This window comes from Sus scrofa, chromosome X, assembly GCF_000003025.6.
Source record: "Sus scrofa isolate TJ Tabasco breed Duroc chromosome X, Sscrofa11.1, whole genome shotgun sequence".
Lineage (NCBI taxonomy): Eukaryota > Metazoa > Chordata > Mammalia > Artiodactyla > Suidae > Sus > Sus scrofa.
Window position 1 is genome coordinate 57,261,012 of NC_010461.5, and position 70,984 is coordinate 57,331,995.

At 44.9% G+C, this 70,984-nt stretch overlaps 2 protein-coding genes across 7 annotated transcripts; one reads left to right on the forward strand and one right to left on the reverse strand.

Moving 5' to 3' along the window:
• On the reverse strand, positions 912–18,416 carry ZMYM3 (zinc finger MYM-type containing 3). Of its 5 annotated transcripts, none has more exons than XM_021080504.1 (25): positions 18,388–18,416; positions 15,880–16,565; positions 14,863–14,906; positions 14,467–14,539; positions 13,742–14,036; positions 13,341–13,518; positions 12,771–12,989; positions 12,326–12,476; positions 11,978–12,093; positions 11,728–11,814; positions 11,448–11,598; positions 11,051–11,223; positions 10,684–10,849; positions 9,520–9,617; positions 9,275–9,437; positions 8,690–8,802; positions 8,376–8,550; positions 8,061–8,207; positions 6,672–6,775; positions 5,906–6,074; positions 5,453–5,604; positions 4,802–4,916; positions 3,700–3,954; positions 2,513–2,630; positions 912–2,397 (listed from the first exon to the last, which is right to left on the reverse strand). In XM_021080504.1, exons 2-25 carry the CDS (start codon positions 16,544–16,546, stop codon positions 2,205–2,207), a joined length of 4,122 nt encoding a protein of 1,373 aa, XP_020936163.1. In that variant the 5' UTR covers positions 16,547–16,565; positions 18,388–18,416; the 3' UTR covers positions 912–2,204. The 5 variants fall into 5 exon arrangements, with proteins under 5 accessions (XP_020936163.1, XP_020936161.1, XP_020936162.1 ...); XM_021080502.1 differs by lacking the exon at positions 18,388–18,416 and adding an exon at positions 17,969–18,028; XM_021080503.1 differs by lacking the exon at positions 18,388–18,416 and adding an exon at positions 17,789–17,921.
• On the forward strand, positions 55,479–60,603 carry ITGB1BP2 (integrin subunit beta 1 binding protein 2). 2 transcript variants are annotated; one of them, XM_021079567.1, is made up of 11 exons: positions 55,479–55,632; positions 55,814–55,969; positions 56,055–56,111; positions 56,188–56,333; positions 58,344–58,438; positions 58,684–58,742; positions 58,878–58,948; positions 59,069–59,168; positions 59,423–59,536; positions 59,782–59,844; positions 60,202–60,603. In XM_021079567.1, exons 2-11 carry the CDS (start codon positions 55,868–55,870, stop codon positions 60,421–60,423), a joined length of 1,029 nt encoding a protein of 342 aa, XP_020935226.1. In that variant the 5' UTR covers positions 55,479–55,632; positions 55,814–55,867; the 3' UTR covers positions 60,424–60,603.

The window sequence follows — 70,984 nt, forward strand, 5'->3', positions numbered from 1 at the left end:
TATTTTTTCATTCCGCCCGTCTCACAACTGTGCACTGTTCTGTCTCCCCTCTAGCCTGGGAGCCTGCTGGGAACGGGATTCCGGTCTAGTTAATCTCTGTCTTCTCTGAAATATGTAATCTAGGTCCTTAAAACATAGTAGGTAGGTCCTTTTTTTTTTTTTTTTTGCCTTTTCTAGGGCCGCTCCCGCGACATATGGAAGTTCCCAGGCTAGGGGTCTAATCAGAGCTGTAGCCACCTGCCTACGCCAGAGCCACAGCAACTCGGGATCCGAGCTGCGTCTGCGACCTACACCACAGCTCACAGAAACCCCAAATCCTTAACCCACTGAGCAAGGGCAGGGACCGAACCCGCAACCTCATGGTTCTTAGTCAGATTCGTTAACCACTGCGCCACGACAGGAACTCCCAGTAGGTCCTTAATAGATAGCTGTTGAATCAATTTTTTTCCATTAGGGGGTTTGGAAACTTGTTACAACATGTTCCTAGTGAATTCATTCAGTGGGATGGGTAAAAATGATTCTCAGCCTCAGGTGGGACACCTCACTTTTTTTTTTTTTTTGGCCTTTTTAGGGCTGCACCTGAGGCATATGGAGGTTCCCAGCCTAGGGTTAGAATTGCAGCTACACCCACTGGCCTACACCACAGCCACAGCAACGCCAGATTTGAGCCACGTCTGCAACCTACACCACAGCTCATGGCAATGCCAGATCCTAAACCCACTGAGCTAGGCTATGGATTGAACCTGTGTTCTCACGGATGCTGGTCAGACTCATTTCCACTGAGCCACAATGGGAACCCTGAGACACCTCATTTCTTTACACCTTGAGAGACCTGAAGTTATCCAGCATTGCTCCTCTCTATCTCTAGTCCCTCCAAACACTGCCCCTCCCTCCCTGAGAGAAGACAAAGGACAATTTTAACTCTTTATTTGAAACAAACAATTCCAGAGACAGAAGGTTAGTCGTGACAACAGCTTCTCACTACAACACAAGGGTGGGCATGGCTCACTGAAGGGACAGGCCAGGCGCCTCAGAACAATATATACAATTTAAACAGTGGCTAAACTGGTGACAGTTATAAAAACACAAAAAGGAAGCTGGGGAACAGCAAAGCCAACAGGGAAAGAACTGGGAACCCCTTTTCCAGATGCCAAGAGTTTTCTGGAACTACAGAGGCAAGATGGGGAAGAGTGAAGACGGAGGCAGTAGGGGCAGGACCCATGCCCACAGCTCCTCACCTATCCTTTGACCACAGATCCCATCCTGCGTGACCCTTGGCCCCCACAGGCTTGGCCTGGCTCTTACGATGGGGGAAGAACAAGAGTGGGGAACCCAGCCCCAACCCAAGTCAGAAGGTAGTTTTTGCCTTGGGAACTCTGTCCACTGAACTAAAGGGAGGCAGTTACAGAAGGGGGCTAAGCATGTTGACACCATGGCTCATGCCAACCTAAGATGGCAGAGAGAGGGAGAGACAAACACATAAACCAAGGGGACAGGAGTCTGCTCCCCATACTTAAGAGTCATTCTCTGCCTTGGAGGAAAAGAAAGCATTTGGAAGATTTTTTTCATTGCAGCGCCAAGGGTTGGTGCTTGCAGGGGTGGGAGGGAGGATGAGGTGGTGAAGGGGTTCCAACAACCAGTTATCTCATGGGAGGGGAAGAGTGCCTAAACTCTGTGTTTTAGGTAAATGGTCCCCTCATTACTTTCATAGTTTCTTTTGTATCTTTCATACAAGACTCCTTAGTGTGGTACCCAGGAAGAGTAGAGAAGGGAGTGGGCACAGGGCAGAGAAGGCAGCTGGGTTCTTCCCTTGGCCAAACCTAGGAACAAGGGCCTTTACCTATGTGGGATGGGTCAGGAAACCCAAAGCCAACAGGATCACCAGAGCTATTAACATTCCACACAGAGTGTGGCCCCAGGGGAAGGGGTTTACTCTGAAACATGAAGAAAATGGCCTAGCTGGTTTTTGCCCATCACTGGGAGACCAGTCCCTGAATACAGAGGACTGGGGCCCCGTGGTTGTCAAGTGTTTGGGGAGAAGGTAAAAGCCAGGGATTCCTAGGGAAGGTAGGGAATGGATGAGTAGAAAAGGGCAGTCAGGGCCCTTCAGAATGAGTAGTATTGGTTCCTGGGCCAGTCTCCCTATGGGATGTGGCCCTAGGACAGACACTGGTGTGAAAGATGGATACGGGCAGCACGTGGGCTCAGTCCAGGTCTTCCTCCCCAGGACGACCCAGCTCCTCGTAAATCTCACGCACAGCCAGAATGCGATTGAGCATGCTCTCCAACATGCTGCGGTCCATGGGGATCACAGAATACCAGAGAGGTGACTCAGCGATGCAGGATCGCTCAGGTTGCAGGTAGAACACATCGTTGCGAGTCCGGAGGCTTTCGGGACTGCAGTGGTTGGGGGGGGCAGTGGTGGGAGGGCAGAGATCAGTACCCAAGCAAGGTAGACCCGGGGGGCTCCCCACCCCAGGCTCATGCCATTCCTGCCAACCTGCCAACTCACCATTTTGAGAGATAGAATTCATAGAACTTCACAGGGCAGCGGAGGGGATTCATGCGGTTCTCACGCTGCTCTAAGATGGGGGCTTCATCTTCTCTCTTCCGTTTCCCAGGACCTGTGTCTGCGGAGGAGGCAAATAACCCAAGACTCATTAAAAGTGCAGTCTCAACAAGGCACCTCCAGAAACACAGTCCGGGGCACAGGGAGAAGGCCCCGGGACACCAAATACAGTCTCATGAATAAATAAAGGCAGAAGAAGAGTCAGTCAGTCTCTCCACACCAACCAAACGTTCCATAGGGTGTTGCTGTGCAGTGTACCCTGGTTCTCACCGCTCAAGCCTCTTTTTATCATCTTCCCCAAGCTGATTTCCTGAAGAGGGGATCTCAGAAGTTACGCGTAGAAACTGATAAAACAGATCTTATTGCAAGATTGGGCTTGCCTTTCAGGAAAAACAGCGATGGCCCCAGCCCCCAGCACATTAGCCCTGGTAGAGGTTCAGGTCCAGAGGAGACCTTGAGAACGGATTCCAGAAGTAGGATGGAAACCAAGGTGCTGCAGCGCTTATGCTTACTAGCCAAGTGCCATGGAAAGTCTGTCTTTCACTGTTGTCAACTCTCCCCCATGCCAAACACACCCAACAGCTTCCCAGCTGTCCACCATCTCCCACCCCCGAAAGTAAACTGCCCTAAATTGAGGAAAAGTGGGGACCAGGCAGTTAAGTGGCCTTCTTTTTTTTTTTTTTTTTTTTTTTGTCTTTTTGCTATTTCTTGGGCCGCTCCTGCGGCATATGGAGGTTCCCAGGCTAGGGGTCGAATTGGAGCTGTAGCCACCGGCCTACACCAGAGCCACAGCAACGAGGGATCCGAGCCGCGTCTGCGACCTACACCACAGCTCACGGCAACGCCGGACCCTTAACCCACTGAGCAAGGGCAGGGACCGAACCCGCAACCTCATGGTTACTAGTCGGATTCGTTAACCACTGCGCCACGACAGGAACTCCAAGTGGCCTTCTATTTATGCAACAGACATTGCCCAGTGGATTGAAGGTGTGGCTGTTTTTACCTTTTTTACAAACCCAGGAATGGAAGGATGGAGAAGCTACGGAAAGGGCCAACGTGGTGGCAGGCAAGGTGGGACATGAAAGGGGAAAGCTGGTAGGGGGAGCAAAGGAGGAGGGGGAGCCTCGTACCTCGGCCTTTCCTCTGGCGGACAGGGGCGTAGTAACGGATGCTCACCACCTTGGTGGTGCCCCGAGGGGTGGTACACTTGCGTGACTGCCGCACCACGTTGGTGAAGGAGAGCTGCATGTGTTCCTCGGCTGTCTGCAGCCCGAAAAATTTAGTGTTGAAGAACATGAGGGTGTTGAGAAGGACAAACGGTGAGTAGACCCCCAGCTGCTTACACTCCCAGAGGTGTTCTTCCTCCACTCGGGAGAACACTGTATCTGCAACGGGCAATGGGGAGAGGTCAGTCAGGAGGGATTGATGACCTGAACCCGACCACTTCTGCCCCCAACACGTCCTGCTCACAAGCAGTGAGCATGCCAGACTCATTCGGCAAGGGGCCACTTTGTGAAAAACCAAGACACCTTGCTACACTGCACAGGAGGACTGGATTTTTTTTTTTTTTTTTTACAGTTTCCATCTGTATCTGGAGCTTTGCTCATGATCCTCAAGTTATATAGGCAAGCCGATATAAACGTTGAGGAGCCCCACAACTTCTTCCTTTCCTTCTTCGCTCACTACTCAAACCCTGGACACCTTTTCTGGTCCCAGAGATAGGTCTTTGTGGGTTTTTTTTTTTTTTTTTTGTCTTTTTGTCTTTTTAGGGCCGCACCCATGGCATATGGAGGTTCCCAGGCTAGGGGTCTAATGGGAGCTGTAGATGCCGACCTACACCACAGCCACAGCAACACTAGATCCGAGCCGCATCTGCGACCTACACCACAGCTCATGGCAACACCAGATCTTGAACCCATTGAGTGAGGCCAGGGATCGAACCTGCAACCTCATGGTTCCTAGTCAGATTTGTTAACCACTGAGCCACGACAGGAACTCCAAAGATAGGTCTTTAGACGTAGTCCCCTCCTCATGTTCAAGGACAGGGGCTCCAGCTCCTCTAGCTCTAAATCCTGAGGCACCCAACTATATGGTCCTGCCCTCAGGCCCTTTGTGGATAGTGGCAGACCCAAGAGCCCAAGACTTGGAATGGTGCACTGGAAGAATGGAGGAAAGGGCATCAGGGTGGCTAAGAGGAAAGGGCATCAGGGTGGCTAAGGCCCTGTCCCTTACTGTTGGGGAGGAGCGTGGGCTGCCAGGTACTCAGAGATTTGTTGAGTTCTTGAACGAAAGTCAGGTAGTAAAGGTCCGTGAAAATGTTCACCATTCGGTTATTTTCCAACAAGTACTAGAAAAAGAAAAACAGACACATCTCGAACTAGGAACTAGGTCTGAGAGGAAAGGTGATGATGTCCAAGGCCCCAGGCACGGCGACCTTGAGAGTTAAGAGACAATGGCAAACAGGTGCTTGATGAAGTGATGCAGGGTGCTTTCCCCCAGATATACCTACAGCCCTGAGGTGCTGAGGCCTTGCTGGAAGAGGAGGAAGTTGGGAGGACATGCGTCTCAGCAGCTTCTCCACAAGCCCAGAACCCCTTTGTTAGCTAATGTGCAGCTGACCTCTCCCAATGGGAACCAAACATCACCCCACCACTCAGGGAACCCAGACAGCAATGAAGATTGCTCCTTGGCAAATGGTCCCAGCACACAGCTTTGATTTTAGAAGAGTGTTGTCCTATCTTGTCCCGTCTGGAGGAGACGAAAGCAAGCTACCTGCTCAGGGTAGAAGACAAGGTGAGGAACAGGGAGTGGGAAGGAACCATTTCTGGTGGGAACAGTCTGCTGTGCTGAGGGATGGAAAGGGAGGCAAGGTGTCAGGGGTACCTGCTGGATGCCAAGACACAGATAGTAGATACTGTCAGGTTCGTATCGTTCACCGTTAGGTCGAGTGATTTCTCTCACAAACTGGGCCAGGCCGTAGTTGAGCTCAGCAGCTGAGCAGGCCAGAATATCCTCTTTGATACGCATAGGTTTGGCTGCAGTGATACGCAGTGGAGGGGGGTGGCATTAGGACAACTCCACGTGGAGAATTTCTTTTAGCTCTCCCATTAACCCCTTCACCCCTTAATTGCGTCCAGCTCCAGAACAAACCCATCAATTACACAAAGAGCCCTCTGCCTTCAGAATCCTAGATAGTATCTCCCCTTATTCTGCAACTCCTCTCCATCTTCACAGGATACCCTTAAATGATCATAGCCTTATCACACGTAGATATCTTTAAGTGAATCACTGCCCTTCCCCTTCGCCCCTTCCCCTCCTCCTTCCCTGGGTACTTACGGCCAAAGCGCAGCTCATCACCCTTGCTAGTTTCTCCATTGGCATATTTCGACTGTACCCAGCACTTCCAAGCATTGACACCGTATGAATAGTTGAGTCCAGTACAGCTAGGCTGGCTGCTCATGGAGTCCCGGGAACAGCTCTCTGAAAGCACCAGCCGCTTCTGACCCTGGAGGGGAAGAGAAGGAGGGGTGGCAGAGGTAAGACCAGAGGCACCCTGGAAGCTACTCAGAACGGTGTTCACCACCGGAGGAGGAGGGACTGATGTAGGAACATAGTGAGCTTCCATAGTGTGCTGTCCCAGGAACAGCTCTGATGACCTCTGATTAACTGGGGAGAGAGCAGAGTTTGGCTGAATCTTAGCACTCACAGTGCTGGAGCAAGGAAGCTAGGGAAGGCCAAATTAAGGCCGTGAAAAGCCAAGTACCCCCACCCCTGTGCCCACCCTTTAACCTTTTGAGTCTCCATCCTTTTTTTTTTTTTTTTTTTTTTTTTTTTTTGCTTTTTATGGCATATGGAGGTTCCCAGGCTAGGGGTTGAATCGGAGCTATGGCTGCCAGTCTACACCACAGCCACAGCAACGCGGGATCCGAGCTGCGTCTGCGACCTACACAACAGCTCACGGCAACACCGGATCCTTAACCCACTGAGTGAGGCCAGGGATTGAATCCGCAACCTCAAGGTTCCCAGTCAGATTCATTTCCACTGCGCCACGACGGGAACTCCTCCACTCCTTTTCTGTGGGTACAGCAGCCCCAGCCCTCACCTTCCTCATGGTTCGGGGAAGGTCTTGTTCAGTAGACACGTCCTCGGGCCCTACGAGGCCACAGTCAAAGAGGAAGTCCACACTGGGGTTAATATCCAAAGGATCTGTTAGAGGGGAAAGGAAGAAGAAAACAACTATTTTATAGGACATCAGTCCTTTAGTCCTCTCATCACACCCCCACTACGTATCCACTTGACTCGAGATGAGCCTCACAAACAGGAGGCTCACCAGAAACTGGCAAAGCTGTATTCCAAGAGGGTGCTCAGAGGCACATATACACACAAACTTACAATACTGGGAATGTTCTTAACACTAATGAATGGTACACTTAAAGATACTTAAGATGGTAAATTTTATGTTAGGTGTTTTACCACAATTAAGAAAAACAACAACAGGACTTCCTGTTGTGGCTCAGTGGTTAACGAACCCAACTAGCATCTATGAGGATGCGGGTTCAATCCCTGGCCTCACTCAGTGGGTTAAGGATCTGATGTTGCCGTGAGCTGTGGCGTAGGTCACAGACGTGGCTCAAATCTGGTGTTGCTGTGGTTGTGGTGAAGGTCAGCGGCTACAGCTCTGACTGGACCCCTAGCCTGGGAACCTCTATATGCCATGAGTGTGGTCCTAAAAAGACAAAAAGACAAAACAAAAACAAACAAACAAACAACAACAAAAAAACAACCAAAAATAAGACTCAATTGTAGAAGAGTCCACCTGCCCCAGTATCTCTGGCACTGCTCCCTGTGGGAGTCTTCTGTTTAGGGTCATGTTCAGGGTTACAAGCAACACTGCTTTCTTTATATATTTATTTACTTATTTTGTCTTTTTTTTTTTTTTTGCTTTTTAGGGTCACACCTGCAGCATATGGAAGTTCCCAGGCTAGGGGCCCAATCAGAGCTACAGCTGCCAGCCTATGCCACAGCCATAGCAATGCCAGATCCAAACCGCATCTGCAACCTACATCAGAGCTCACAGCAACACTGGATCCCTGACCCACTGAGCAAGGCCAGGGATCGAACCCACAGCCTCATGGATACTAATCGGGTTCATTACCACTGAGCCATGACAGGAAGTCCACTCTCTCTGTTTTTTTAGGGCTGCACTTGCAGCATTTGGAAGTACCAAGGCTAGGGGTCAAATCGGAGCTGCAGCTGCCGGCGTATACCATAGCCACAGCAATGCCAGACTGAGCTGCAACTGTGACCTACATGCAGCTTACGGCAACACTGGATCCTTAACCCATTGAGCGAGGCCAGGGACTGAGCCCTCATCCCCTCGGATACTAGTCAAGATCTTAATCCGCTGAGCCACAAAGGGCAGTCTGGACACTCCTTTCCTGATGGCACAAATGCTAATGTACCCAGCAGGCATGCCCTGAATCCTACTCACTCTTAGGGAAGTCCGCTTCCAAGTCTTGTCCAGGCTCATCCAACACGTTGGCCATCTTGACGGCCATGGCCAGGACATCATCTCGAGCTGGCCCGAACAGGTCACAGTCTTCCAGAAGTCCCTCTGCACTCTGGTTGCTCACAAGATCTGGGAGGCAGAGAGGTTGGCTTAGTCCCTGCAGCAGTCACAGGCTTTCCGGGGCTGATCCCAACTATTCCCCATCCCACCAGGCACCAAGAATACCCCTCTCCGCCCCCCTCGGGCAGACTGACTGGTAGCGCCCTGTCTCCCTCATTGCCGCTGTCCATGGCATACCACAAAGGTCAGATGAGGCCTTGTCTAACTCTTCTGCCTCTGCAATCATTTCTGCCATAGCCAGGATGTCGGCCTCCAAGGGGTTGGACGGGATCTTCACCTTAAGCTCCTCAATGGTCTCCACAATCTTGTCTGTGCTCTCCAAGGTAGTGGGTAGGAACATGGGCACAGGCACCTGGAGGCATGAATCCCAACTAAACACTGAGAACCACACCAGTGGGTGAGAGGGACTGCTGATGCAAGGGAGGGGGAGGGGTGGGCCTCAAGCCCGGGAGGGTAAAGGAGGCCCCCACCAGGAAGGGCAGGGAACTCACCGGGATAGGCATTGAGAAAGGCACCGGGACTTTCTGGCAGTACAGATGCATAGGCACTGGCACAAAGATGGGCACTGGGATGGGCAGCACGATCACCTGTGGCTTCCACTCTTCTGTTGACAAGAAAGGGGTCTTCTCAGAGGCCCTGCCAGATTGGTCACATCTGACCTGGGACCTGATGCTTGTTTGACACCCTCAAAAGCTCTAACGCATACCCAGTGTTATAAAACTGCCCTTGTCCTGCTGTATAGCACTGGGAACTATATCTAGTTGTTTGTGATGGAGCATGATGGAGGATAATGGGAGAAAAAGAGTATATATATGTATGTGTGACTGGGTCACCTTGCTGTATAGCAGAAAATTGATAGAACACTGTAAACCAACTATAATGGAAAAAATAAAAATCATTTAAAATTTTAAAAAAGTTAAAAAAAAGGCCTGCCCCTGAACCAAATGTTGAGAGAGAACCCTGGGATTCTAAGGATGTAGGACACTTGAGTCACCTCAGAAACCCCTTGGTCCAGCTCCCAGGCATAGGCTTAAGACTTGGAATACAGCCTGCGGCATCCAGGTACCCTCACTCACCTGTCTGACTCCCTTTGGACTTCATCTCCACCTTGCAGGAGACCCCCCGATTCTGCATCAGTGGTTTACACATGGCAGCTTTGTTTTTGCGGGGTGTTGCTGGGGGTGGAGGGGGTGGAGGGGGGGTGGGAGCAGCGGGGGCTAATCGGGTCTTCACAGGGATCTGCAGAGACAAAAGAACATGGGTGCTGCTGACTATAGTACCCTTCTCTGAGACCATCCTCTCCTTTGGCTTTTGTCCTGACCTTGCCCAGATTCCCATTTTCCTCTGGGGTCTTTACAGTGGTGCTGTTCTCCACTTTGGTTTGAGAGGGTGTCTGGGGTTTCACCTCAGAAGACTGACCTGTAGATCAAAACAAACGAATGCTCTCACCTGAGGAACTAGCTCTCCATTTTCCACACCCCTGTTCCAGGAGAGCTTCCTTAAGGGAAGACAAAATATGAACGGGCAGTCTAGAATTTTCCCTCCACATCACCCCAGATCTAGTCTTGTCTAGGTCCCAGCAACAGTGGCCAAAATGCTCCTGGCTGCCAGGAAGGATGAAAAATATTGTTTACCCAATAACCTATGATTTGAAGCCTCGCATTTATTTATTTATTTATTTTTGGCTGCGCCTACAGCAGGGCCAGGGATCAAACCCACGCCACAGCAGTGGCCTAACCCACATCAGGGACAACACCAGATCCTTAATTGCTAAGCCACCTGGGGACTCCCTGAGGCCTTCCATTTAGATAGCTCTCAGGAGTCTGGTACTCCTGGAGTGTGCAGGGGCCACGGTAACATTCTTTTTTTTTTTTTTTTTTTGTCTTTTTGTCTTTTTGCTGTTTCTAGGGCCGCTTTTGCGGCATATGGAGGTTCCCAGGCTAGGGGTCTAGTCAGAGCTGTAGCTGCCAGCCTGCACCAGAGCCACGGCAATGCAGGATCTGAGCCGCGTTTGCAACCCACACCAGAGCTCACGGCAACGCCGGGTCCCCAACCCACTGAGCAAGGCCAGGGATCGAACCTGCAACCTCATGGTTCCTAGTCGGATTCGTTAACCACTGCGCCACAACGGGAACTCCTGTAACATTCTGATAATGACAACAGTCTTCACTCTTACTAAAGGTAAAGCTTATCTGACACTTCCTTCTCTCTGAAAACTAACCACAGCCCCCACATGCCCTACCCTACCTGGGTAAGCACCCATTCCCTAAAACAGATCCCTTACAGAAAAGCATCAGGATCTAACTCCTAGAACCTTTAAACCAGACTTCTCTAGTGAGTGCACAGTCCAAAAGCTAAAAGACAACACAGTACCAGGAGCTCTGGCCAGGGATGAGGTGGATGCAGAAGATAAGAAGGTAAGGGGTCAGGCCCAGGATCAGTCCAGACCACTTCTAACAGAGTGTGCCCCCTGCCCAGGACTCACTGTTCAGGAGGCTCTCGGGCCCACTCTGGGTATCCAGGTTGGGTTGGTTCTGCTGGCTGTAGAAGCGCAGCAGACACTGTTGGTTGCAGAAATGACGGATCTGCCCACGCCAGTGGATGGTCTCCAGCAGCTTCCCCTGGCGCTTACAGGCATGGCACCGGGCAGCCTGAGGGTGTCGACAGGATGGTCAGACCTGCCTCGCTCAAATGTGCTGGACCCTTTGCCCTGGGAGAAGCCAAACTGCTCCCTTTGGTGGAGGGGCCAGGTGGAGCCCCCTCCCTAGAGATTGGCCCATACCCTGATGGTGGCCCAACAGCCTGTGCTGCCTGCCACCCTTCCGCTCCTTTGTAACACGCTGCCTCCTTACCTTGCAGTACCACAGCAGGTACTTGCTCTTACAGTCCTCGCTGCAGAAGTCCCAGGTGCTGCCATCCAGCTGCTCGGTGACTCCACGCTGGCAGGTCTGGGAGCAGTAAGTACAAGTGATGCAGCACAACCCCAGCTTCTTAGTGAAGTCCTGTTTGTACAGCAGCACGCAGCCTGGAAAGGGGGCGGGAGGGAAGAGTCCAGAGATGCAGAGATCTCCAGAGCCGTGAGACCCTGCCTTTTCAAGGCAGTGCCCGGAGCCTTGGGGTGGATGGAGTAGAGCACCCTGAGTGGAAGGCCCTGGCCCCACTGATCGCATTCCAAGCCCCCGCTCCATAACCTGCCATTCTCCCCAGCTGTGAGGTACAGGGCCTTCGGCCCCTTCGCCATCTCCTTACCTTCGCTGCAAAAGCTCTTCTCCACCCCACTGAACCGGAGTTTCTCATGCAGGAGTTTCTCCTGCCGGCAATGTTCGCACTGGGACACCACACCTCGAAGGCGCTTGAAGTCCTCACAGCAGTCACGGCAGCAGAACTGGAACACCTGGTCCTAGGATGAGGGCACAGGGCGGGAAGGACAGGGCTGTGACATCTGGACCTGGCAAGAGCCAAGGGGAAGGACCCCTTCATACAGATGTCTGGTCATGTGGCAAGATGTGGGTGGGGGTGGGGATCTTACCTGCCAGTCCAAGACCTCAGGCTTGCCACTGAAGAGGCTGTGGCAGTAGTGACAGCTCAGGTGAATGCCCCCCTCAGGGCTTGTGCGCTGGAGGGAAGGAAGACAAGTAAGGGAGGGGCAAGATGTGTGTGGTGGGTGGGGTAGGGGGAGTTAGGCTTGTTCTCTGCTCTGCCCAGGCCTTAGCTATCCCAATTCTCATACCCTCTCTAGGTCACCACACTCTTTATCCCTGGTCCAGGGTCTGGAGTACCTGGAACTTGGTCCAGCAGCTGGGGCTGCAGAATTGGTAGACTGTGCGATCAACCTTGTTGTAGTAACAGGGGTCAGAGAGGCTGCGGCGGCAGAAGCTGCAGGGTCGGGGAGGGCCTGGGGCATAGAGAGAAAAAGCGAGAGAGGAGAGAAAGAGAGAGAAAGAGAGAGAGAGAAAGAGAGAGAGAGCACACAGAAGGTGTAAGGCAGTGCAGAGATGGAACAGGAAATCCATGGGAAGACGTGGTTGGGGCTGAAGTCGGGCAGCAGGGGTTACTTTAGAAGAAGGGAGTATGGGAGGTAGAAGGAAGGCCAGCAGGGGTCTCAGAGAAGAGGGCTTTGCACCTACCAGTGAGCCCTGCCTGCTTCACTTTGTAAGAGGTGGTACAGCACAGGGAACAGAACAAGCTGGTCTTGCCATTACGGTCCACATGGGATAGCATCTCAAAGTTCTTACACAGGGTCTTGCACCAGACACATGGGTACACCCGTGTGTTTTTCTGTGAGGATGGGGAAGGAGAGGCTGAGGCTGGATTTGTCCCTTCACTTTTATTTTTTAAATTTTTAAAACATGAAATAGTTCAGGCATACAAAAAAAAGTATAGATGATGATATAACAAAGACCTGTGTATCCACCAGCCAGCTTCAAAAATAAAACATAACAGATACAATTGAAACCCCCTTTATTTGTTTTATTTCTCCCAGCCCTCGCCCCGTCAGGCACCTTTATTTATCACACCCAAGAACCGCACCCCCTTCCACAGCCCTCTAAAACACTACTCCCTCGGCCCCACCTTCTTGTACGCCCCCAAGCAGGTTGTGTTGCAGAACCGCTTTTGTTGGCCCTCGTGGAAGAGGAGCTCGGGGCCAGGGCTCCCGGTCTTGGTGTAGATATAAGCCCCGCACTGGTCACAACAGTTGGTTTTCAGTCCCTTGTTGGCCCGGAATTTGGAGAAGCAAGAATCGCTGCAGAGCCGGTGCACCACGCTGCCATTGCTGACCTCATGCAGGACCTGCCACACACACACACACACACCCTGAGCTGGGGCCTGGCCACCACCACCCACCCCAGTGCAAGGACGGCCCACCCAGCCTCACCCTAGACCTTCACAGCAGACAGTGGGCCCAGGGACCTCCCAACCTGCGCATCGGGCTGCCGACTTGATGGTGAGGTCCTGGGAGGCAGGGAAGGCCAGCTGCACACATCCTGGAGAAGCTCTATCCTTGAATACGCTCCCTCACGATGGCTGACTCCCCACCCGCTTCCCCTCTTCCACAGGGCCTGGCCCCTGTAGCCCCAGGATTGCAGGGGCAGCTCAGGGCTGGCCAGGCTCTGTCAATCAGCCCCCATCAAGCTTCCTCACCTCTCCAGTCTTCTGGCATATACTGCAGCGAGTGGCATCGGCAGGATCCCCAGACTGGGGGATTGGGCGCTGCTGCTGGGCTTCATACAGGGAGAGGCAGACGGACGTGCAGAACTCATGGAAGGAGCCTCCTGAACCAGTCTGAGCCACAACTGAATCCTTGGTGTTCCAGATCTCCCTGGAGGTGGGGACATGTTTGCACATTCACTCTGGACCACCCTCTCATTTCATCAGCCTCCAGCCCTCCTCTGGGATCAACGAGCACGGAACCAAAACACTCCTGGACCCGCTCCCTAGATCACCCCTCTCTCCCAGTTCACACTGCTGGGTTCTTGCAAATTTAGTTTCTGTTCCATCCATTACTGATCCCCGCCCTTCCCACACCTAGGACCCTCACGTACTTCTTGCAGAAGGTACAGGTCTTTTTGCCGGAGGGCTTCTTGGAGAAAGTGGTGAGACAGGATGAAGAGCAGAAAAGCTGTGGCAGCCCCTTGCGCTGGTAGGCCGTCTGGCCTTTCTGCAGTGGCGTCCGGCAATGCGCACATGTCATCTTGGTGCCTACTGAAGAACGCCCAGCCCTCTGTGCGACGCTTGAGCGTAGGGACATTCGAGGAGAGCGTCGGGGCCGGAATGGTACAAAGTCCTCATCGTTGGGGTCATCTACCATGGCATCAGAATCCTCATCTGACACTGGAACTGAGGAAGGAGGGGGAGGGGGAGTGAGAGAAGGCTAAGGGACCAGGCCTCCAGCCATCACCTGACCAACAGGTAGCTCAGCTGATCCTGGGATCCCCAGTCCCTGTAGTTCTTGGCTTTACACCCCACCCCCATTACATTGGAATCTCAAGCCACCGGGTGTCACTCTCCCTTAGTTACTCTGTAACCTCCCAGGGAGAGGAAGGAAGGGATCCAAGTGAGAAGATTTGGGGACAGGGATGGCATAGCTGAAACAGGAAACTCCATTCTCACTGCTCTTGTTTTTAATTTCCCCCACTGCCCCTGGTTACCATGCCAACCCAGAGCAGAGATAGGCACTTCACACTCTGCATGGTGCAGCACTACAGGAGCCAGGAGCTCCGTGGCCTGCCACATCCCACTCGGTCACACTTCCTCAAGTCCTACTCACTGCTCTCAGTGGAATCCACAACCTCAGGTTTTGGAGGCTCTACTCTTCTAACGCGCTCACTTCTCTTCTGTACCTTGGAAACATGGGGAGGGGAGGAAAGCTGACACCAGGGCCAGGCTAAAGGGCCAGCTGCACTAGTACAGGGTTTGGGGGGGGTACAACGATAGGAGGGGGAGGGGAGAGTAAGGACCCTTGGCCCAGCCCTTAGGAGGGAGGGGAGAAAAGGAGGCTGGACTTTCTCCTTAAGAAGCAGTAGACACAAGCACTCCCTCCCTCCTCCTAACTCTCCTCACACACACCCTCCACAGCATAACATCTGGGAGGGAAAATGAAGGGTCTGTCCTTCCCAGAGCTATAGGGGGAACCAGACTCCTTCCAATCCCCTCCCCCCCTCACCCTCTCAGGCGGCTTCTCACTCGCCTTCCCAGTCAGGCCATCTCCTGCAAAGGAAGCAGAAAGCAGCCTAAATCTTGAGCCTGCCCTCACCACCCCCTCCCTGACCCAACTCCCCCCCCCCCCCCCCCGCCTCCATTCCTGGGGAAGAACTTACTCAAAACTGAAAGGGAAAACTCTGAGTGCCTGTGGCTTCTTGGGGGCCCTCTCAGGGTTACCTCGAGCTCTGCACTAAGTGGGGGGTGCAGCTATTTTTCATGAAAAAAAAAATCCTACCTTCCCACCAGCTTTCTGTCCCAATCACTGGGAGTTAAGGAAACACAGGTAACACATCTTTCATCCAGAATTTACAGTTTACCAACAAAAACAAATGCAACCACCCAAAGGTAGCAAGGGGAAAAGGCCACATTTATGTATGGGGAGATTCCCCTGGACTCAGGTGGTTATATAAGACCTAAGACCCCGATCTCTGCCTGGGAGAGGCACGATAGGCAGAATTGGGGAGAAATGAGAGCCTCTCAAGTCTAGGCTGGCCCTCCCCTATCAGGCACACAATCCTAGGCCCTGCATGTCTACCATTCCTCTGAAATCACTATGCACTTGGTGGCTCCAGAACCTAGTTATCATTCATCAGACCCAGAACAAAACAGCTGGAAAGATCTTAGAACCACAAAGCCTGGTGTCCTCCCCAAATCCTGAGGGAAGGACCCTAGTACCAAAAGCCTACTTGGGGAAAAAAAAGGGAACCTCTTCCACCAAATCCACTCTTCTCAACCCACTCCTTGAGACCTCATCCCTATTCCTCCTCCACAGTCACTGAGCTTCCCTCACTCCTACTCCCTTTAATCTCCTTCACTACACCCCACTCCTCCCTTCCAAACCCCCAACTCCTCCATTCCTTCCTAACCTTATCTCTCCACCCTCCCCCCACCCCACTTCCTCCCCAAACACACAGCCACCCTCCTTATCCCCCCGACCCTCTCTCTTCACCTTGATTTTCCAGCTGATCAGGCAACCTACCTGGCAAGGAAGGGTGTGCAGGGGGGCTAGGGCCCCCAGGTTTGGTCTGAGCACTGTTGATTCCATCCCCCAGAGTCTCTCCCACTGAAGGGCTGGGGGGGCCATTTGGGCTCTGTGGCTGCCCTTGAGGAAGCTCCTCCTCCTGCTCAGGGGAGCCCCTTCTCCCAGTAGCTATGGAGGTGGTCTCCTCCTCTTCAATATGTGGGGACTGCAGGGTTATTGGAGAATCTGGAGCCAAAGGTTCTAGTAGCCCCTCAGGTGAAGAGGGGTTTGCCCCAGCCCCTGGGTTAGGTGGCACCACCTCAGGGGTCTGGCCCCCTGGTCCAGGCTCTAGGGTCTGATCTCCTGCATCCCATGCAAGGGTCCCCTCCGGACCATGGTCCACCTCTGGGGGGGAGGGAGCTTTATAGAGCAGCCCCCCCAGCCCCAGCAGCTCAGTGGCTCCATCCAGGACTCCAGGGTCTTTTTCCAGGCCAGCAGGGGTATCAAGCAGGTCCAGGGCTCCTGAGGATGGAGAAGGGCCAGGGGGCGCCCATCCTCGAGTTGGGGCAGTCTGGGATTCCAGTAGATCCTCTCCAAATTCCATGTCTACTGGAAGGTCTCCAGCCAGGGGCTTCTCTGGCAGGGTCAACGGGTCAAACGGACTGGGGAAATCACTGGGGTCCATGAGGATGACTGGATATGGGCTGCAGATTAGGGGTAGAAGAGGGGGTAGGGGTAGAAGAGGGGGCAGAAGAGGTGGTCTTCGCCAGAATTCCTTCTAATACAGGCTCTGGGACACACCCCATTATCCACTTGGATTTCTCCTGAATCGCCCCCAACACAACCGACAAACCTTTCCAAAGGCTTTAGTCCAAATGACCACTCCCCCCCTCCCAAATACAGCGCCCCCTGTGGGGAGAGGCGTTCCCCGCCCTGGCCCAGTGCCCACACTCGCCGGGCAGGCTGTCGTTCCACTCGCCGCGTACCCCCGCCACCCCACTGCAACTCCCTGATCCCCTCCCCCTTCACCTTTCACTCCCCCCGCCCAACTCGGGCTGAACGCCCCCTTAGAGTCTCCTAGGGCCGTTGCCACCGGGAGCCTTTCCCGCCCCCGCGATTTCAGTTTCTATCCCCTCCCCTCTCTCCTAGAGCCCCCCAGCTCCCCAGTCTTTACCCACCCTGTCTGGCCCCACCCCCACCTCCCCGCGTTGCATGGTCCTCTCAGCCCTTCCCTCGCCCCCACAAACTGCCCTTCCTAACCCCTCCCCCCAGTTACCTTTCAGGGTCGCCCACTTTCTCAGCCCCGTCCCCTTTTCCTAGAGCTCTCCCAGTCCTCCTCCTGTTGCCCACCCCCCACCTCAGGCATTTACAGGAAGACATTTTGGAGCTACGATCTCTCCTTGGACCCCCCCCCCTCCCGGCTACTGCGAGTTCCCGCCTGCAGGTTCGGTTCGGCTTGATCAGGCCCGACCCCTACCTGCGGCAGGGTTAGTGTAACCGCTACAAGCCTAGAACTGCAGACAGCGACGGCCCCGCGCTCCTTCTCCACCTCCCTCCCTAGCAGCCGGGACAGGGGTCGCGGCCCCTTTAAATGGCAGCGCCGCTCACAGCGCCCAGCGCTCTGCACCAGGCGGGCGGGCGGCGCCAGCAACCAACCCCATTGGCTGGCTCGTGGAGGGGGCTCGCGAGACAGCGCCGGCCCCCGGCGCGAGACTCCCAGCCCAGTGGACGCCTGGAAATTGCGGAGTGGAACGTAGGCACTGGAGATGGAGCTTGAGCCCCCGCCCGGGGCCCCGTTAGTTGAGAAGGAAAAGCTAGCCTCTGGAGCTCAGAAGCCCGCCCCCCGGGAAAGGCGGCACCCCCTTTACACCAAAGGGCCGAGTACAATAACCCACAAAAAACAGATCTACGCACCTGCTTCCCTTACCTGGCTCAAGAGTCTGGCCCCCCGTCACACCCGTGCCCGCCCTATCTCCTGGAGCCCACTCTACCCGTGATCCCCTCCTCTCATTCAAATGGTTCCCGGTCCCCTCCCCCTACCCGTGTCTCTCTCCGCTTCCCACTCGTGTTCAACCCCCCGGCGTCCGCCCCCCTCAACAGTCCCTACCTACGCCATGCAGCAGGCGCCTGCCAAGATTACCCTCCCCCCAACCCCACCTCTCCGGGGCCCGCCCCCTGGGCGACTGCTGGGGTAATGAGTGACAGCGGAGGGTGGGGGGAGGCAAAGGACCCAGCCCTCACGTGCCCCTCCTCCCCTTGTCTGCAGCCTCGGGCCCCCCTAACCATTCTGAGACTCATAGTTGTGGGGTGTCTTAAGCCTGGTCTCCAGCTACCCAGGGCGGGTTAAATGGCTCTGGCTCAGTGACAACGCCTATGCAGTAACCGTTACTGCCTGATGACCCCAAAACCAGGTCCTGCAAAGACACTCCCCTACTCCTTCCACGGTCTTAGGGTAAGTTCTGGGATCTTCTCCCTGAGTCTTCCCGCAGGAGCCCCCTGCGTTATCTCTTCTGTAGTTTTCCTCACCAAGGCCGACAGTCCTCCTTCCTCCTTTCTATCTCTTGTCTGTCTGTCTCTCTCTGTCTCTCCTTCCCTCCCTCCCTCTTTTTCTGTCCTTGTCCCTCTCTCCCTCTCCCCGCCTCCTTCTCTGGCGCGCTCTCTCTCTCTCCCGGTCTCTTTTTGTCTCGTCTCTGTCTCTCTGGCTCTCTTATGCACGAGCACGCACGCGCGCGCGCACACACACACTCCCCCTCCTGGATGGTCCTTAGCGTGTGGGTGTGGCTGGGGTTGAGGCTGGAGAAGTGGGGTAGGGGGAGGGGGCATTAGTATTAGGCCTACTGGCTTTAAAAAATGTGTGCCAGGATCCTTTCTCAGTCCCCATCAGAGTTAGGGCACTTTCCAATCCCCCCTCTCCACTTTCCCCCTCTGACCCTTAAGGGCTGAAGAGTATTTGGTGTCTGAGATACTAGAAGAGGCTCAGGCTGGACAAGAGTCCCGCCACATTTTTAGAAATACACGTAGGTTTGTTGTCCAGTGCTTGCTCTGGCGTGCCTCTTGCTCTGGGCCTTTCTTCTTTCCCATACTAAGCCTTTCCTAGCCTTATAGTCCTTGGGAGTTTTATCCTCCCTTGTCTCATTCACTTTCCCAGAAACCTTATCCTTCCTGTTCCCCCCATGGCCTTGAGGTTATCTTTGCTCTCTCCCATATACAGAGATAAAAGCAAGAGTTTTCCCATTCAGGTTTTCCAAGCCCAGCCTTTTCTTTACCTTAACCAGTATTCTGTGTACCCATCTCCCACCTTCTGGTTATTTCTGTGTCCTTTTACCTCCTTTTGGATTTTCACTTTGTTGCATCACAGTTGGGCCGCCTCGTTCTTTTGTATTGCCTGCCCTTCTCAACACATGCTTGGATCTCTGGCTTCTCTGGTGGTGGAGAATGCCTGGTTTCAAGTTGAGGGGAGACAGTCTAAAGGGGGCATTGATGGTGTGTATTCAGAGGCAATGTGTGTGAGCTCTGGAGACCAGGATTCTAATCTCCACTCTGCCTGCTTTTTAGCCATTTGATTTTGGATACATCACTTGTCAAGTCACTAGGTCTTATTTTTCTCATCTTTAAAACAGAGATAAGAAAACAATCTAAATGTACGGTAGGAGGTTGGGCAAATCAATTTTGGTTATATTCATACAGTGGATGTAGTCATTAACAACAATATTTTTTAAAAAGCTAATGAGGCAGAGCAGAGGAATTTCTGGGCAGTGAAACTATTCTGTATGATACTATAGTAATGAACACATGTTATGATACATTTGTCAGAACTCATAGAATGTAGGATACCAAAAGTGAACTCTTCCCTAAACTATGAGCTTTGAATGATAATGATGTATCAATGTAGGTCCACCAATTGCAACAAATGTACCACACTGGTGGGGGATATTGATCCCTCAAGAGAGGCTGTAAAGGAGGGAGGAGGTGTGGGGCAGGGAGTATATGGGAACTTTCCGTACTTTCACCTCTATTTTGCTACAAACCTGAAACTGCTCTAAAAAATAAATCTATTAAAATGATACAGGAAAATGCCCTTGATATAATGTTACACTTTTTTAAAAAAATATGTTTTTTTTCTTTTTGGGGCAGCACCTGCGGCATATGGAAGTTCCCAGGCTAGGGGTTGAATCTGAGCTGCAGCTGCCAGCCTATACCGCAGCCACGTCTATTCATGATCCAAGCCACATCTTCGGCCTATGCTGCAGCTTGTGGCAACATATGATCCTAAACTTGCTGAGCAAGGCCAGGGATCTAACCCGTATCCTCATGGATACTACTTGAGTTCTTAACCCACTGAGCTACAACGGGAACTCCCAATGTTACATTTTTTAAAGGAGTTAAAATACAATACTTTGTAGAGAAATTCTATATATGTAGAAAAAGTCTGGAAAGAAATACCGGAAATAATACCTCATAGCTATTAAGATTGAGATGTAGAGTTCCTGCTATGGCACAGTGGGTTAAGGATCTGGCCTTGCTGTAGCTGTGGCATAGGTTGCAGCTCTGGCTTGGACTCGATCTCTGGCCAGGGAACTTCCATATGCCTTGGGTGGCCAGAAGAAAAAAAAAAAAAAAAAAGATTAAGTGAGACGTACACTTGCCTGATATATAGCAGGTGTTTAATGGGTACTTATTAATATTACCATTATAATAGATGTATATGAATAGTTTGGGACTTTATACCCTGGAGCCTTCATGTTCTTGAAATAAATATATATACATATTTTCTCTTTTAGTAAGCCAAAAGTGCCCACAATTGATAAGTCCGAGTATGTATCAGCCACAGATGAAAAGCTCTAACAGAGAATGATGGGGGGCAACGGGAAGGGTGTTGAGTAAGAGTGTGGCCTGCAATTCAACACTCTCATTTTCAGCCTTGTTACAGTTGTGACATAGTACTGAATTCTGTCACTTGTCATTTCACCATTTATAAAGCACTCCTAAAGTGCTGTAAACACTATAAGACAGGTAAGAATGCAGCCCCTGTCTTCATGAGAGCTCTTTCATTTTAATTACATTAATACTTTTCTCATTACAAAAATGTAAGTGTTCACTGTAAAGTTTTGGGAAAGCACAGAAAGTTTGAAGAAGAAAGCAATGATCACTTTATCCTACCTATCATACCTGGAGATAACAACAACTCTTTTGGATGTATTACCTTCTAGTCCTTTATTTTCCTTTTGCCTACTTTTTTTTTTTTTTTTTTACAAAATCGGAATTATCTTGTGCAGTATGTTCTGTAACCTAATTGTATGTCTGTATATTATTCCATTATTTGTATGTGTCATGCTTTGCTTAACTAACTACTGCTGTATGTCAAACTTTTACCATTTTTTATGACAGGCAAGACTACATATAACTTGATCAAACTGTTTGGTAGCCATTTGGTTAGACTGAGGCTTATTCTTTATTTATTTATTTTGTCTTTTTGCCATTTCTTGGGCCGCTCCTGTGGCATATGGAGGTTCCCAGGCTAGGGGTCTAACCAGAGCTACAGCTGCCGGCCTACACCACAGCAACAGCAACATAAAATCCGAGGCACGTTTTCAACCTACACCACAGCTCACGGCAATGCTGGATCCTTAACCCACTGAGCAAGGCCAGGGATCAAACCCGCATCCTCATGGTTCCTAGTCGGATTCGTTAATCACTGAGCCATGACGGGAACTCTGAGACTTACTCTTTATTTTTTTTTATTATTATTATTATTTTTTGTCTTTTTGCTATTTCTTGGGCCGCTCCCGCGGCATATGGAGGTTCCCAGGCTAGGGGTCCAATTGGAGCTGTAGCCACCGGCCTATACCAGAGCCACAGCAACTCGGGATCCGAGCCGCGTTTTCAACCTACACCACAGCTCACGGCAACGCCAGATCGTTAACCCACTGAGCAAGGGCAGGGACCAAACCCGCAACCTCATGGTTCCTAGTCGGATTCGTTAACCACTGCGCCACGACGGGAACTCCCAGACTTACTCTTTAGAACTGACTCTGACAACATGGATTCTTAGTTAATGTTTTATACCATTCTAAAGTACCCTAGAATGAAGAAAAGGAAATATGTATTTAGGGAGACTTTGGGGAAATGCTAGGCTGTGAGCTCCTCAACAATAGGGAACTCATCTCTCTCTCCAACATCTAGCATAGTCCCTGAAATATTTATTGGATGAATAAGGGGGCGGGTAAGAAGCCTCAATGAACTCAATCATAGTATATTTCTGTAATACAAGGTTTAATAAGGAAAGAGAGAAGAATGAAACAAGGGGGGAGCAAAGGCAGAGCTAAGGAATCTTCATCCTTATCTCTAAAAAGAAAGATGAGGGGAATTCCCTGGTGGTCTGGTGGTTAATATTTGGCACCTTCACCACTGCGGCCCAGGTTCAGTCCCTAGTCTGGGAACTGAGAACGCATGCCATTGCCCCCCCCCCACCAAACAAAATGAACACACAGGAAAAAAACCTGTGTGCCTTGATTATAACCAATTAGTCAGTAAATTATTTACATTAAAAACTCTACAAATAGGAGTTCCTGTTGTGGCTCAGTGGTAATGAACCTGACTAGTATCCATGAAGATGTGAGTTCGATCCCTGGCCTCACTCAGTGGGTTAGGGATCCAGCCTTTCTGTGGAGCTGTGGTGTAAGTTGCAGACACAGCTTGGATCCTGAGTTGCTGTGGCTGTGGTACAGGCCAGCAGCTACAGCTCCAATTCGACCCTTAGCCTGGGAACTTCCAGATGCCTCAGGTGCAGCCATAAAAAGACAAAACAAAACAAAACACGAAACCCTGGAGTTCCCATCTTGGCGCAGCAGAAATGAATCTGACTAGGAACCATGAGGTTGAGGGTTCGATCCCTGGCCTCGCTCAGTGAGTTAAGGATCCGGGCTGCAGCAGTGAAAGCACAGAGTCCTAACCACTAGACCACTAGGGAACTCCCTGCATTCTACTCTTTAGCACTCACTATGACCTGTCCAAACATCTCTCCCAACTTGGGAGGCAACATATCTAATTTAATCCATAGAAGGTCAACTTCATAGCTCAGTGGGTTAAGAACCCAACTAGTATCCATGAGGATTCAGGTTCTGTCCCTGGCCTTGCTCAGCAGGTTAAAGGATCTGGCATTGCCACAAGCTGTGGTGCAGGTCACAGATGTGGCTTGGATCTGGCATTGCTGTGGCTGAGGCACAGGCCGGCAGCTGCAGCTCTGATTCAACTTCTAGCCTAGGAATTTCCATATGCCGCAGGTGCAGCCCTAAAAAGCAAGAAGAAAAAAAAAAAAAAAAGTATACAACTTAATGTGTTTTAGTGTATTCACAGATATGTGCAACCATTAATTACTATAGTTGATTTTACATTTTCTTCTTCATTTTTAAAAGAAATCTTGTGCCCATTTGTTATCTTCCCCCTTCTCCCTATCTCCCAAGGCCTTATATAAGCACAATTCTACTTTCTCCATAGATTCCCCTATTCTGGATATTTCATATAAATGAAATCATATAATATATGGTCTTTTGTGACTGGCTTTTTTCACTTAGCATAATGTTTTCAAGGTGCATCCATTTTGTAGCACCTTGCATAATATATCTACATCTGGATATATATATATACCAGATGTAGATATATCATATTTGTTTAACCACTCATCGGTTGATGTCCCTTTTGGCTATTATGAATGCTGCTGCTATAAAAATTTGTTTTTTTATTTTTTAAATTTTTATTTATTTACTTATTTTAGGGCCGCATCTGTGACAGGCTAAGTGTCAACACTGGAGCTGCAGCTACTGGCCTATGCCACAGCCACAGCCACAGCCACAGCAACACAGTATCCAAGCCCCATCTGCAGCCTCTACCACAGCTCATGGCAACACTGCATTCTTAACCCACTGAGAGGAGCCAGGGAATGAACCTGTGTCCCAGGGCTCCAGGTACGCTGATGATCCACTGGGCCACAGCGCAAACTTCTGTGTTCAGTTGTTTGAGAAGCTGTTAAAATGTCTTCCAAAAGTAGCTGCACTAGTTTATATTCCCAAAACCAGAGTTCCAGTTTCTCTACATCCTTGCTAACACTTGTTGTCTGATTAATCAAAGTCCATTTATTTAGATCTTCCTGAATTTCTTTCAACAATGTTTTATGTTTTCATAGTATGTTTTGCTCTTCTTTTGTTAAATTTGTCCCTAAGCACTTTATTCTTTTTCATGTTATTATAAATAGAATTGTTTCTTTTTTTTTTCCTTGTCTTTTTGTCTTTTTTTTTAGGGTCACACCCCCGGCATATGGATGTTCCCAGGCTAGGGGTCGAATCAGAGCTACACCTGCCAGCCTGCGCCACAGCCGCAGTAACTCTGGATCGCTAGCCGTGTCTGCAACCTACACCACAGCTCACGGCAATGCCAGATCCTTAACCCACTGAGGGAGGCCAGGGTCCCTAGTCAGATTTGTTTCTGCTGCGCCACGACAGGAACTCCTAAATAGAATTGTTTCTTAATTTCATTTTCAAACTGCTCACTGCGAGTGTATAGGAATATGATTGACATTTGTAAATTGATCTTGTAACCTGCAACCCTGCTGAACTTGTTCATTCTAATCATTTTTGTAATGGATTCCTTAGGATTTTCTATATATAAGATCATGTCATTTTTAAGTAGTAGTTTTACCTCTTCCTTTCGATTTTGGATAGCTTTCATTTCTTTTTCTTGCCAATTTCCGTGGCTAGAACCTCCAGTATAATGTTGAATACAGGTGGTATCCCCTTATAGTTCTTGAGACAGAATCCTGCACACTAGGCCATTCGCTTTTTTTTTTCTTTTCAGGGCTGCACCCTATGGAAGTTCCCAGGCTAGGGGTTGAATTAGAGTTACAGCTGCCAGCCTACACCACAGCCACAGCAACGCCAGATCCTTAAACCACTGAGTGAGGACAGGGATCGAATCCACATCCTCATGGATCCTGGTGGCATTCATTACTGCTGAGTCAGGATGGGAACTCCCTCACTTTTTTTTTTTTTTTTTTTGATTGATGTTACCTACTTATCTAGTTACTTGGTAATTTATTGAGGATGGAAATCATCCTTAATACTGAAAAGCCCCATGTTATTATGTTTAATATCTTGAAAGTATTCAATAACTATTATGTGATTGATAATGATAATTAGAAAAAATTGAGGAATTCCCATTGTGGCTCAGCAGGTTAAGAACCTGACATAGTCTCCGTGAGGATGCCGGTCATCTCAGAGCCTTGCTTTGATGCTTTTCCTCTGTTGCTTGTCTGGTTCCTCTCATCCTATGCTCAACTTGACCAAAACTGCACTGATTGGCTTTCCCTCCAACAGTGCTCTGCCTCTTCTATTTCCTATTCCAGTTAGTAGCACAACCAGACAACCAGTCACCCAAACCGGAAACCTGTGAATCATTCTAGTCTTCTACTCCTTAGCCCCTACATTTAATTAAATTTCCTTGATTTCACTTTTTAAATATTTAGATTTTGTTTCCTCTTCTCTGACTCTGCAACCACTGTCTTAGTTCAGGCTGCCTTCATATTTCACCTGAAATTATTACGATTATATTCTTTTTTTTTTCTTTTTTTCTTTTTAGGGCCACACTTTGGCATATGGAAGTTCCCATGCTAGGGGTCGAATTGTTGCTGCAGTTGCCAGCCTATACCACAGCCATAGCGACACCAGATCTGAGCTGTGGCTTGAGGCAATGCTGGATCCTTAACCCACTGAATGAGGCCAGGGATTTAACCCGAATTCTCATGGATACTAGTCCGGTTCTTAACCCACTGAGCCACAATGGGAACTCCTTATGATTGTATTCTAACTGGTGTCCTTATCTTCTAGCTTATCTCCTCCAATCTTTTCTATACACTGTTGCTGGGGTGATCCTAGTAAGCTGAATAATGCCCCCCCACCCCCAAAGATATCCATGTTCTAGTTCCTGGAGCCTGTCAATGTTACCTTATATGGCAACAAGGTAGAACTTTGCAGATGTGATTAAGTTAAGGGTCTTAAGATGGGGAAATTTTTTTAATATACAATGGAGGTAAGTCTTGTTTTATTATTTATTTATTTATTTTTTTGTCTTTTTAGGGCTGCACCTACAGCATATGGAAGTTCCCAGGCTAGGGGTTGAATCAGAGCTCCAGCTGCTGGCCTACACCATAGCTCATGGCAACACCAGACGCTTAACCCACTGAGCGAGGCCAGGGATTGAATGTGCATCCTCATGTATACTATTCGGGTTTGTTACTGCTGAGCCACAATAGGAACTCCGTAAGTTACTTTTTAAAAATCCTCCAATCTCTTTCCATCACCTATAGGTTAAAGTAAAAACTTCTAAGCATGGCACAGGTTCTTAATTTTTTGGCCTGTGTCTATCTCTATAACCTAATTTCCTGTCACTCGGCCTCTCCACTTTTCTTCGGCCGTGACAAATTTCCTAAACATAGGTCATTCTGTCTTTGACCCTTTGCACACTGATCTGTCTGACTTCAACCTTTTATTTAAGACCCAATTCAAAGGCGTTTTTTTCTGTGAAGCCATTCCTGATCCACTCAGGAGAGCTGTGCTGCCATTACCCCTAATATGATACTATTATTGGTCTACAGTATTGAAATTGCTTGTTCATATTAACATTTCTCTGCTTACATTGTGATTGCTTTGAGGAGAGAGACAAAGTACAAGAATTTTTCTTTTAATTTGTTGTTCTAGTTTTCCAATCTTGTAAACAGCTGGGGTGATTAACAATGTATCAATTCATTAAAATGTTATTGAATCCATAGTAGCCTTTTAGTAACTATGTATTTTTTCACTCAACAGACACTAAAAGCCATCATTCAGGAGTCTACATTTGATACTGAGTCCTCCTAGATCTTTTTTGCTTTATGTAGAAAGATAGCTGAAGTTTTTTCTTTTTTTCTTCTTTGGTTGGGACTGAGGCATGTAGAAGTTCCTGGGCCAGGGATCTAACCTATGCCACAACAGACACCTGAGCCACTGCAGTGGCAATGCTGGATTCTTAACCCTTTATGCCACAAGAGAACTCCTACAGTGTTTTTTTAAGTGAGAAAGTATATACTCAGAAAAGTACATATAACTTAATCCTACTTGTATAAACTTTGATCAGGACAGTACAAACATAGAAAATAGAAATGCCAGAATATAGTTATAATTATAACCACTAGGAAGAACAGAGGAAGAGACTTTTTTCCTTTTCACTCTTGGGTTTAAAAAATTTTTTTTTCCGTAAGCAGGGGAAAATGCCTTTTTCAGAACAGAGGTAATATTTCTTTTTTCATAACAAAGGTGTTATTTATTCTCAAAAAGTTTGGGAACCATTGGTCTAGATATATATCCAATATGGTAGCCACTAGCCACATGTGACTATTTACATTTTAGTTAATTAAAATGAAATGGAGGGCGTTCCCATCGTGGCACAGTGGAAGCAAATTCGACTAGGAACCATGAGGTTGCAGGTTTGATCCCTGGACTTGATCAGCAGGTCAAGGATTCGGCATTGCGGTGAGCTGTGGTGTAGGTCGCAGACGCGGCTCAGATCTGGTGTGGCTGTGGCTGTGGCTGGCAGCAACAGCTCCGATTGGACTCCTAGCCTGGGAACCTCCATGTGCCGCGGGTTCGGCCCTAAAAAGATAGAAAGACCAAAAATAAATAAATAAATAAAATAAAACAAAATAAAGTGGAATTGAGGATTCAGTTCTTCAGTCGCACTAATCCTATTTCAAGTTCTCAATGGCCGCATATGGCCAGTAGCTACTATGTTGAACAGAACAGATATAGAACATTTCTATCATTGCAGAAGGTTCTAGACAGTGTAGGTCTAGTTCACTGTGTCCCTACCTAAGGTGGCACCAGTCAGGACACCCCAAACCTTTAGTGTGAGTTAATTAGTGGTAATTAACTGTAAACAACTATCAGTTGAGCCTTGTAGCCCTTTATTAACCACAGGGCTAGTTAGGCATTACTGAAAAATGAAGGTGATTCCCTAATTGGCATACTATGAAATAGAGAGTCAGTCTGATCTGGAGGTCTACAGTGTATCCATGGCAATGACGACACCTGTTGAATCTCTCTGTAAATCATAGGGAACAATGGTGATATTTGGACTGCTGGGTTCCCTGGTTACCATGGAAATGAGGGTGCTGGTTACAATTCTGTGTAATCACGAAGAGACTAAAGTATCGAGGCTCCCTCCCCTCCCCGACCCTTTCCTAAAACCATAACCATAGTGATGACTATTTCAGTTGGGCTTCAGGAGTAAACCTGGCAGCAGAAGCATCTGGAAAATCAGATTAAGTAAGAAGTGTCAGAGTGCAAGCCCTAATGAGGAAGTGTGAAAAAAGAAATATGGCGGGGTATTATTTCAGTAGGAAAAGGCTAGATCTACTACACTAAATACAATGACATTGTTACTCCAGCTGCTTGCACAGGCGCAGTGCTCTGAGCACGCCTACGCGCACATTTTCTCCCCTTCTCTCTCCCTCTTTGCACTTTCCTCTCCCTTTTTTCCCTTCTCCTTTCCCCCCTCCCATCACTTGGTCTTTCAGTCTTTCCGTTAGGCCGTTGATGGCTCTCCTTCCGACCCCTCCACCCCCCTCCCCCTTTCCCCCCTCCCCCCTTCCTTTTCCGTCTCTAGCGGACGCAGTTTGCGCATGCGGATTCGGTACAAAGCCTCGCTCTTTGTCCCCATCTGTCGTTCACACGAACTCAAGTCTTTCGCATTCGGTAGCCAATAAGATCGAAGAAATGGTGGAGAAACGATTCCGCCTCTGGAGATGAACGTTGATTGGCAGGTAAGATACCCAATCGGGAACGCCACTTTGTACCCCTAGGGAGGCACCGAGCTCCGTCGTCTCGTTTCCGGCGGTCGCGCGCTCTTTTCTCGGGACGGTAGAGGCCGTGTAGCGTCGCCGTTACTCTGAGGAGAAAACAGTCGGTAGAGGGTGAGTTTGGGGACGACTTAGTACTTGTTTGAGAGGAGAGTACGATTTCTTGCGACAATCGGTGAAGGAAGAGGCGAGGGCGAGGCTGGGGTTGGAGGGAGGTGGGCCGATCGTTCCGAGGCCCCTTGAGGCCTTGTCCCCGCCGCCACACGGCTTCCTCAGCCCACCCGCGGGGGCCCATAGCTCTCCACTGGCCTAGCCTTCTGCTTTAACCTGGCTCTCGTTTCTCTTCTCTCCCAGTTTCTTTGTGCGGCTCATTTTGGAATCTGAGCCCCGTCAGTAAGTTTCCCGGCTCTTCAGCCGCTCTGGGCCTGAGGGTGTGGGGTCTATTATCCGAAAGCCCTGAGGTCGAGGCTGGAGGAGGAGGAGGAGGCGCTTTGTCGGGCGCTCCTCCTCTCGGCCTCGCGAGGCCATTAATTCCGAAGGAGAAAGTGGGCGCCCCCCCACCCCCACCCCAGCGATGTTTCTTTGTCAAAACTCTTAGCTGGGAAGTTCATCTGCTAGTCCAGCCCCCGCCGCTTTTCCTCGGCAGGTTCCCAGAGGCCTTTTAATTTTTTTTATTTTTAATTTTTTTTTTTTTTTTTTAGTCTTGTTGCCTAGCTACTCGACCCGTTTATGACACCACTTTTTAAAGATGATTTTTACGGATTTCCTGGTGGGTATTTTCCGTTTGGGAAAATGATTGTCATAAGCTGACACCTTTCTTTGTGTTAACAGAGAAGTCGAGGTTAGGACTGGGAGGTACTTTGCTATCTTCAGTCGAAGTAGAGGTAGGTGTAGCGTTGCCAGATTACAGGACATCCCGTTAGATTTGAACTTCATTTAGGCCACAGATTCTCTTTTAGAATACGTTGCATGGGACTTACACTAAAAATCATTCATTTTTTTAAGAATCTGAAACTCAAACTTAACTGTAGCATATTTTTTTTTATTTGATAAATTTGGCAACTCTAATGAGGGAGAGTATCGGCTAGATTTATAGTGTGTCTTTGTCCAACTTTTCTTGTTACTAAATGAAGGTCCTAAGAGACTCTTTAGGAAAGGACCTTACCATGCCAGTCCTCCCTACAGCTTTTAACAGGTCCACATCCAGGCATCCACCTCAGTCTGGTAGATTTTTTTCTAGATTTACTCCCACAGTCTGCACTTAAGAAGTTGATCCTTTTCCTGAAAATTAAGGGAACATTTTTTTAGATTTCAAATATGTGTGATGTAGTGTTTGGTCCTGTACCTGAACAAGATTTGTGCAAATCTTGTTTTAGGTGTGCCTAATAGCCCCGTCTTTCTAATAACAACAATACATATTTTCTCTCAGGAAGTCCATGAGGGCAAATAGATAGAAATCCTCACTGGTGGTTTTATGCTTTCTTCTCTTCTCGGAGGCCCAATGGTTAGGGGTGCAGTGAATTTATTACTCGGATGTCTGCATGTATTTCCAAATTATATCAATGGTCATCATCAGAAGTACATAATAGGGGCAATATTTATTGAGTACTTGGTATTTTGTGGGCACTGTTTCAGGTGATTTATACAATATTAGTGGTCACCGTTGAATACCTGCTTGAGAAATAATAAACTGGAAAGATTATAAATATTAGCATTATGGAGACATTTATTACACAAAAAGGTAGGTAGTTTGGTTGTAAAAGTGATTTTTTTGCTAGAATCCAGAAGATCAGGGGAAGAATGTAATTGATGCCGTTTGTCTAACTGAAGCACCCACCAACCACATGCAGAAATAGAGGTAGTGTTGGCTAGCAGGAACAAGTGACTGCTGCTTACATGATTTTTAAATATTTTTAAAATAACTAGCCCTGTGCAGTAGATGTTATCTCCCATCTTACAGATGAGGAAGCTGAAGCTAAGAGGTTAGGTGACACGCTACTAAGTTTTTTTTGGATTTTAAAGTCTAAAGTCAAGATGAGTTTAGTTACACAGTTTGTAGCATAGCATAGTGATGAGTATGAGCTTAAGAATTCAACAGCTCCATCTCGTTTGTGTGACCTTGGATGTGCATCAGTTTTCTTATTCAGAAGAATGATAGTTGTGAGTACTAAATGAGATAATACAGGCTTAGTACAGTGCCTGACATATAGTAATCGATAACTATCTGATACTAGCATCTTAACTACCAGACTTCACTTTATGAAACCAAAAATAACCTTCCTTGAAGTAATCTGAAATGGTTTATAACATCCCAGTGCTCAAGGAGATCGTTTCTGCTAAGAAGCTGTGAAATGGTCTTTTGAAAAGCAGTGGTGAGGTGTGGTTAGAATGTAAATATATGGAGTTTTTAAGGATTTCTATTAACATATACATTGTGCATTCCTGAATGGGATGCAAGGTATTGAGGCTGGGGCCACTAACTCCTAAATTAAAGGCTGGAGAAGAAAAAGAGGCTCCTTGGATTTTAGCCAGAGGTAAGAAGGTAAGAAGACCTAGTGAGAGAAATGGCTGTGAAGATAATTCAAAGTTTCTGCTATAGGCCACTTGGGGGTCAGGGGAAGGAAGGCATTTAAAGCATAAGACTCAAATAGGAAATGATCTGATTCTAGTGTTTTGATTTACTACTTTTTAATCTTTATTTTTTTGAAAACAATTGAAAACATGATTTGCGGGGAGCCGAGGAGATGCAGGGACTCAAGGAAGGGACCTTGCCTGACAGCAAGAAAAAAAAAAAAAAAAAAAAACCAAACCTGATGGCAGGTTCCTAACCAAGGAAGGGAGCTCACCTGAACGGTGCAAGCCGAAGGTGGGCTTCTGGTCAGGATAAAAGCCTGCCTGTACGGTGAAAAACCGAGGGCAGGCCGAAGCCTGCCTGTGCGGTGCAATCCGAGGGCAGGCCTTAGATTACACGGCTCTCATGTTGATGTTGATGGGGAAGAATTGGGGCTTTCCCGGGAAAACAATTTCCATGTTTGCGCCGGAGAACATGGATTGTTTCCCGGGTGACCTAGTCTTTCCTGTTGTTTTATTTGTTATTCAGTTTTTCCTCAGTCTTTCCTGTTATGTGCTTACTATTCTTATTTTCCATTCTTTCCTGTGGTGATTTGTGATTTAACAAAATTACAACAATAATATAAAAATTTAATCCTGAGGGACTTTTCCCTATTCAAATCCAATTTAATTAAAAACATAGTGTTTAATTAAAAACTAACTGGTTATACTGTAAGCTTTAGAAGTAAAAGTTAGACATATATTATTCATGGTCAAAAAAACCTAGTTATGAGAATTGTCCTTGAATTTAGAAACTTTTAAGTGATAGCTAACTGAAGTTGATGTTCTCATACTGTCCTGCCATGACGCTTTGAAGATAAGCACTAATCTAAAAACAAGACTTGTGAATGCCAGATCCTTATGTCTGTAGCCTTTTAGGAAGCATAATCTGGGAGTTAACCTTTAGAACTTGACCTTCAGGTGTACTTTTAACATTGTGGTGTAATTGAAAACTGTCTGTATAAACAATCATCTATGCCAATAAAATTTGAGCAGTCCAGCACTCTGAAAAAGACAGAGAGGCTGTCTCCGTGTGCATTCGCCGACACCGTCCATCTCCGACAGGGTGCGCATCCCTGGCTGCTGGAGCTGGACTCTGGCAAGTGGCGTCCGAACAGGGACCTGAAGGGGTAATCATTTAAAAGTAAGTATCCGGACGGTTAGGATCTCACCTAGGGTTTCTAGAGCCCCCCTGTAGAGATAGGCATGGAGAGAAGGGGTGAGTAATCTCTAGGTATAAAGACCAGGGGTCATACGGAATTGAAAGAATCCAAAGAAAGAGTTTATTTATTGATATTTTGTTACATACGTTAAACAAAAGAGTTGTGAAGGTTACCAACTCTCAAATTGCTAGATTCTTGCACTTTGTGCAGGAGCAATGTCCGTGGTTTCCAGAGGAGGGCACTGTTAACTTACAGACATGGACAAAGGTAGGTGAGAAATTAAAAACTTATTATTCCTTACACTGTCCTGAAAACATGCCTGTGGACACTTTTGCATTATGGAATATGATTAGAGATGCATTGTATCCTCAACATGAGGCTACAAAAATGACTAAGCATTTTGTAGAATCTGATGAAAGGACTCACTTGTCACCAAGACCTTGATCTCCTGGTCCCACTGCTGTTATAATGGCTAAAGATGAGGAAGAAAAATGGTTAGATCCCGAGGAGCAGCAGGAGCTAGAAGAGGAAGAAAGGAGGTATGAAAGGAATAGATTGGAAAGAGATGAGTCTTTCCCAAAAACATCTACTAAAAATTTTAGCTTCTTAAAAAGCCTCCACCTCCTACACCAGTGGAGAAAACACCTTATCTGAGGGCCTTTCTCTCTGGTGAACAGCCTCCCATAGGCCCTGGAATTCATCTTAAATCAGGCCTTTCAAAGACAAAAAGGGAGGCTGAAGAAAAGGGAGATCTTGATTTTTTCTTTATGTTTTCCAGTAACTTATGGTCCTCTGGGAAGCCAAGATAAAGAGGAGGGACTTCCTCAGTGGAATCCTGTACCTTATAAACTGCTTAAAGAACTTAAAACTGCTTGTGCTCAATATGGACCATTAGCTCCTTATACGCTAACCCTTCTTGATTCTGTGGCAAATTAGTGGATGACCCCTCATGATTGGGTACAAATTACTAAAAGTTGCCTTTCCGGAGGAAATTATTTATTATGGAAGGCTGAATTTGAGGATTTGACTTTTCAAATTGCACAAAAAAATAAAAAGAGAAATGTCTTAATAAAATTGATTTTAATATGTTAACGGGGTCTGGGGGGTGGTCTCAATTAACCAATCAGATAACCTCTTCCAGAAGAGGCATTTAAACAAATGATGCCGCTATTGCTGCATGGTGGGCTCTTCCACCTGGAGGAGAGTCCACCTCTACTTCTGCCTTATCTGAGGTTAAACAAAAGGCTAATGAGGCCTATGAGGATTTTGTTGCTAGATTAATGACTACTGTTCAGAGGGTTGTTTCCAATGAAAGTACTGCAACAATTTAAGCAATTGGCTTTTGAAAATGCTAATTCTACTTGCCAGTCACTTCTGAGGCCTATTAAAAAGACGGCTCTATGTCAGATTTTATTAGACAATGTGCTGATGACAGTCCAGCATATTCAAGGAGTGGCTTTGGCAGCAGCGTTAAAAGGGGAAACATTCTCACTTTGTTCAAGGTGTAAATAATCCTAAAAGGCCTTCTAAACCTCCATCAGGAATGTGTTGTACTTGTCAGCAGTCAGGTCATTTTAGCAGGGATTGTCCCTTGAAAAGTTTTCAGATGCCTCAAACAAAACCTGTGGGGTCTAATGGCCCTGCAAAGACTTTATGTCCCCGGTGTCTGAAGGGTTTTCATTGGGCAAAAGATTGTAAATCTAAATATCATAAAAATGGAACTCCTCTGATGCCATCAGATTATCCTAATGTAACCGAGCCTTTGGGAAACGGGGTGAGGGGCCAGCCATCCCGGCCCCAGTCAACAGTAGGGGGCCGGCAGACAATGGATCCATTCATACCCTTCCTCCCATCTCAGAGCTTTTCCGAGCAACACCAGGAAGTGCAGGATTGGACCTCTGTTCCAACACCACAGCAATATTAACTCCAGTTATGCCTACTGTTACTATTCCTACTGATGTAAAAGGCCCCTTACCTGAAGGGGTGGTAGGCATTATTTTAGGAAGAAGCTCCATGTCTCTACAAGGAGTTTCTGTTATTCCAGGAGTTGTAAATTCAGATTTTACTGGAGAAATTAAAGTTATGTTGAGTCCTTCTTCAAAAACTGTACAATTCCATAAGGGACAGAGGATTGCACAAATTGTTTTGCTACCTTAACCATGTTATGGGTTCTTCTGTTAACAGTGCCCAGTGCCGCCCCCCCCCCCCCCGAAGATCAAGGATTTGGATCAAGTGACTTAGCCTTCCGGGTACAAGAAATTTCTACCCGAAGGCCATTTAAAGATTTAAAAGTTCAAGGGGTTGTTATTAAAGGACTTATAGATACAGGGGCAGATAGATGTGTCCTATATTGCTGGTAAAGATTGGCCTTCCTCCTGGCCAACTCATTTGCCTAACACATCTGTTATAGGAATTGATCAAGCTCCTAATGTGGCAAAAAGCTCTCAAATACTGTCTTGGGACGATGGAGAGAACAAAGGAACGTTTTGTCCTTACGTAATTCCATCCATACCTTTCTCTTTATGGAGAAGGGATGTTTTAACACAAATGGGAATGCTACTGTATAGTCCCAATGACAAGGTTTCTTATCAAATGCTTCAGATGAAATACAACCCAGATAAAGGAATGGGAAAAAATGAAAAAGGACAGAAAGAGCCCATAGTGGTAAAAGAGAAAAAAGAACAGGAATTGGCTCCCAAAATTTATAACTTGGGCCATTGTTTCTCAAGCTGCTGTCCCTATAATCTGGAAAAATGACAATCCAGTCTGGGTGAAACAATGGCCTTTAACTTCAGAAAAATTAGACACCTGAACAATTAATTTTGGAACAGTTACAGGCAGGGCATGTTGAACCTTCTACTAGTCCTTGGAATATTCCAATTTTTGTTATAAAAAAGAAATCTGGTTAAGTGGAGGTTACTTCAGGATTTAAGGGTGATTAATGCCACTATGGAGACTATGGGGGCTTTACAGCCTGGACTCCCTTCTCCAGTGGCTATACCAAAAGATTATAATATCATAATAATTGATCTTCAGGACTGTTTCTTTACTATTCCTTTACATCAGGAGGATTGTAAGAGATTTGCGTTTAGTCTAACTTCTGAAAATCTAGAGACCTTACCAAAGATATCAGTGGAAAGTGCTTCCACAAGGCATGAAAAACAGTCCAACACTTTGTCAAAAATTTGTTGATGAGGCCTTATGTACTGTTAGACAAAATCATCCTGACCTTTATCTTATTCATTATATGGATGATATTTTGCTTGCCCATTCAGATCTAGAAGTTTTACAACAATTGCTAGCAAAAACAGTACAGGCCCTTACGGATTACAGATTAATAGTGGCTCTGGAAAAAATACAAGTTCAGCCTCTATTTACCTATTTGGGTAGAATTCTAAATAGTGAAACAGTTACCCATCAACCTTTACAACTAAGAAAAGATCATTTAAATACCCTTAATGATTTTCAAAAACTGCTGGGAGACATTAACTGGATTAGACCATATTTAAAATTGACTACTGCTCAATTGTTGCCTTTGTTTCAATTACTACAGGGAGCTTCTAACCCAAATTCTTCTAGGACTCTGACCCCTGAGGCCAATGCTGCATTAAAAGAGGTGGAATTGGCAATGTCAAACTGTCAGTTAATGAGATTGGATTATAATAGGCCATGGAGTTTAATTATTCTTAAAACATCATATTCTCCTATGGCCTGTTTGTGGCAGCATGAACCTTTAGAATGGATTTATTTACCAGCAACTCCTAAAAAGGTCCTGGCTTCTTATCCTTTTCAAACAGCTGCCCTAATAGCTAAAGGGCGAAAAAGAAGCAGAGAATTGTTCGGTAAAGACTGTCATGAAATTGTCATACCTTATAATAAACAACAGTTTGAAACCCTCCTACAGGAGGATGAGGATTGGCAAATTGCTCTAACAGGTTTTTCAGGACAAATTTCTTATCACTTGCCAAAAAATCCACTATTACAATTTCTTAAAGAACACAATATTATTTTTCCTGTCCGGTGTTGTAAAAAACCTCTTGGAAATGCAGCCTTGGTTTTTACAAATGGGTCATCTAATGGAAATGCCTCTGTGGTAATTAACCAAAAGGAACTGATACGTTTTCAAACAGAAGAAAAGTCTGCTCAGAGGGCAGAATTAAAAGCAGTTATACAGGCATTTCTATTACTAAAAAACCAAAAGTTTAATTTGTACTCAGATTCAAAGTATATTGTGGGGTTGTTTCCTCATATTGAAACCGCAGTTATACCAATACATAAAACTTCAATTTCTTCCTTATTAACAGAGTTACAAAAACTTATTCACCATAGAACGGAGTCATTTTTCATTGGACATATTCGGGCTCATTCTCAATTGCCTGGTCCTCTCCACGAAGGAAATGCTAAAGTGGACCAATTAACAAAGTTAGTCTTGCTAATAACAGAGAAAGATAAAAGAGGCAACCCATTTACATGCTATTCATCATCAAAATGCTTCTGCCTTGAGATTACAGTTTGACATCACAAGGGAAGCTGCCAGACAAGTTGTAAAAAATTGTGGTGTTTGTCCTTAAACCTTTTCTGTTCCAAAATCAGGGGTTAATCCCCGTGGTCCCGGAGCTAATAACTTGTGGCAGATGGATGTAACCCATATCCCTCCTTTTGGAAAATTGGCTTATGTGCATGTGACTGTGGATACTTTCTCTCATGTAATTTTGGCTTCGGCTAGAACGGGAGAAGCTTTTAAAGATGTAATTCAACATTTATTTTTCTGTTTTTCTATCTTGGGTATGCCTAAAAATTTAAAAACAGACAATGGTCCAGCTTATACCTCAAAATCCTTTGCTGATTTTTGTATAAAATTTCAAATTTCGCATACAACTGGAATTCCATATAATCCTCAAGGGCAGGCAGTTGTAGAAAGAGCACATCAGACATTAAAAAATCATATTACTAAATTACAGAAAGGGGAATTTAAATGTAATTCTCCTCATCATGTGTTGTCATGCTATGTTTGTAATCAATTATTTAAATGTGGATTCTTTAGGACATTCTCCAGTGTATATAGACATTGGAGTACAGATGCCTTACCCAGACCAATGGTTAAATGGAAAGATGTTTTAAGCGGTCAGTGGAAAGGCCCAGATGTTCGTCTAACTTTCGGGAGAGGTTTTGCTTGTGTTTTTCCTCAGGATACTACATCACCCATCTGGATACCAGATCGGTTGATTAGACATACCACCACCACATCCGTCAGGGATGAGGTGCCACGTTAAAGACACCGAAGAAGAGGAACCCCAAAATAAACGAGTGGAGGGACTCCTTTCTACATGGCTGAGACATTTAAATCTCAACCGCCGGCCACGACGACAACGACCCGGTCGCTCTGTGAGATTGGCATGCGCTGCCGCTGCTCACCTGCCTACCTGCGGCCAGATAGAGAGATTTGCTAAAAATGCTGAGGGGTTGGTGAGAGCTCAAAATCAACATTCAAATCCTACGACTATGTTCATTGCTATGCTTGCAGTTTTTGCTTGTCAAACAAATAATGTTTCTGCTCGTTCGTATTGGGCGTTTTTTCCTAACCCGCCCAGTTTTCAGTCTGTTACTTGGGATAATAAGATGATTAAAGTACACACAAATCAGTCTGACCTGTTGGGGGGACCTGGACTTCCTCCCCCTCCTTTTGAAATTACTACTGCCAGTTCATCTAATTACCCAGTTCGTGGGAGTTCTCATGCATTGCCGATTTGTTTTGCTTTGCCGTTAACTCCTTTGGTCCTGGACCGACTAACGTTCCTGGCTGTATACCTACTCAAACAGCAGGTATGGTTTCTATAGGTGCGTTACCTGTTGGAAAAGGTCCCAAAACTCATCATTGTTGGTCATTGTTACTTCTTAGCCCTGGAGCTGAGCCTAGTAATGTTTATAGCTACCCATTTCAAACTGTAAATTACCAACCTCACTACCTTAGCCATCCTTTAAATGATCCTAGTTGTACACCATGGTCTGAAGACTCTAGGTCTCAAAGAGTTTGGGATGAAATTGATATCCACCTTGGAAACATTGTTTGTATAATTCTACTAAGCCTGAAACAGATGTGGTGGCACCTTGGTCTTTAGGTCATTCACAAATACATGGATGGCAATCTTTAGGTCATTAACAAGTATATGGATGGCATATTTCAGATCCACAAATAGATTATCATGTTTATCTAAATAAAAACAAAGATAAATGTCGATGGGATGATAGCCATGTACCTAGACCCATCGCTTTAAATAAAATTAGTAACTATGGATGGGTGCCCCCTACTCTTACTGCTTCATTTAAAAATCGACACAAGGAGTTCCCGTCGTGGCACAGCGGTTAATGAATCCGACTAGGAACCATGAGGTTGCGGGTTCGGTCCCTGCCCTTGCTCAGTGGGTTAAGGATCTGGCGCTGCCGTGAGCTGTGGTGTAGGTTGCAGATGCGGCTCGGATCCCGCGTTGCTGTGGCTCTGGCGTAGGCAGGTGGCTACAGCTCCGATTCGACCCCTAGCCTGGGAACCTCCATGTACCGTGGGAGCGGCCCAAGAAATGGCAAAAAGACCAATAAATAAGTAAATATAAAAATCGACACAAGATTCAACCTCACCTCTGGAAAACTATTGTTGCCTTAAGACCCGTGATTTTACATAGACCTGATCATAAAGATACTTATTTCGTAAAAGCTTGCTTACAAACTCCTTATGCTTTTCTCCTTTTAAAATCTGTTGATGTAAAAATTCGTAAAAAGGAAAGTATTTATACTACTCATGTGATAAGTGTACCTTGACAAATTGTATTAGTTCTAATATTGGTAATTATAAGTTTATGCTTATTGTAAAACAGCCTCCATATGTAATGATTCCTGTAAACATTACTAGTGGTTGGTATGATAATCAGGGATTAAGAGCATTACACCTGCTTAATAATCAGTTAACTAAAACCAAACGATTTGTTGCTGCTCTTATACTAGGAATTACTGCCTTGATTTCTATAATTACTTCTTTAACTATATTGGCTGTTGCTCTTACAAAACAAGTATATACTGCAACTTTTGCTGATCAATTATCTGGAAATATTACTTTAGATTTAACTACACAAGAGATTATTGATAAAAAATTAAATGACAAGGTTGATGCTTTGGAAGAAGCAGTTATGGCAGTGGAACAGGAAATTGGCTCTTCGTTGCCATTCAGATCTTAAATGGTTTTGTGTTACCCCTCTCCAGGTAAATGAGTCCCGTTACACCTGGAATAAAATTAAAAATCATCTCGAAGGAGTTTGGAATCACTGACTTTGGATTGGGTATTTCTAAATTACATCAGGAAATAATGGATATAAATCAGGGGGAACAAGCCTTCAGTGCTCAAAATGTAACATCAGACTTATTTAATAGTATAAACAGTTTTGTGGGTCACAAATCTCTTCTATGCTCATTAATCTTGCTGTGTCTGCCTTACTTCTAATTCTACTCTTGCTGTCCCTCCCAGTCCTCTTTAAACTTATAGGTCGTAATGTTCGACAACTTTCAACTGAACTTCATGCCTTCGTTTTAAAAAATAAAAAAGGAGGAGATGGGGGACTCGAGGAAGGGACCTTGCCTGACAGCAAGAAAAAAAAAAAAAAAAAAAAAAAAAACCAAACCTGATGGCAGGTTCCTAACCAAGGAAGGGAGCTCACCTGAACGGTGCAAGCCGAAGGTGGGCTTCTGGTCAGGATAAAAGCCTGCCTGTACGGTGAAAAACCGAGGGCAGGCCGAAGCCTGCCTGTGCGGTGCAATCCGAGGGCAGGCCTTAGATTACACGGCTCTCATGTTGATGTTGATGGGGAAGAATTGGGGCTTTCCCGGGAAAACAATTTCCATGTTTGCGCCGGAGAACATGGATTGTTTCCCGGGTGACCTAGTCTTTCCTGTTGTTTTATTTGTTATTCAGTTTTTCCTCAGTCTTTCCTGTTATGTGCTTACTATTCTTATTTTCCATTCTTTCCTGTGGTGATTTGTGATTTAACAAAATTACAACAATAATATAAAAATTTAATCCTGAGGGACTTTTCCCTATTCAAATCCAATTTAATTAAAAACATAGTGTTTAATTAAAAACTAACTGGTTATACTGTAAGCTTTAGAAGTAAAAGTTAGACATATATTATTCATGGTCAAAAAAACCTAGTTATGAGAATTGTCCTTGAATTTAGAAACTTTTAAGTGATAGCTAACTGAAGTTGATGTTCTCATACTGTCCTGCCATGACGCTTTGAAGATAAGCACTAATCTAAAAACAAGACTTGTGAATGCCAGATCCTTATGTCTGTAGCCTTTTAGGAAGCATAATCTGGGAGTTAACCTTTAGAACTTGACCTTCAGGTGTACTTTTAACATTGTGGTGTAATTGAAAACTGTCTGTATAAACAATCATCTATGCCAATAAAATTTGAGCAGTCCAGCACTCTGAAAAAGACAGAGAGGCTGTCTCCGTGTGCATTCGCCGACACCGTCCATCTCCGACAGGGTGCGCATCCCTGGCTGCTGGAGCTGGACTCCAGCAATGATTTCCTTTTTTTTTTTAAGGTATCCCATTTGCTGTAAATTGCTGTACTTATTTAGTATTTAAAGTTGTTACGTTAATGTGTCAAGAGTCGCAAAGGCATTAAGTTATTCTATTTTTAAGAATTTATTCTAGGGAAATATAGACAAGTGTAAGCAAAAAGGTATTTATTGCAGTATTATAATAGGAAAAAGCTGGAGTTGCCGTCGTGGCGCAGTGGTTAATGAATCTGACTAGGAACCATGAGGTTGCGGGTTTGGTCCCTGCCCTTGCTCAGTGGGTTAATGATCCGGCGTTGCCGTGAGCTGTGGTGTAGGTCGCAGACGCGGCTCGGATCCCGCGTTGCTGTGTCTCTGGCGTAGGCCAGCGGCTACAGCTCCGATTGGACCCCTAGCCTGGGAATCTCCATATGCCTCGGGAGCGGCCCAAGAAATAGCAAAAAAAGACCAAAAAAAAAATAATAATAATAGGAAAAAGCTGAAAACAACCTACATGTCTCATAGTAGGGAGAAGTTTGGTAAACTAGGGTACATCCGATGGACTTTATGTAGCTAGCCATTAAAACTTATATTTAAGTTGACACTATAGAAATGAGAAAAGGGTAAATATATAGTGATAACATTTATGATTGCAGTTATAGAAATGACAGGTGTATGTTTTATAAGGTAAATAAGCCAAAATGCAAATTGTGGGAGGAATATTTACAGGCCCAAGATTTAGCTGTAAATATTGTTTATAATTGTGAAAAATTGGAAACAACCCAAGTGTCCCAGTACAATAGAGGCTTAGTTAAGTTGGCACAACATTGTATATCAACTATATTTTATTTATTTTTTAATTTTTTTTATTCAATGGATTTATCACATCTGTAGTTGTATAATGATCATCACAATCCAATTTCACAGGATTTCCATCCCACAACCCAAGCACATCCCCCCACCCCTCAACTATACTTTAATAAAAAATAAATTTAAAAAGATACAGTAGGGGCTTGGTTGACAGTTAAATACTGTGTCCATTAACAATGTAGAAGATTCAGTGACATGGAAGCTATTCATCATGTATCATAAAGTAGAAAAGGCAGGTTACAAAATAGTATTGTAATATACCATTTAGAGTACATACTAATGTATATATATTAGTGACTGAGATGGTATACCAAAATAAACAGTGACTTTTTAGTGTTAGGTCTTTGGATTTTCGTTTCTATTTCTAAGTTTTCTATATTAAAGATGTATTTTGTACCTTATTAATGAAAAACATAAGATTGATAATATGTGAGAGAATTCAGGTTTTGCTTAAATGTCAGCTTTGAGTAAGGCTAACCTCGTAGCTCTGTTTAAAATTGCAATCTTCCCTTTTCCACTCGCTACTTTTCCCCTCCCCACCTTTTCTCCCCCCCCCCCCCACAGCACTTAACCTCTTTTTAAGTACTATGTAATTTAATTACTATGTATATTCTTTTGTCTCACTGGAAGTTTATCACTGCTATAGGCAAGAATCTTTGTTTTGTTCATTGATGCATCTCAAACACCTAGATCAGTGCCTAGCAAATAGTAAGCATGCAGTGAGTACTTGAATGAATTAGGTTTTTTTTAAATTAATTTAAAAATTATCAATAACCTACAAGCTGGACAGATTTCATTTTTGCCTTGTTTCTTATCTGCATTCATGCATTTAAAAAAAAACCTTTCCCTCTTAAAACATCAAACATTTTTCATGTTTACATGGTCTTTATGATTTTTAATGCTATCTAATATTACATTGTATAGATGTACCATAATTTATTAAAAACATTGCCCCTAATTTTGGGTATTTACATCACTTTTATTTTGTCACCAGAAAGCCTATTGTAGTGGAAATTTCATGGATGTAGTTTTTAAATTTTAAAATTATATTCTTGGGATAAATTTCTAGAATTAGAATTCCTGTGTTAAAGAATATGTATCTCTTGATAGCTCTTGTTACCTGTTGTCTTATGAAACAGCTTTTGGATACAGAATTGAATAATTGCTTTGATGTGTTTTTATACAAATATTCTCATGCCTATCATCCAGAATCAGCAGTTGGCAAGCCTTTGTCACTTTTTTCATCTGAGGAATATAACTTATTTTAAAGGAATAATATAATGTAAATAATACAGTATTCAGGAAAAAAAGATTCTTTACTACATCTTTCCTTCAGTTAAATCTGACTGGAGGGTCTTTTGTTGAGGGGGAGAGATTCAGGATTGATTTTTGCCCTTTTATTTACTAGAGAACTGCCTTAGGATGAGGAAGATGGTCTTCAGCTTGTTACTTTGATCCATTAAGAAATTTTCATTTTGGAGTTCTGTCATGGCACAGTGGTTAAAGAGTCTGATTAGGAACCATGAGGTTGCAGGTTCGATCCCTGGCCTCGCTCCATGGGTTAAGGATCTGGCGTTGCCGTGAACTGTGGTGTAGGTTGCAGCCGCAGCTCAGATCCTGGGTTGCTGTGGCTGTGGTGTAGGATGGCAGCTGTAGCTCAGATTAGACCCCTAGCCTGGGAACCTCCATATATCGCGGGTGTGGCCCTAAAAAGACAAAAAGACCAAAAAAAATTTTTTTTTCATTTTAAAACCTTCAACTGTTGTATTCAGTTTGGATTATACCAGGAATTTTCATTTTGTTTTCTTTTAATCTTATGTCGATTTTTAAATGACAGAATTTAAGATTTTATGATAGTATATTTTTCCATTTGCTGCTTTTATTGCTCTTGGCAGTCATTTATCTTTCTATTTTGATTAATAATATTTACGGAGTGCTTACTATATGCCAGTAAAGAACTAGTGTCTTCATATGTTTATCTTCATGGATACTTTGAGAGGTAGATATTTCTATTAACCTCATTATAACAGCCTAAGAGACTGGTGCAGAAGTAATTTATTTAATAGTACATAGCTAGTAAGTATTAGGACCACACTTCGTATTTAAATGTGTCTAACTCCACAGCTCATACTTTTCCTTTTGTTCATTCCATAGTATTGTAGGCTGGGACTGCAGGGTGCCAGAGAAAAATAAGTCTTATTAGTCCTTATGATAACTAGAATCTGTTTCAATGATTGTATTTTTTAAAAATGTGCTTTAATATTCTGAGAGGGCTAATAATTTTTAGGGAGTAGATTGTTTGGGGACAATAGTTTTCTCAATGCATATATTATTCAACTGGAGAGTTCCTCAAGTCATTCTAGTGCAAGCTTTTTTAAAAAAAATTTTTTATAAGGGTCGCAGGTGCGGTATATGCAAGTCCCCAGGCTAGGGGTCAAATCCAAGCTGTAGCTTCCAGTCTACACCACAGCCACAGCAACGCCGGATCCTTAACTCACTGATCAAGGCCAGGGATCAAACCCACATCCTCGTGGATGCTAGTCAGTTTGCACAACAGGAACTCCTGCCTGGTGCAAACTTTTCATCTAGTACTACTCTAGTTTCAGTGTGTAACATAATTGCTAGTACTGAATGGGGTTTAGGTGTTTGAGTTGTATTCTTTGGCCATACTTATTCAAAATAACTAATTGTTTGGATCTGGCAAAGGCCAGGGTACCAAAGGTGTTAATGACATTAATCATCAGGAAGATGACTATGTTCTTAGTGCTGAATGTATTTGACATTGCACATTTTCTTTTAGAGTGCAAAAATGCAGAGCAATAAAACTTTTAACTTGGAGAAGCAAAACCACACTCCAAGGAAACATCATCAGCATCACCATCAGCAGCACCACCAGCAGCAACAGCAGCAGCCACCGCCTCCACCAATACCTGCAAACGGGCAGCAAGCCAGCAGCCAGAGTGAGTACCTGTTAGGTAATAGGGTGGAAATAGGTTTCCTCTTGGGAATGGTTTCTTTTTTTGTCTTTATTTTTTTAGGGCCGCACCTGCGGCATATGGAGGTTCCCAGGCTAGGGGTCTAATTGGAGCTGCAACTACCGGCCTATGCCACAGCCACAGCAACGCGGGATCCTTAACCCACTGAGCGAGGCTAGGGGTCGAACCTGCAACCTCATGGTTCCTAGTCGGTTTCATTAACCACGGAGCCACAATTGGAACTCCGGGAATAGTTTCTTGATTTTTGTTTTTATTTATTTATTTTTTTAGGGCTGCACCTATGGCACATGGGAAGTTCCCAGGCCAGGGGTTGAATTGGAGCTGAAGCTGGCAGCCTATGCCACAGCCACAGCAACGCCAGAACCTTAACCCACTGAGCAGGGCCACTGGTCGAACCCGAATGCTCATGAATACTAGTCGGATTCGTTAAGCTCTTGGGATTATGAAAGACTAGGCCTTTGTGGCACACCTTTTTGGTTCTTTTCCCTGTTTACCTCAATACTTAGAATAAAAAAGGCTTATTCTCTGAAATAAGGAGCAAACGTGTAGGATAGCAATTGAATATAGGTTGCTTTACTGTATTTGCACACTCTACTGCTAAATAGATGACTGCATGTTTTGCCTCAGAGCTTGGCACTTAGAGATAATCATCAGGCACCTAGAAGGTAGAGAAAATAAAAGATCTTTAAGATTTAATGGACAAGAAATTTGGTACTATTATACTTTTAGCCAGAGGCCTGTGCCAGCCCATGTTTAATCAGAGTAAAAAAATCTTTAAAGGTATGTTCCCACCCATTCAGCAAACTGAGCACATGTTGTGTGCCTCTAAGACTAGAACCAACCTCAACCCTCTTTATTTCCAGAGATTTCTGCAAAGAAGCTTTTTCCTAACTTTTCATTTTATTCCAAGCCTGAAAGCATGGGAACTGTTAAGGTTATGAAGATTGTGAGAGACTGGGAAATGGAAAAATTATCTTTTAAGTTTTAAAATCTGATCCTGTCTGACATAGGAAAGAAAGGCTTTCCTTGACTTGCTTAATTTTCTCTTTGGCCAATAGTTTCTGTATTGTTCTTCGGTCTCAGAGTTAGTCCAGGTTGGCTCATGGCCCATATGTAGAGCTGTTGAGAAGTTCCCCTAGATCTTTGCTGCACTGCTTTCACATTCTGAGGTGCAATTTACTGATAAGGGGTTAATGAATAGACTCCATTGAGAAGTGGTGTTTGACTGCTTTACAACAATTATGTTTCCTAATCTACCAGCAATTGTAAATCTTTGAGAATGTGACTCAATCTCTCCCTGATCTTTTGAGTGACTGTGTGTCTCTTCTCAGATGAAGGCTTAACTATTGACCTGAAGAATTTTAGGAAACCAGGAGAGAAGACCTTCACCCAACGTAGCCGGCTCTTTGTGGGCAATCTTCCTCCTGACATCACTGAGGAGGAAATGAGGAAACTATTTGAGAAATACGGGAAGGCAGGCGAAGTCTTCATTCACAAGGATAAAGGCTTTGGCTTTATCCGCTTGGTGAGCAACTATGGCTTTTTAGAGCATGCATTCTAAAAGGTGGGGAATGGTGGATGTGGAAAATTGGGCAGTAGAAATAATTCTCAGATGATGTTTGTTAAAAGCTTGTAGTTATAATTGGTAGAACAGGACAAAAAAGGCAGATTTTTTTTTTTTTTTTGGCTACACCTAAGCCATGTAAAAGTTCCCAGGGCAGGGATTGAACCCAGGCCACTGCAGTGACAATGCCAGATCCTTAACCGGCTGTGCCACAAGGGAACTCCAAGGCAGGTTTATTTGTTTAGAACCCTGGGGCTGACATATGCCGTTTGGAACTTTTTTTGTTCTAAATGGGAAATTTCAAATGTAGAATAGTATAATACTCATTGCCCAGCTTCAATAACTGTTAACTCATAGTTAATATTTTATCTATGTTTTTCCCTTGTTTTTTAACCCCCACAAATATTTTACAAGACCAGTGCTGTAACCCCTGAGCTACGGAGCCTTACCCCCACAAATAGTTTAAATTAGATTTTTTTCAGAAGAAAAAGTGGTTTTTATTTTTTTTTTATTATTTTTTATTTTTTTGTCTTTTTTGTTATTTCTTTGGGCCGCTCCCGCGGCATATGGAGGTTCCCAGGCTAGGGGTTGAATCAGCTGTGGCCGGCCTACACCAGAGCCACAGCAACGCGGGATCCGAGCCGCGTCTGCAACCTACACCACAGCTCACGGCAACGCCGGATCATTAACCCACTGAGCAAGGGCAGGGACCGAACCCGCAACCTCATGGTTCCTAGTCGGATTCGTTAACCACTGCGCCACGACGGGAGCTCCGGTTTTTATTTTAGTAATGACCAAGGTTTATATAATTTATTTTCAAACCCTTGCCTTACTTACGACTCTTCAAATCCATGACCATATGGAGTTCCTGGGCCAGGGATTAGATTTGGGCCTCAGTTGTGACCTACGCCGGAGCACGCTGGATCCATAACCATGCTGGCCAGTGCTCCAGAGATGCTGCTGATTCCATTGTGCCACAGCAGAAACTTTTTTTTTTGCTTTTTAGGACCGAACCTGCAGCCTATGGAATAGTCCAGGCTAGGGGTCAGATCGGAGCTACAACTGCAAGCCTATGCCACATCTGAGCCCGCATCTGCAACCTACACCACAGCTCACAGCAACGCCGGATCCTTAACCCACTGAGCGAGGCCAGGGATTGAACCCGCATCCTTAGGGATATTAGTCAGGTGCATAACCTGCTGAGCCACAATGGGAGCTCCCTGAATTTTTTTTTAATTGTGCTAAAATCCACAAAATGTAATGTTTATCATCTTAAGCTTTTTTTTTTTTTTTTTTTTTTTTTTGGTCTTTTTAGGGCCATACCCGAGGCATATGGAGGTTCCCAGGCTGGGGGTTGAATTAGAACTGTAGCCGCAGGCCTATGCTGCAGCCATAGCAATACCAGATCCGAGCCATGTCTGCAACCTACACCACAGCTCACAGCAATGCTGAGCGAGGCCAGGGATTAGACCTGCGTCCTTGTGGATATTAGTCAGATTCTTTTCCACTGAGCCATGACGAGAACTCCCCTCATTGTAACTATTTTTAACTAATTTATTTATCTTCGGCCATGCCCTTGGCGTGTGGAAGTTCCTGGGCTTTTAAGTGTAGTTTTTTTTTTTTTAATATCTGATTTGATTTAGGAAATGTGTTTAAGTATATGAGGGAAAACCTTTATAGGCATCATTTGTCTCCATAAATGAGGAACATCATGTGCTGACACGATCACTGAATGTGATGGTCGGAACTAGTCTTCATTCTAGATCTGCCACTAACTCAAGACTATATAAGCAAGTCATTTTTGCTGTGCCTCAGGTTCCTCTTTAGTAATATGGAGGGTGTTCTATCAAGGTCTGTGGTTCATTCTGGCTGTTACATTGTAAGAGTAGGTTTTATGCTGATCATTGTCCAGATGATCTGTTACCACTTACGAGAATAACCTGTGACCATGTAAGTGGTATTAACTCTGAAATTTCCAATTGATTTATTGCAAGGCCATCAGAGAAACTAGGCTAACCAAATTGTTACTTGAATCACATGACTGCATTCTTTCATTTCTATCCGTGGTGGGTTTGGAGGGCTTTTATTTTTTTTATTTATTTATTGTTAGGTATTGAGCTGTGCAACTTTAGATTTTTGATGGCTGTGCAGGTGGTCTTTGTCCAACTTAGTTTATTCTGACTTTGTTCTGCTTTCTAGGAAACACGAACCCTAGCGGAGATTGCCAAAGTGGAACTGGACAACATGCCACTCCGTGGAAAGCAGCTGCGTGTGCGCTTTGCCTGCCATAGTGCATCCCTTACGGTCCGAAACCTTCCTCAGTATGTGTCCAACGAACTGCTGGAGGAAGCCTTTTCTGTGTTCGGCCAGGTAGAGAGGGCTGTAGTCATCGTGGATGATCGAGGAAGGCCCTCAGGGAAAGGCATTGTCGAGTTTTCAGGGAAGCCAGCTGCTCGCAAAGCTCTGGACAGATGCAGTGAAGGCTCCTTCCTGCTAACCACGTGAGTGAGGGGTTGTTTTCAGAAATATACCTTAGGTTGCTGCTTTCTTCTGTGGTCTGGGGAGTTAGCTTCTAGGAACCATATTCCTGTGTTCACTTAAAGATTTTTTATGCAATTCACTTCTCTACTAGGGTTTCCAGTATAATCTTAAATTAATGGACATGGTGGATTAAGAAGTCTTTCAGTAGGTTGTTACTTAATCTGTGTTAAATCCCCCTTTACTTTGAAGTTTTAGAATTCCAAAAAAGTTTTTGTCCATAGGTATCTATCTCTCTTACTATTTACTCTATATCATTATCTTGAGTTCCATAGATACCATATATAAAGGCTGCACTTAAGTACTCCACCTACTTAAAGGCTGTATTCAGAGATCTGATGCCTGACTTTATCCTGTCTACCCCAGATTCCACATAATAAAAGTCTTAGGTTACTTGGGGCTGGAACAATGAACCAGTGGCTCATGTAGAGAGGGTATAATTTGCTTAACACTGAGCTTCTTTATCCCAGATTTCCTAGGCCTGTGACTGTGGAGCCCATGGACCAGTTAGATGATGAAGAGGGACTTCCAGAGAAGTTGGTTATAAAGAACCAGCAATTTCACAAGTATGTGGTCCTGACAGATTCCCTGTTATGTGTTTGCTTATTCTTAAGGAAGCTTGTAAAGGGATGTGTAAAAGACATGTCTTTGCTGTATGTGTTAACTAGCAGCTATTATCTTTGCCCTTGGGAGGAATGCAGTGCTTATTTGGGAGAATCTTGGACAAAGTTTTAGTAACCCAGGAACCTTTTCTATAGGGAGCGAGAGCAGCCACCCAGGTTTGCACAGCCTGGCTCTTTTGAGTATGAGTATGCTATGCGCTGGAAGGCACTTATTGAGATGGAGAAGCAGCAGCAGGACCAAGTGGACCGAAACATCAAGGAAGCCCGTGAGAAGCTGGAGATGGAGATGGAGGCTGCTCGCCATGAACATCAGGTCATGCTAATGAGGCAGGGTGAGTGTAGGCCTATAAGTCTTAAGACTAGAAGCACAAAATAACTTTTTTCAGGAGTTTCTTTGCATCAGTAAGTAGAGAAAGGCCTAAAACTCTAGTTTTATTCTCTGAAGTATATATATATATATTTAAAACAACTGTCACTTTATTTTTGGTCTTTTGTCCTTTTAGAGCTGCACCCACAGCATATGGAGGTTCCCAGGCTAGGGGTCCAACCGGAGCTGTAGCTGCCAGCCTACGCCAGAGCCACAGCAACACCAGATCTGAGCCGCGTCTATGAGCTACACCACAGCTCATGGCAACGCCAGATCCTTAACCCACTGAGTGAGACCAGGGATTGAACCTGCAACCTCATGGTTCCTAGTTAGATTCGCTTCTGCTGGGCCACACTGGGAACTCCTGAAATATTTTGTTAATCTTGGAGATGTGGCAGAGGATACTGGATTCTGTGGAGGAGGAAATAATAGGTTTGACTTCATTTTTGTAATCTGGATACCTCAGAGGCCACTTGGGGATTAAATATCCTATTTGCTTTCTGGATCTTTTTTTTTTTTTTCTTAAGTCTTTTTGTCTTTTTAGGGCCTACACCCACAGCATATGGAGGTTCCCAGGCTGCTGGGGTCCAATCATGGAGCTGTAGCTGCTGGCCTAGGCCACAGCTACAGCAACGTGGGATCCAAGCCGAGTCTGTGACCTACACCACAGCTCATAGCAACACTGGATCCTTAACCCTCTGAGCGAGGCCAGGGATCAAACCCGCATCCTCGTGGATGCTAGTCAGGTTTGGTAACCACTGAGCCACGATAGGAACTCCTGCTTTCTGGATCTTTCTGGAAAATTACTGGGTATCTATGAGGAGAATGAAGAATACTCTTCGAGATTAATCTGTTATTTTTCTAGATTTGATGAGGCGTCAAGAAGAACTTCGGAGGATGGAAGAGCTGCATAACCAAGAAGTGCAAAAACGAAAGCAGTTGGAGCTCAGGTAATTTTTTTTTTCTCCAACTGTTTTTTCTCTGACAACTCTATAGAGGTAATGTTTGCTCCTGCTGCCTACTACCATGTTATCTCTTGCATTTGTAAATATGGTGGCAAATATTTCCTTGGTGCTTTTCAGGTTCTCCCTTTAGATGGGAGATGTTTCAGCTGCCCATGGTTCTGGGACTGCACTAAAAAAAGGAAAGCAGCTGAGTCCTGGTCTCATGAGGCTGGCTCCTTTGGGAGTCCCTTAAGGACTACTCTGGGTTACTTTATTTTTTAGGGCTGCACCCACTGCATATGGAGAATCCCAAGCTAAGGGTTGAATCAGAGCTGTAGCTGCTGGCCTACACCACAGCCACAGCAATGCCTGATCCGAGCCATGTCTGAGACCTACACCACAGCTCATGGCAACGCTGGATTTCTTAACCCACTGAGTGAGGCCACGAATTAAACCTGCATCCTCATGGATGCTAGTTAGATTCGTTTCTGCTGAGTCACGACGAGAACTCCTGGGTTGCTTTACAGCTGGGCACATTTAACAGTGAATTTCCTGGAGAGCTATGATTGTTTTCAGTAGGCTTTTGATCTCCTTGGCTGAGTCCTCTATTGAGGTAATCTATTGCAAGTTCTGGCTGGGAGGCCACTGCTTAAATATTTTGGTGACTCTCTGTAGACAGGAGGAGGAACGCAGGCGCCGTGAGGAAGAGATGCGGCGGCAGCAAGAAGAAATGATGCGGCGACAGCAGGAAGGATTCAAGGGAACCTTCCCTGATGCGGTATATCTCCCATGTGTCCATGATGTGCCGGGCCAGTCACAATATGACAAGCCCACCATGAGTTGTCTGTTAGGACTATAAAAGACACTAGGCTATGACCAATTTTTCTATTTTATGACACTCTTTTTAGAAGCATTCATAGGAAGGAAAGGTAAGGTTTGAAGAGGAGCTCTTCTTGCCTCACAGTTAATTTAGTATGAAAAGTTGGGGCCAGTGTATGTTGTTTAAACTCTGTGACTGCAGGATGAGATATATCCAGGCCTGGTCCTCTGATAACCTTGGCAGTTGTCATACAGGTTGGAGCCTTAGAAGAAATCAACTCTCTCTCTCCCCTTTTCTTTCATTTCTCCTGTTCCTAAGAGGAGACTCTGATTTGTGTTCTAGTTAGTATCTCTAACCTTGAATTCATTGTATAACTAGCAATGAGCTGTTGTTGATATTCCTCAGCTTGGTCTCAGTGAACTTAGGATATGTTGTCTATTTCGCTTAGTATGTGGTTCTCAGTGGATTTTGGTAGAATGCAGTGCTGTCTTGGACTATCTTGAGTGTTGTTTTGTTTTTCAGAGAGAGCAGGAGATACGGATGGGCCAGATGGCTATGGGAGGTAAAGACTTAGGTTTTCCTTTTTCTTTCTCATCTCTGGTGAACTATGTAGCTTCTCCTACCTAGTCTAAAATTTCTTTTTGGTCTTTTGTCTATTTAGGGCCACACCCACAGCGTATGGAGGTTCCCAGGCAAGGGGTCTAGTCGGAGCTGTAGCTGCCCGCCACAGCCACAGCCATGCTAGATCCGAGCCCTGTCTGTGACCTACACCCACAGCTCACAGCAATGCTGGATCTTTAACCTACTGAGCGAGGCCAAGGATTGAATCCATGTTCTCATGAATACTAGTCGATTTACTAACCAGTGAGCCACGATGGGAACTCCCAAACTAATCTAAATTTAACATTTCACATTTCTGGGAGCATCATTTTAGTGGAAGGGGAACACGTCTTGAATTGTTTCCTTTCGCACAGAAAAATGTTGACAATCTCTGTCTCCTGTACTGATCACACTACTCTGCTTTAGGTGCTATGGGCATAAACAACAGAGGCGCCATGCCCCCTGCTCCTGTGCCAGCTGGTACACCAGCTCCTCCAGGACCTGCCACTATGATGCCAGATGGAACCTTGGGATTGGTAATAAACTGCAGGGCATTATAGTAACTGTAAATGTTGATAGGAGGAGAAAGGACTTAGGCTTCATGGTCCCTGGGCCTGCCAGACAGTTTTGCTCAGATAACAGTTTTTAGGATCACTTTAGGATTACTTTAAGGATCAGTTTTTAGGATTACTTTAAGATCTCTGTTTTTGAGTTTTATGCAAATCCATTCTCAAACTATATTCTTTCTAGGAGTTAAGCAAGTACCTCTCTCTGACTGGCTAGTGTGTTTGTTTTTTGTCTTTGTAGGGCCACACCCATCACATATGGAAGTTCCCAGGCTAGGGGAATCAGAGCTGAAGCTGTTAGGCCTATGCCACAGCCACAGCAACGAGGGATCTGAGCCCTGTCTACGACCTATACCACATCTCACAGGCAACACTGGATCTTTAACCCACTGAGCAAGGCCAGGGATCAAACCTGCATTCTCACGGATGCTTGTTCGGCTTCATTAACCTCTGAGCCACAACAGGAACTCCTCTCTGACTGGCTATTGTTGATGGACTGTTTAGTTGCTACTTTGGGTGAATAGGTTCTTTTTTGGACGGAAGGCAACAAAGACTGGACATTATCACATGAAATAGATGTGAGTCCAAAAGTTTAATGGCTCAGACAATCCTGAGGTAGTTTTAGTTGTAATGTCAAAATGTTAAAGTTAGGTAGGCTTAAGGTTGCTAAAGAGTGATGGCCTTCCCTTGTCCATATACCTAGTTCAAGAAAAAGGATTTAGCTTTAATTTATTCAGCATAGGAATTTAGTATGTCATATTCTTATCCTATAGGAATAGGGATAGTATGTTAAAGATAGGATGGTTGGGTGGGACCGTATTTCAAGCAGCTTTCCTTTGGGAATGTCTGCTAGAGTTCTAAATAGGCTTAGTCACCCCTACCATCCAGAGCCTTGAATACTTGGGTGGAAATGGCCTCCGGGGAGGAGCTATAGATGGGTGGGAAGTTTAGGGCATAGGTTATATTGTAATGTTTCTCTCTTTCTCTTCAAGACCCCACCAACAACTGAACGCTTTGGCCAAGCTGCTACAATGGAAGGAATTGGGGCAATTGGTGGAACCCCTCCAGCATTCAACCGTGCAGCTCCTGGAGCTGAATTTGCTCCAAACAAACGTCGCCGATACTAATAAAATTGCAGTGTCTAGTTTCCCAAAACCCTTAAAAGAAGGACCCTTTTTGGACTAGCTGAATTCTACCCTGGAAAGTGTTAGGGATTCCTCCAATAGTTAGGTCTTCCCTGCCTGTACTACTCCAAGGAGTATGCTGGAGGCAGAGGGTAAGGGAGGGGCGGTATTGAACAAATCAGTTCTGTGTGGTATATCCTTTAACTAACCAATTCTGTGTGGTGCATTCCTGAAGTCTAGTGTGATTGTTGAGAGCCTGGGAGAGTCAGGGAGCCCTGGTAAAATGGATCCAGTTAGAGCCCCCATTAATCATTCCACTCTGTCCATCCTGTTCTATTTGCTTTCTTGTACCCCTCCCAGCCTCCACCCCAGAGACACTGCCACATATACCACAAAAACCAAACATCCCCCAATGACCTTGGCCCCATTGCTCCGTTCACTCTGAGGTGGGAATTCAGGCAAATGTCCGCAGAGGTCACAGACAACATAATGTACGGTTCTGTTATATCCCATATATTACCCCTTCATGTCCTAAGGAAGACATTTTCTCTTAGAGATTTTCATTTAGTATATCTTTAACAAAATCTTGTGTTGACTTGCCTCCATCTTTTTCTTGGGTAAGGACAACCCAAGAATGGCCCTTCCTTTTGTGTCTATGATGTTGCTGTACACAGCTTTTCTCGATAGGCCTAGTACAATCTTGAGAACAGGGTTGCTGTATGCGGAAGGTTGGACAGTAGCTCTTAGCTTTGCCTATTTTAGGTAGTTATGCTGTGCATTTTTTTATTGGTGTACCATGTTTGATTTGTCCCTGATAACCTTTGGAGTTTTTCTGAGAAATGGAGAAGTAATGCAACATCAACTTATTAAAATACATTTTAAGCCTTTTAATTTTCTGTGCTGTTTTTGAAGGGGAAGGGCAGGCGGGGAGGCTCTGTAAGAATAATCCTTTATGACCTTTTGCTTAACATATTAATCCATCTAGACAAAACATGGGGAGGTTGGATGCACACTGGCTGAAGTGGCTGATAAAATCCCATGCTGTTGGTACGCAGAAGTAATGAGGGTGGGAGGAGAGCTGCTGCTTTGAAAGAGGAAGAAAATGGGCTGGAGCAATTGGGGTACTTTGAGAGGGGAGGGGGCTCAAAATTGGTATTCATTTCTGAGCAGCTGCTGGTATGTCAGGAGCTTGGAATTGGCATGGTAAATCTAAAACCGGCAATAGTTAGCTGACCTCATCCAAGTTCCAAGCACTACTCTGCCTGATCCTTTTTTCTTGAGCCCCAGAGCTAAAATGTTCCTGAGCTCTTTCCTATTGGCTGGGAAGACCAGTTGAAGTTCCCTTGCCCATGTTAGGACGCGTACGCCTCCTGAACTAAAGATAGAAACAGCTGGCCCTTCCAGGCAGCTAAAAGCCTCCAGACTAAGAGGTGTTCCCCAATCGGCAGCCAGACTCCTTGAAATACCCTTTGAATAATTCTACCAAGGCCTCATGTCTCTACTCTGCCATAACAAAGGCTGTGGGCAACACTTTGATCCCCAAACCAACCTTCCTGGTGAGTAATTCTGACTTTGGCCAAGGGCGGTGTGGGTGCTGGGGTAGTTGTCAGCTGTGGGCAGTCTGGTAAAAGCAGAAAATTTAGTGTACCTGCCTTAGTTTAATTGGTGTGAGTGATCTTCAGACTTACACTGGTTTTTTTTTTTGTTTGTTTGTTTGTTTGTTTTTTACATTATAAGCATATAAACCTGGAAAACTATAAGTATATAAATCCAGAGAAGAGGTGAGAAGTGATGCTTGGTATAGTTACCTTCCCTTCCTTGATCCTTCTACTGATATCCACAGATTCCTGTTGCCATCACCCTGGGGTCCCAGTCTTCCATGATGCACTTAAGGTGAGGAATAAGCAAGGGGAGATAGCAAGAGCATTTCCTGAAAGAAAGATACCCAGGGAATCTGAGACGGGTCTCTTGTTATCAGGGTTGGTCCTGCTGCCGGAAGCGAACTGTAGATTTCTCTGAGTTCTTAAATATCAAGGTAAATTCTTTACTTCCTTGGATTCTGCCCGATTAGAAGGATTCTATCCCTAATCCTCTCTCCTTATCTGTACTAGGGCTGTACTGTGGGACCCCACTGTGCTGAGAAGCTCCCTGAAGCCCCTCAACCTGAGGGCCCTGCAACAAGCAGTTCACTTCTGGAGCAAAAGCCTCCGAATACGATTCCAAAGTCAGCAGAGACGTTGCGCCGGGAGAGGCCCAAGTAAAGAGGAGGAGGTCCCTGGGTTTTTCCTATATTCATGGAACTTCCTAGGAGTGATTAATGGGTCATTGAGGTTTGGGAACTAGGGACTAGAGATGTGAGGAGACCCAAGTGTCAGGGTTTGGTGTATTTTTTTTTTTTGCCTTGGGGGAAATTTGTGTCCAGAAATAATGTCCTTTGCTTTAAGGTGGTATGGGGTGATGGGATAGGTGTTTTGTATTTCTTTTTTTTTTTTTTTTCTCCTGGAAATTCTCAGGCCAGGGATAGAACCTGAGCCCAGCAGGGACAACACCAACACCAGATCTTTAAACTGCTAGATCACCAGGGAACTCCAGGGATAGGCAATTTTTTTTTTTTTTTTTTTTTTTTTTGTCTTTTTAGGGCCACACCCGCGGCATATGGAGGTTCCCAGGCTAGGGGTCTAATCTGAGCTACAGCTGCCCGCCTACACCACAGCCACAGCAACACAGGATCTGAGCTGCACCTGCGACCTACACCACAGCTCATCGCAAATCGGAATCCTTAATCCACTGAGCGAGGCCAGGGATTGAACCCACAACCTAATGGCTAGGATAGGCATTTTGAATTAACAGAATAGATTAGCCCCTCACAAATATACACTTAGTTGTAACACACAGGGGAGTTTTGAGAATGACTTGATATTTTTCCTTTTGGAAAAGAGCTTTAAAATAAGTTTTACAGCAAGAAAAGGATATAGTAGGAAGTTCCCTTGTGGTGCAACAATTGAAGGCTCTGGGGTTGCCACTGCAGTGGCTTGGGTCATTGTAGTGGTGCAGTGGATTCAATTCCTGGCCTGGGAAATTTCACATGCTGAGGGCACGGCCAAAAATTAAATTAATTAAAAAAATTTTTTATTATAATTGATTTACAAAGACATTTTTTTGAGGGGGAGTTCCCGTCATGGCCCAGTGGTTAACGAACCCGACTAACATCCATGAGGATGTGGGTTTGATCCCTGGCCTCGCTCAGTGGGTTAAGGATCCCTCGTTGCCGTGAGCTGTGATGTAGCTCACAGATGTGGCTTGGATGCTGTGTTGCTGTGGCTGTGGCGTAGGCTGGCAGCTACAGCTCCAATTGGAATCCTAGCCTGGGAACCTCCATACGCCATGGGTGTGGCCCTAAAGAAACAAAAAAAAAACCAAAAAAAATTTTTTTTTAATTTTATTTATTTTATTTTTTTGATTTTCAGGGCTGTACCCACAGCATATGGAGGTCCCAGGCTAGGAGTCGAATCGGAGCTACAGCTGCCAGCCTACACCACAGTTCAGGGCAATGCCGGATCCTTAACCCACTGATCGAGGCCAGGGATTGAACCTGCAACCTCATGGTTCTTAGTCGGATTTGTTTCTGTTGCACCATGATGGGAATTCCCCAAAATAATTTTTTTTAGAAGAAAAGGATAGGAGTTCCCATCGTGGTTCAGCGGTAACGAACCCAACAAGTGTCCCATGAGGATGCAAACCCTGGCCTTGATCAGTGGGTTAAGGATCGGGTGTTTCTGTGGCTGTGGTATAGGCTGGCAGCTGCAGCTCCAATTCGATCCCTAGCCTGGGAACTTCCATATGCCATACCTAAAAAGACAAAAAAATTAAAAATAAATTTAAAAAGTAAAAAGAATAGGATATAGTAGTATTGGCAATCAGGAGGCTCCAGAGAAGAATAAGTTAATTTTGAGGAAGTAGTATGAGCAACAGAAGAAAGTCATATTAGGGCTACAATTATTAGATGAAGAGAAAGAGGAGTGATGCACTTCTACAGAGAAATATGGTTGGATTAAGCAACAGAATAGATGGGTAAGAGAAGCCCTGGGAAGTTCCCCAGGGTTCAAGGGTTTGGCATGTCCACAGAGAAGAAAATGGGCAATGGGTTGCTACCCATCTTCTCTAACCCCACCACACTTCTTTGATTCCATTTCCACTGGTGGGAATGTTGGAGTTGTTGATCACGGTTAGTGGGTCAGCATTAAATCGCGCCACCCACATCCCCTAGGTCAGATCTGCCTCCAAAGCTGCTTCCACTAAATATATCCCAAGCCCTGGAAATGGCACTGGAACAGAAGGAATTAGACCAAGAACCTGGAGCAGGTAAGTGGGTCCTTCATAGGACAGGTTTTGGGATTTCCCTTATGTCTCATAATGTAACTACACGGCATTACTTCTACAGTGGCTGTGGCTCGACCCCCTGGCTCAGGAACTTCCATATGCCGCAGGTGCGGCCACTTGTTTAAAAAAAAAAAAAAAAAAGACAGGTCTTGTATACTGGAATTTAGTGAAAATGGCAGTTGGGTAGAGAAAATGAATAGGTTCCTGACCCTGTTTCCTTTGCCCAGGACTTGACAGTAGTCTGATCCAGACTGGTGCCAGCTGCCAGAACCCAGGATGTGATGCTGTGAGTGTGTGGAGGACTCAAGCATGTGGCTGAGAGATGCTACACCTGAGGGATGACTGGGTATAGGTATGGGGCTGCATGGGTACATTTTAAAATGACTCGATTCTTTTCCTGATTCTCCTTTATCTGTCTTAGGTTTACCAAGGCTCGGAGAGTGATGCTACTCCCTGTACCTACCACCCAGGAGCACCTCGATTCCATGAGGGGTGATGGAGGGGACTGGGTGGGCTGTGAGACAGGTTTCTCCCAATGTTGATCACAAGATGGAAGTGGGGGGCTTCTGGGGAGGGAAAAGGAGATTCAGTTGAATCGTGTTCCTACCTCAGGATGAAGTCTTGGAGCTGTTGTGGCATCCAGACCCTGGATTTTGGGGTATTTCTGGCACAGCCAGGATGCAGAGTTGGTAGACATGACTGGGGGAAGAAGGTAAGTCTTGACGTTCCTGAACTTTTGATTAGAACCCAATTCCAAAATAATTTCTCCTCCCTGTACCTCATGTTTTGTCCCTTTTGCATGGACCAAGTAAGATTCTACTCTTTATTCTTTACCAGCCCAGCGGTTTTGCAATAAGGAGGTAGTGTTAAACTTTCTGAGACTGTTTCTTCTCCACATACACCGTGAGAACTCCTCTTGGGTTAAGAGTTCATTCTTACCACCCACATTTCACATCTACATTTTAGCTGCTGGCATCTTGCCGTCACGATTGGCACCAGACAGATTCCTTAGTAGTGGTGACTGTATACGGCCAGATTCCACTTCCTGCGTTCAATTGGGTGAAGGCCAGTCAAACTGAGGTGAGGAATGTCTGATGCTGGATGGGAGGCCAGTGAATTGGGTGATGCTATAATCTTACAGGCAGCATTGCCATAGGCAGTTAACATGTAGGCTCCGTAGTCCTCTGAGAGGAAGGTAGAGCTATTAGGTCAGGGTTATCTGGCTGACTTGTGGATGTAGGGATTATACCACGGGCCTGCTTTGCTGATGTAATAACTTGTTCTGACCTGGGATTGTTACTACCTCTGTAATTCTTTTCTCTCAGCTTCATATCCACATTGTCTTTGATGGGAACCGTGTGTTCCAAGCACAGATGAAGCTCTGGGGGGTAAGTGAAGATAAAGGGGCACAGGTGGGGGAGGAAGATGGGGTGAAAAGAAGGGCCAGATTGGAATGAATAGAGGGTGTCTTGAGGGAAGGAGTCTTAGTGGGAAAGTGAAGGTTTTCTCTTCATTTGCTTTGATATTCTTTCTCTCTCCCTCTTCCTCCTTTTTCTCCCTCTCCCCCCACTTCTCCTTTCTTTCCTTTCTCTCCCTTACTATAATCTTATTCCTTCCCTATATTTTTCCTCACTTCACATTTAAAAATTTTTCTCCATGTCATTCATCACCACCCTACCCTGACCCCAACCTTTTGATTTCCTCATTTTCGCTTCTTTGTTCCTCTATCTCTCCCTCCTCCTCAGGTTGTAAACGTGGAGCAGAGCTCTGTCTCCTTGATGCCATCTCGGGTTGAAATCTCCCTGGTCAAGGCTGACCCAGGATTCTGGGCCCAGCTGGAGCACCCCGATGCACTGGCTGAGAAGTCTAAGTCAGGGGTTGGGTTAGAGATGGATGAGGAAGAATCTGAGGATTCAGATGATGATCTGAGCTGGACAGAGGAGGAGGAGGAAGCGATGGGGGAATAGTGACACCAGACAACTAAGTGTCTAGATAGGACCTCAGTGACTCCCTTAGAATCTCAAAGACCAGGATATGGTTGACCATGTGGTGTCATTGAACAGCAGGAGGCAGAAGGCGAGGAGAACAAAAGTGTCCAAACCATCCTGTTTTTTTTTCCTTTAAATAAATCTTGTATTCTGCAGTTTCACATAGTGTCGTTCTCTCACCTCTAAAATTGTATTCATTCCCTTCAGCTTCTATGTGTGTTCAACACACATGCGTGAAAACAAGCACATTGCACATGCAATCAATTCTTCACAACCACCAGGTATTTTACTAAGTACTTACGATGTACCCAGTTATATAGTTTACAGGTATCTGAAAAACAAGACTTATTCATTCCTCTTAGGAAAATTATAGTCTGACTGACAAGTCAAGGCTAATCTACATGAAATAATAATAAACATTATAGGATAGTTTGAGTGCTAAATTGTGCACTACAGTTTTTAAAAGCTGTTAGAGTTGGGAGAATGGAGTGATTAATGTGGACTGTAGTAGAAAGGGAAAGCTCCATGGAAGAAGTACATTTTGTTATAGCTTTATTGAGATACCCTACACATCCCATACAACTTACTCATTCTAAGTGTAAAATTCAGTGTTTTTTTTTTTTAAGTATACTTAGAGTCGTGCAACCACAGTCAATTTTAGAATGTTTGCATCACTCCAAAAAGAAACCCTATACCCATTATCAATCACTCCCAATTTCCCCCTGGACTCATAGTCCTAGGCAGCCACTGATCTACTCTCTGTTTCCATATATTTACCTATTCTGGATGTTCCATATGAATGGAATCATACGATATGCGATCGCTTGTGACAGGCTTCTTTCATTTAGGATAATATTTTTAGAGTTGGGTTTTTTTTTTTTTTTGAAACATCAATGGCTTATTGGATGGGGGTAGGATAATATTTTTAAGGTTCATCCATGTTATCACATGTATCAATACTTCATTCATTTTAATGGCCAAATAATACTTCACTGTGTGGATATTACCACTTTTGTTTTATCTCTTCATCAGTTGAGGTACATTTGGGTTGTTCCACTTTTTGGCTATTATGAATGGCTGTTATGAACATTAATGTTCAAGTTTTTATGTGGACATACATTTACGTTTCTCTTGGATATATATTAAGGGTATATTGGAGTGTAATTCATGGGGAAAATGGTAACTTTTAACCTTTCAAGGAACTGTCAGACTATTTTCCAAAGAGGATGCGTCATTTTACATTCCCACCAGCAGTGTAAGAAGGTTCCTGTTTCTCTACATCCTTGATAGCACTTGTTACTTACTTATCTCTTTAAATTATAGCCATCCTATCAGGTGTGAAGTGGAATCTCATTGTGGCTCTAATTTGCCTATCCCTGATGGCTAATGATGCTGAGCATCTTTACAAGTGTTTATTGGCCATTTGTGTATCTTATTTGGATAAATGTCTGTTCAAATCCTTTGCCCATTTGGGAGTTCCCTTCATGATTCAGCAGTAACAGACATGACTAGTATCCATGAGGACGTGGGTTCGATCCTTGGCCTCGCTCAGTGGGTTAAGGATCTAGTGTTTCTGTGAGCTGTGGTGTAAGTCACAGATGCAGTGTGGATCTGGCATTGCTGTGGTTTAAGCCAGCAGCTATAGCTCTAATTTGATCCTTAGCCTGAGAACTTCCATATGCTGTGAGTGCAGCCCTAAAAAGACAAAAAAAAAAAAAATCCTTTGCCCATTTGTTAATTGGATTGTCTTTTTATTGAGTTATAAGTGTATGTATGTGTATATATAAATACACACACACACACACACACACGTGCGTGCGCGCGCACTGGAGACAAGCTTATTGTCAGGTATATGATTTATAAATATTTTCTCCCATTCTGCATGATGTCTGTCCACTTCCTTGATGGTGTCGTTTGATACAGAAAGGTTTTTACTTTTTATGAAGTCTAATTTATCCATTTTTCCTTTGGTTGCTTTTGCTTTTGATGTCATATCCCAGAAACCACTGCCTAATCCAAGGTCATGAAATTCTACTCCTATATTTTCTACTAAGAGTTTTATAGTTTTAGCTCTTACATTTAAGTTTTTGATCCATCTTGAGTTAGTTTTTGTATGTGGTATAAGGTAGGTATCCAGCTTTGCATTTTTGCATATGAATATCCTGTTGTCCCAGCACAGTTTGTGGAAAAGACTATTCTATCCCCAGTGACTTGTCCTGGCCCCTAGTTGAAAAGCAATTAACCATAAATGTGAGAGTTAAGAAATGTATTTTGAATGTAAATTTGACGGATGAAAAATTTGGATGGGTATGGAAGAATAGGGAGAGCCAGGCTTGGGTAGGAAGGTGTTTTATTTTATTTGTTGTGTTTCATTTTAAATTCCAAAAGCAATACATTTTCGATACAGAAAGAAGTATGTAGAGTAAAAAGCAAATGCTCCTCTTCAGATTCTCCAAGCTTTTTCCTTTTACTGTTTGTAACTACTGCTAACATTTCAGAGTACACTCTTGTTTAAGTGAGGGAACAAAAAGGTGAAGTGTGGCTCAATTGGGAGGAGCTTAAAATTCTAGATCAAGGATTTTGAACATGAATTAAAAGAACTGAAAAAGCATTATAGGGGAGTTCCCTTGTGGTGCAATGGGTTAAGGATCCCGCATTGTCACTGCATTGGCTTGGGTCATTGCTGTGGCATAGGTTCAATCCCTGGCCTGGGAACTTCCACATGTCACAGCTGCAGCAAAAAAAAAAAAAAAAAGGCATTATATGAGTTCCATGCTGGCCTAGTGGTTGGGGATCTGGCATTGTCACTGCTGCAGTGTGGGTTAGATCCCTGGCCCAGGAACTTCCATATGCTGCAGGTATGCCCCTCCCTCCCCCCAAAAAAGGCATTGTAAGCCTTTTAATTTTATTTTTTATTTTATTATTATTATATTATTATTATTTTTGTATTTTTAGGGCCACACTCACGGGATATGGAGGTTCCCAGGCTAGGGGTAGGATCAGAGCTGTAGCTGCAGCCTATGCTACAGCCACAGCAACTGCCAGATCCAAGCTGCATCTGCATCCTTCAGCACAACTCACGGGAATGCTGGATCCTTAACCCACTGAGCGAGGCCTAGGATCCAACCCGCGGCCTCATGGGTACTAGTTGGATTTGTTTCCTCTGTGCCGTAACAGGAACTCCCCTAAATTTAGATTTTTAATCAGATATTTCTTTTTTGATTTACTCCCTCAACAAGGTGGCCGAGAATCTAGGAGATTCAAACTCTGAGAAACTTCAAACTAGGAAGCTCACTAAGCCTCAGATGATCTCAAGAGTTCTTCATAGAACCCTTTCCTCTCAGTTCAGATTCAAGGAACATAAAGTTTCATTGGGAGCTAGGAGTAAGATGGACGTGGGAGAATGGACATGGGCAGCAAAGATAAGGAATTGATCACAGAAAAGCCTGGCTGAGGATTTGGAGATGAAGCAAAATTAGGGGATATTAGGGGATGCATCCAGGAGTATGACTTCTTCCTTGCAGAGAAGTTTGATCAGAGGTAAAGAGGCTACCTGGACCTTCAAGATATTGAACAATTCTGGCTCAGCTTTCTACTCTCATTCTGTGGATTTGAAGTGCAAATAAAGTTTCCCCTTGAATTGAACCCCTCAGATCCTTTCTAACCCTGTCAGCAGTTCACCTTTATTGTCATTTTTCTTTGGGTGAGTTAATAGTAAAAGGGGCTTTGGAGGACATTTTTAAAAAATTTAGAGGTGTAAAATGTATATAGAAGAGTGCATAAGCACACTAATCTTAAATGTACAACTTTTTTCTGTCTTACCAAAATCAGGAGACAAGCAACTACTCAGAATACCTGGAGAGGATGGAGGCAAGGAATCAAAAAGTTCAAGTAACCCTTTCTGTATATAGACTTGACACACAAAACTTCAGATTTTCAGCATTAATAGTGTATTAGCTCATTTTACACAGCCCAAAGCCCAAAATGAAAGTTTCAAGCAGGTGTATAACATTATTAACAACAACAACAATAACCAGAGCTACCATTTCTGATACAAACTAACATTCCAGGAACCATGCTAAGTGCTTTACATGCATTATCTCGTTTAATCCCCCCACTTCCCATCAAATTTACATATTGTTCACAGTAGCACAAATCCTCTCCCTGCCTCCTTTTATGCTTCTCATTTCTTTTCACTGTGCTTTATAGCCTATCCCCTCACCTATTCCCAAAAACCTTGTACTATTTTTGTACTATTTTTGTGTGTGTATGTTTTTAGGGCTGCACCTGCAGCATATGGAAGTTCCCCAGGCTAGGGGTCAAATCGGAACTGCAATGACTGGCCTACACCCCAGCCAGCAACACCAGATCCTTAGCCCACTGAGTGAGGCCAGGGATCAAACTGCGTCCTCATGGATAATAGTTGGGTTTGTTAGGGCTGGGCCACAATGGGAACTCCAGAAACCTTACACTATTATTCTTTCTATTTCCTGTTTGTTCAACCTTTCCCTCTCATTGGATATTTTCATTGACATTTAAACAAGCTCAGGTCTCTCCAGTCTACAAAAATAATTTTCCTTGACTTCACATCCCTCTCCAGCTTCTACTTAACCCTCTTCTCTCCTTTATAACCAAACTTATTGAAATAACTACTCTTTTTTTCTTCTTCCTATTCTTCTTCTTTTTTTTTTTTTTTTTTTTTTTTGGTCTTTTGTCTTTTTTTAGGACCACACCCGTGGCATATGGAGGTTCCCAGGCTAGGGGTCTAATCAGAGCTACAGCTGCTGGCCTACGCCACAGCCACAGCCACACCAGATCCAAGCTGCGTCTGCAACCTACACCATAGCTCACAGCAACACCAGATCCTTAACGCACTGAGCGAGGCCAGGGATCAAACCCACAACCTCATGGTTCCTAGTGCCAAGACAGGAACTCCTTGAAATAACTACTGTTTTTCCATTTCCTTCTTCTTCTTTTTTTTTTTTTTTTTTTTTTTTTTTTTTGGTTTCAAACAATTTTATTTAGGGATTCCACTTTCACTCCTCAGTAGATTTTATGTATTTCTCATATGCTTCTTCACTCATTAGTTCATCCAGTTCTGAAGGGTTACTGAGTGTCATCTTGATCAGCCAACCATCTTCATAACAAGATTTGTTGACAAGTCCTAGATTTTCTGCTAGAGCTTCATTGATTTCAGTTACTTCTCCTGATAGAGGAGAATAGAGTTCATTAGCAGCTTTCACACTTTTCCAAAGCACCAAACTCCTCTTGTTTGTTCAATTTTGTTCCAACTTTGGGCAGACTACAACATCTCCCAAAGCTTCCTGTGCAAAATTGCTGATTCCCACTGTTCCAATGCCATTTTCTGTTGTTATCCATTCATGTTTGTCTGTCAATTTTCTCACCCAGAGCAGAGCCGATCAGGTGCACAGCAACCAGACCGCGCCCGCCCGCAGCCCCCAAGGCCTCAGCAGGCAGGGCCCTGCGGGCACAGAAATGATGCATAAGTTGGAGACCGCAGCCTGCTCCATTTCCTTTTTCTAATCCATTCACAACACATTTCAATCTGACTTCAACCCAACCCCCTCGATCTGTGGTGGTAAGATTACCATTGGCCACCAAGTCACTAAATCCAATGGATACTTTTAGTCCTCATCTTAATCTCTCGAGCAAGATTTGACATTCACGATGTTTTCTTCTTTGAAATACATCTCATACATTGGTTGCTATGACCTGTCACTTCTCTTGGTTGTCTTCCTACTTCTCTGGCTATTCCTTTCAGTCTCCTTTCCTGACTTCTCTTCTACTTGGTCATTCAATGATGAAGTTCCTCAGGACTCAGTCCTAGACTTGAACTCTTCATATATATAACTGTCTTCTAGACACTCTCAGCTGTGCCCATGACTTCAAATATTACCCACATGCAGATGACTCACATTTTTATCTTTGGGCCACATCTTTCCTTCGAGGTCCAAAACTATGTATAATAATAATAGCTAAGGCAGATTTAGAACAGTGTCTGGCATATAGTAAGTACTATGTAAGTGTTTGCTATTATTAGTACCACTACTATTCCTCTTTCTCATCACCAAAAGCTTTCACCTTGGCCTAATGGGAAGGTTGGAGTGTTTTTTTTTTTTTCCCCCTTTGGAGAGGAGGGACCCATTTCCAATATCCAATTTTATAATGTTTCAGTAAAAAAATAGGATTTCCTTTTTCTTTTTTTTCTTTTTTCTTTTTCTTTTGTCTTTTTAGGGCCACACCAGTGACATACGGAAGTTCCCAGGCTAGGGGTCAAATTGGAGGTACAGCTGCTGGCGTACACCACAGCCACAGTCACAGCAAACTGGGATCCGAGCCACATCTGTGACCCACACCACAGCTCACGCAACACCAGATCCTTAACCCACTGAGGGAGGCTACGGGTTGAACCCGACTCCTCATGGACACTAGTTGTGTTTGTCACTGCTGAGGCAAAACGGAAAATAGGATCTTCTTGAGAGTCAGGTTTTGCTAGTCTATGAAGTGATAACATATTTACCATACCATTGCACCAACTTCAGGATTAAGGAAGACTGTATTCACCTGCTGAGGGAGTAAAATACCATGTATAGAATGCCACTGTGTGTGGCACTTCTACCTGCATTATTATTATTATTATTATTACTGCTTTTTAGGGCCGCATCCATGGGATATAGAAGTTCCTAGGCTAGGGGTCGAATAGGAGCTACACCTGCTGGCCTACAGCCACAGAAACACAGGATCCCCGACCCACTGAGCAAGGCCAGGGATTGAACCCACATTCTCATGGATACTAGTCAGATTTGTTTCCACTGCACCACAACAGGAACTCCCTATGCACATGATTTTACTTAATCCTCACACCTGCTCTGTGAGGTAGGTATTATTATCCCAGATTTTTATAGATGAGGAAACCAGAGCTCAGAGAAGGAAATAGCTTGCTTGACGTCACACAATTATTGACTGAAACTTTGGTCATTGTTCTAGAGCCATCTAAGAATATCCAAAACCTAAGGACCCAACTGGGATCTTAGAAGAAGAGCCTGGTATCACACCCCTCTAGCCTAGCAGGGTCCCTTTGACAAGCCTATCTGGGAACCAGGGAGGCCCTTAGTTCCTTAGTTAATCAATGATATATAGCACTTCCTTCCTTCCTTCCTTCCTTTCCTTTCCTTTCCCTTCCTTCCTTCCTTCCTTTCCTTTCCTTTCCCTTCCTTCCTTCCTTCCTTCCTTTCCTTTCCTTTCCTTTCCCTTCCTTCCTTCCTTCCTTCTTTTTTGGTCTTTTTAGGGCCGCACCCATGGCATACAGAAGTTCCCAGGCTAGGGGTCCCATTGAAGCTGTAGTCGCTGGTCTACACCACAGCCACAGCAATGCCAGATCTGAGCCATGTTTGACTTACACCACAGCTCACAGCAATGCCAGATCCTTAATCCACTGAGCAAGTCCAGGGATCGAACCTGCGTCCTCATGCATGCTAGTCAGATTCATTTCCACTGAGCCCCGATGGGAATTACTCTTTTTTTCTCTTTCTTCCTTTCTTTCCTTTCTTTTTGGGCTGCACCTGTGGCATGCGAAAGTTCCTCGGGCCAGGGATCAAACCCATGACACAACAGTGACCCAAGACACAGTAGTGATGATGCAGAATCTTTAACCCCCTAGGCTGCCAGGGAACTCCAGATGTAACACTTTTTCAAACTTCTCATCTCTGATCACCTCATCCCTAACCTTAGTGGGACCCCTAGGTACTTCATCCAGATTAGTAATTATCTCCCAGGTACACCAGATTCAGTGTTTACTGGTCTGGGACCCCTGCCTCCATTGTCCCTTTCTGTTCCTGAAGTCCCAGAACACCTCTGGAGAGAGAACCTAACACATCAATATGAATTCATGCTGTCCAGTTTCAACTTGGCCCTTGCAGCTGCTCAGCAACCCTCTTATTTGTCTCATACATTCCCTGGCACTCTCCCCACAGAGGCTGTTCCAGACCTTCTTCTCAAATTCCAGCTCCTCCTGTTCCACTCCTTCAGACTAGGACACACTTTCATCAGACACTTGACAATTCAATAACATTAAAAAAAAACCTTTTTAATGAATTTAAAACATGTACAAAAGTAGATAGGATAGTATAATGAATCTTCATTTCCTAAACACTCAGCTTCAACTATTATCAGCTTTTGGGCACTCTTCATCTATTTCCTCCATCCCACAATATTTTGGAGCAAATCCCAGCCATGACATCATTCCATACCTAAATATTAAGTATGTATCTTTAAAAGGTAGTTTTTTTTTGTTTTTGTTTTTTTTTGTTTGTTTGTTTTTTGCTTTTTTAGGGCCACAGCTGCGGCATATGGAAGTTCCCAGGCTGGGGTTTGAATCAGAGCTGTAGCTGCTGGCCTACACCACGGTCGCAGTAATGCCGGATCTGAGCCGCATCTGGGACCTACACCACAGCTTGTGGTAATGCCAAATCCTTAACCCACTGAGCGGGGCTAGGGATCAAACCCTCAACCTCATGGATACTAGTCAGGTTCATTTCTGCTGAGCCACAATGGAAACTCCCGGATCTTTTTTTTTTCCCCCAAATTATAATTGTAATACCATTAGCACACATAAAACATAAAGCAGTATTCTCTTAATATTATCAAATACCAAGTCAGTATTTAAATTTCCATTAGTTTCATAAATGTCAAAAGAATTATTTGCAGCCTTTTTCCTTTGAATCAGTATCCAAATAAAGTCCGCGCATTGTGATTGGTGGATATGTATTATATATCACTTTTAAAGTTTCCCTGTCATCTCTTTTTTTCATTGCAGTTTTTTGCTGAGGAAATTGGATTGTTTTTCAGTAGAGTTTTACAGTCTGGGTTTTGCCAATTCCATCTCTGTTGTATAGATTAACGTTTCCTTGACCTTTGTTTGTTGTACATATTGTTAAGATCAATGATGTCTGTACAATGCATATTCTACATTCATTGTCCTATTTTCAACGGTGTGGGGAAATTGTCCATGTGATAAAGAACTGAAAAGTAGCTGGCCCAGAGAGTGACTCAAGAAGGAGCTAGGACCTCTTTAGTAGGTCCGAAACAGATGGCTCAATAAATAGTAACGGAGGTCTAAGCAAGATAGGATGGGTGAGGGGCCATGTAGTGTCAGATTTCTACTCTGCTGGTATGCAGAGCAGGTCAGTCAGGGAAGCAGTAATCAGGCTGAAGTCAGAACTAGAAAAGGGGAGGTAGCACTTGAGGCATCAGCTGAGATTATTTCTCAGGGGATTACTTTACTTGCTATATATTTTGTTTTTCTTTTTCATTTTTTCTTTTTAGGGCCACACCTACAGCATATGTAAGTTCCCAGGCTAGGGGTTGAATTGGAGCCGTAGCTGCTGGCCTACACCACAGCTACAGCAACTCTGGATCCAAGCTGCATCTGTGACCTACACCACAGCACATGGCAACGCCGGATCCTTAACCCACTGAGTGAGGCCAGGGATCAAACCCATATCCTCATGGATACTAATTGGGTTCATTGCCACTGAGCCACGTTGGGAACTCCCCGTTTTCTAAATATATCTTATTCATTTCTATCTCTGTGCCTTTGCCTTGTATGTTTCCTCTGCATAGAATATCATGTCCTTTCTCTCCACCTACCCAAATCAACTTATCTTTTTTTTTTTTTTTTTTTTTTTTGTCTTTTTGCCATTTCTTGAGCTGCTCCCTCGGCATATGGAGGTTCCCAGGCTAGGGGTTGAATTGGAGCTGTTGCTGCAGGCCTACGGCCAGAGCCACAGCAACGCAGGATTCGAGCTGCATCTGCAACCTACACCACAGCTCACGGCAACGCCGGATCCTTAACCCACTGAGCAAGTCCAGGGATTGAACCCGCAACCTCATGGTTCCTAATCGAATTCGTTAACCACTGCTCCACAACGGGAACTCCTTATCTTCTTTTTAATCCTACTTACCTTTAATGACCAGTGCATTTCCTCTTTTCCATATTTTTGCTTGTAGAGTCATAAATAAGATATTTTATAAATATCTTGTTTATCTGAAAGGATAAATAAGAGATCAAGAACACTGATTACTTTCCCAGGAACAAAACTGGATGGCTAGAGGATAGGGCTGGAAGGGAGAAAGATATTACTGATCTGTTGCAGGAAAAACAGTTAATCTCATGGAAGTGTCTAATATGAAATCTGTGGAAGCAGAAGCAGGGAGATTGGAATTTGTAGTTTGAGGAGAAAGAGGAAGGTCTGAAACAGCCTCTGTGGGGAGAGTGCCAAGGAATGTGTGAGACAAATAAAAAGGGTTGCTGAAAAAAAAGGGTTGCCAAGCAGCTGCAAGGGCCAAGTTGAAATTGGACAGCATGAATTCACATTGGTTTGTTTGGTTCTCTCTCCAGCAGTGTTCTGTGACTTCAGGAACAGAAGGGGAGAAAGGACCAATGGAGGCAGGGGTCCCAGAGTCAGTAACAGTGAATCTGGTGTACCTGGGAGATAATTACTGATACAAATGAAGTGAG

Bases quoted from the DNA above. Each gene is read 5' to 3' on its own strand.
- ZMYM3 (XM_021080504.1), bottom strand. From the start codon at position 16,546: ATGGACCCCAGTGATTTCCCCAGTCCGTTTGACCCGTTGACCCTGCCA. The intron at 12,094-12,325 runs GTAGGTGCAAAG...TCTATGCCCCAG, and splicing joins GAAGCAGGCAGGGCTCACTG to GCCCTCCCCGACCCTGCAGC. The intron at 11,224-11,447 runs GTAAGGAGATGG...CCCCCTTTCCAG, and splicing joins GAAGAGCTTTTGCAGCGAAG to GCTGCGTGCTGCTGTACAAA.
- ITGB1BP2 (XM_021079567.1), top strand. From the start codon at position 55,868: ATGCTTGGTATAGTTACCTTCCCTTCCTTGATCCTTCTACTGATATCC. The intron at 56,334-58,343 runs GTAAAGAGGAGG...CACATCCCCTAG, and splicing joins TTGCGCCGGGAGAGGCCCAA to GTCAGATCTGCCTCCAAAGC. The intron at 58,439-58,683 runs GTAAGTGGGTCC...TCCTTTGCCCAG, and splicing joins AGACCAAGAACCTGGAGCAG to GACTTGACAGTAGTCTGATC.